Source organism: Anastrepha obliqua, chromosome 1, assembly GCF_027943255.1.
Source record: "Anastrepha obliqua isolate idAnaObli1 chromosome 1, idAnaObli1_1.0, whole genome shotgun sequence".
Classification (NCBI taxonomy): domain Eukaryota; kingdom Metazoa; phylum Arthropoda; class Insecta; order Diptera; family Tephritidae; genus Anastrepha; species Anastrepha obliqua.
The window spans coordinates 156,359,933-156,432,021 of NC_072892.1; the positions used below are offsets into that span (position 1 = coordinate 156,359,933).

The 72,089-nt window shown below is 37.6% G+C and overlaps 1 protein-coding gene across 1 annotated transcript; it reads left to right on the forward strand.

The window, feature by feature from the left end:
- The first annotated feature begins 5,802 nt into the window (after positions 1-5,802).
- Positions 5,803-37,752, forward strand: LOC129253271 (uncharacterized). The gene is made up of 3 exons (XM_054891574.1): positions 5,803-6,404; positions 36,916-37,236; positions 37,349-37,752. Exons 2-3 carry the CDS (start codon positions 37,110-37,112, stop codon positions 37,750-37,752), a joined length of 531 nt encoding a protein of 176 aa, XP_054747549.1. The 5' UTR covers positions 5,803-6,404; positions 36,916-37,109.
- The last annotated feature ends 34,337 nt before the right edge of the window (positions 37,753-72,089 follow it).

Below are 72,089 nucleotides of genomic sequence, written 5' to 3' on the forward strand. Positions count from 1 at the left end.
GGTAATGAACCATTTCTCTGTTGAGAATAGGACGATGATAGAGAAAGTAGGAAATCAAAGGGAGTGTTTCGAGTGTAATGTGTCTTGAAAAAGTCAAATCGATGATGTTGCCTCTTAGTGTTGTTGACTTATTAACGTCTCATGCACAATCGAAATTGAATATATCTTTCATCAATTTGATAAAAGTTTCGTCATTTTTTACTTTTGTGTAAATGTAACTTGACCTATTCCACCATTCCATTCCTCCTCTATATCCATACAAAATATCTATCAAACAAATAAAATTAAAATATTCTTTTGAAAAATGCAACTATCGTCAGTAAACCGACTTTACAGACAACCTAATTTTTTTAATTAATTTTTATTTTTGTAATTTTGCGATGGTTCAAGTACTAGAAAAACTAAGTCATACAGAACCACATTAAAAATTAATTATATCTATTGCATATCTCTCCGAAGCGAAGCAAGCATATTTTCTGTATTTTTAAAATAATAAATTGAATATTCTATTCAAGCCCATTTTAAAAATCTTATTTGAACATTCGAAAAATATCTTGTGAAACCTTTCAGCGAAATATTGGTTGCTCTACTGAAAATTTTGAAACTTCAGCCCCTGGGACCTCGTTTATTCTGATTCCCGAGAATAAAATTCCCTTAGCGTTACTAAAATATAAACTCGGTATGATAAATTTATTTGACAGATACATATGTGTGGAGCGAGATTAATCACCCTTTCGAAAGATTTATAAGTTTGTACGTTGCCAGCAATCATAGGATAATTAATACTTTCGAACTCGTCAGCTGCAATATGCAACGGAGCGCGTAAAGATCCAAATAAAGAACTCCATCACTAAAAGTCATTACTTTTTATTTAGTAAAAAAGTGTTTTCTGAATATAATTTATTCGATGATTAATTTTGCGCCACCCTGTATGTATAACTAGTTCATAGATGTAGTGTAAAAATTTAAGATTTTAAATTTTTCAAAGCTGTATTCAAAAAAATGCTTATCACTTAGCCTGTCGGAAATCAAATAGATTAACGAAACCAACGCAAGACTGAGTCTTGTCGAGGCGCTATGATCACGAGAGGACTGAACAAGGAAAAAAAATATCTTGTAGAGTTAATTGATTTACAAAGATTATTATTCATTTTAGCCCTACTTATTCTTAGATCCTTGAATAAATATGCAAATATCGCTTCAATATTTATTTAAAATTCATGTCAATAGACTTTCAAAATATAGTTTTACGAAAAGCATTACATAAAAGGTAAGTCACGAGACTGTCAGGTGTAATTAGCAGAAATTCCGAAGACCCTATCTTCTAAATTTTTATTCTAATTGACCCCTGAGGTTATATACAGTTAGAAGGCCGAAACAAAACGAATTTTCCAGAATTTTTTTTGAGAAAACTTTTACATATTATTTTATCTTTTAACTGTATTTTAAGACTTAGCATTAGTAAAAGCATTTATTTGGAAAGGAGCTACAGCTGATCTCCTGGAGCCCCTCTCAAAAAAGACGTTTTGCGGTGGTGACTATATCTTTGAACTGTATCCTCTGAAATTAAAAAGCCAAACAGATTTCGTTAAAGTAATGTTAAGTCTAGTAATTAATCGAAGGAATATGGCGGTTTCTCAAAAACAAAAAAAAAAATCGATTTTTGACCAAAATTTCGGCCTTAAATTGTTTATAAAAAAAGTAATATTTATCGGTAAGAGTCCAGAGTCCAGAGTCCAGAGTCCAAAAGTCAAAAGTTTTTTATTCTCAAGATTGGCTAAACACGAAAGTATGAACATAAGCAAAGACTCAAAAGTAAAAGCAGTAAGAGGCTCCATATTTAACATTAGCGAAATGTCCTTCCACGTTTTTACCCAATGAGCGCCGAGCCTCTTCAGCTAGGAGATTATTATAATTAATGTCGAGATGTAATGCTCTGCGACTTCTAATGTGAACTATAGTACCCGTAATGTGAGTCCCCAGATGAATTCAAAGACACGCGACTTTAATTGACTTCTGGTGAATTCGAATACCTCATCTGTTTGCCAGATTTCCAAGTTGCAATGTATTTACAGGTTACCTGTCTACCAGTACGCCTGATCTTAATTAGTTACTTAGATATCCCTATAGATCTTTAACGTATATTTTACCTATAAAACGTGTTTTCGCGAAAAAGATCCTTATCGTCTTGTGGGTAACGAGATCTAAATAAATGAGGAATCCCAGTGAGAAATGTTAACCAGCACACAAAGATATGTTGCTTCCTTAGAAAAACTGTTCCTTGTATTCCCTTTAGTCCGTTCTATCATATATATTGCATGAGATTTCATATTGTTTCCTTTTGCTTCTCTGAGATATGTACCCACAAATCCTCCGTAAAGCCTTGTGGGTCAAACCCAGGGTCACTTGATGATGTTCAAGGTTTACAAAAGGGAAAGCACCCTGAGGGCATCCTCTGGTGGCCATTATTGACTTATGTGCTCCTCCTAGTTCCATGCAGATTTCTGTTGTCTTGAGTATGCCCAACACGACAACGAGTAAGCATTGGATTGATGTCCTTGCTCAGCATGACCTATTGCACCGTTTTACTTGAAGTACTATCAATACACCAAGAGAGCTAGAAAAGCTTGCCTGTTGATAGGCAAATTGTTTCATGCGCAGAGGTTGACTCTTAAAATTCTGCTCTTTAAGGAGGCTAATTGATCGGTAGAATGAAGGCATTTGCTGACTTTTGAGATATAGACATTTCATGTCAAGACTGCGAGAAAATGCCATGGCAGTCATATGGTGTCTGACCCATTGATTGATTCCACAAGAACTCTTTCGAAAACTTCAGTAGAATTCTCGTTCTAATATCTCTGCCTAATATCCTCATAAACACATTTCATTTATTAATTATTTTTTTACTTCTTTTCTTCAAATATCATATCATTTTAATCGATTTCATATAATTTTATTTATGTTAATATATAATTGACACTTAGAACCTTCATTATGTTGTGGGGTCTACTCCGTCTCGCTGATCACTGTAGTGTATCTCAAGCGGAATCACTGCTATTAAGGAAAGACTAACAGCGATAAGTACAAGAGTATTATCCACCAAGAATGCGGTGCTAGAGTCCAAAACACACTCGCCAAAAAGAGTCACTCCAAAATTACTTATACCAGTATTTCAATGTAAACCTCCTTTGGATGCCATAGAAATATAGCAGGAAACTGTGTAGCAAATGAACTTGCCAAAAGGGGTACAACCCAAACTATTCAATCGGATAAAGCGTTAATACCCATGCCCATAGCCACAGGAAATTACTTATAGATACGGAAACAATTAGCGTAGTAAATCCGAAATGACAAAACCAACAACATGCGAGCTAAGCAAATTGACATGGCCAAAACTCAACAGTGGTGCTTCAAAATGCCTGTTAAAACTCAACAGAGAGGATACAAGAACTTTGATAAGTGTCAATTGTCTAGTAGGTAAGAAATTCCAAAAGGCTAGTAATTTCATCCAACGATTATTGTAGAAGCTGCTATAATATTGAATAGCTTCCTCCATTACTAGACACCTTCTTTGTGAGTGTGAAGGACTAGCTAGAAGAATACTTTACCTGGTTAAAAGTGCATTTTTAATAGATGTAGCGGATATAGCGCATCTAAAACTAACGAAGTTAAGCTCGTTTATAAAAGCCGCAGAATGGCTCAAAGGGGATCCCATAGTGTAACGGAAAAAGTTCCACTGGTACAACAATGGACCTAGAACAAGTCCTATTGACAGCCATCAGACCTACCAACTTGCCGACAAGCTTTATCTGGTATTTGCCTGAGCTCCTCCTCCTTTTTGTGGTGTGCACCTTAATGTTTTTCCACAAATGGAGGGACTTGTAGTTTTTGCCGCTTCTGAGCGACAGTTGGTTTTATTTATGAGGAGATTTTTCATGACAAAAATATACTTGGAGGTTTGGAATTGCCTGCCGAAGGGCGACTGCTATCAGAAAACACTTTTTCGCTGATTTCTTGTGTCATGCCCAGAGTATCCAACCATGATGGAAGTCAAGCATGAACTTATTCGGCTACAACAATCATTTACAGGGTTGCCCATATTCGACGGACCCATGTTTTTCGTGTGTTTTTCGGCCCATTCTAATCGTCGAGGCTTGTCCGCAGGCAACAATCTTTGCGTCAATTGAATCTTATACGGGAATAAATGCAAATCAATGCGGGTAACTCATTGTAAAGTGGTCCGAGCAATGCCCAACTGCTGAGAACGGCGATTTTGAGATGTCCTTAGCGACGTCTCAACACCGGCCCGTACAAAAGCAATATTCTCATCCGATCGCCTTGGTTGGTTTCGATTTGGCTTCTTTGGATTGGAAAGAGCATCACCAGTCGAAAACCTTTCGTACAAACGTTTAATGGTGTTCTTAGAATGTGCACTTTTCACATTATCTATTTTTTTATACGCACGTTGAGTTTTTACAATTGACTTCTTTTGTTGAATGTAAATTTCAACAATTTGGGAGCGCTCGCGTGGCGTGTACTGTTCCATGGTAAAAATCTGCTTGGACTGATGCTTCCAACGCGGTATGTCATTAAGCGATCTGACGTCTCTGTCAAAAGATATAGGGTTGCCAGATGGATCCGTCGAATATTAACAACCCTTTATTTACATCTTATCGTTCCCACGATAGTCGATTCCACGTAACCGGAACGTCACGGATTATATTCGGTCAAGGACTGTCACTTCAGCACCATTAACTTTATATAAATATATGTTTATACAACAACTGGCTGTTACAACCATTGCAATCAGTTAATTTATTTGTTTACATTTTTTAACTTTATTTTTTTTAAACTTAATTAATTAATTTTAAATTTAAGTAGTTGTTTTTGCTATATTTGTTGAATGATTTTTTATCCAAATTTGTTTTATCTTATGTAATATATAATAATTTACTTTTTTTTATATTTTGTTTTGTTTTATATCTAACTTTATTTTATTGAAATGGTGTCGTATTTTATTCCATTTTGAATATTCACTTCGACGGTCACTGGTTTTATTTTGTCTCACAATTATTTTTTTAAATTATCATTCACTGTAAAAAAAGTTCCTAACCATTGGATATCCATTCCGACACAATAATTGTGAGATGAATTATTGTTATTGTTATTGCTATGTACATAATGTGGGACAACAAGGCCATTTTGACTTATATTGGGAAAATATCCTTTGCTTAAAGGATTCAGAATTTTCCAGAATTTGCAAACATTTTTTAGACAAAATAGCAAAAATCAAAGGCTAAATGATTATTTATTTCATTTACTTTTCTTTGTTCCATTTTTATTTTCCTCTTTTCTATTTTATTTTATTTGTTTTCGTTTCATTTTCCTTGGACTGTCTAAAAAAACATTCATTCTTGAACTTGTAATAAAACTCAGCTGCTCTTTTGGCTTCACTTGAACTTTTCTCTACACAAATCCTGTGCCACTGCAAGAGAGTGAATTTTATGCTCTTTGCCATGAATCTTATCGCAAACTCACCACAAATAGGAGAACTTTAGCATTCCCTGTGCTTGTGTGAATGAAAGTTCACCCTCAACACAGGCAGCTAACAGCCATTAAAGTCTCTTAGTCAGTGAGTTCGTTATTTATTTTATTTTTTATGAGAGCCTGCAGTGATGCCATGGATGAGCTCCATTTAACGCACATAAAATACCCGGACTGTTGCTGGCAGTGCTCAGTAGTCGATAAGAAATGAGCTGGACAAGTACGAAGCAATAGAAAGTCGCATACGACCGCAAAAAACGGAAAACGCGCGCGCCTTCGACTCTTCGCTTTATTCTCTGTATACTCCTCAAATTACCAACGAGCATTAAAGTTCAAAGTGGTTGTTGTTACTTAAAGGATAAAGCATCGTCACACATATACGTTTGCAACACACCCAGTGGGTACACACAGCTAAACAGATTCATACATATATGGACAGATTCACGTATATAAAAAAACATATTCACTTATCACATAACCATATCTACTACTCCTCGACTCGGGTAACGCGCGCGATGCGGGTAGGATGTGTGGCAAGCCGCAACGGTATTATCCATTGAATGCGCTGTGCAAGCGAGTAAGGAGCGAATGGCAAAGCCCACTCTACACAACACCGTCATCAATTTCAACTCATACACTCGCATAAATAGCACAGCCGTTCAGAAATACAGCGAACAACTGGAAAACTGAATAAACATTCGGAGGCGAAATGTGGAGAAAATAAAAAGTGAAAAACAAAGAAACGAAAACAAACCAAAGGATAGTGAAAAACCAAGTATCAAGGATCGGTGAAGTTTTTTGGCCTATACGTTAATAGTAACGGTAACAGCAGCAGCGGCAGCCGTAGCGTCATTAAAGGAGTAAGTGAAAGTTTCCGTGTTGAAGCTTGGGCAACGTCAGTGACAATTATTTTTTGTGTGTATTTGTGTGTGCATAGGTGTAGTGCAATGCTTGCGTGTATGTGTGTGTGCTGGTGGGCATGAGTTCATTGACTGAAAAGAGGTGAAAGCCTGCAAAAAAATGCTTCACTGCCTTCTTCGTTTCGCTTGTGCCCAACTTCCTGTTGGCTTTGCCCACATTCGTGCTTGACTGCCTGCTTGACTGAGTGACTCAGTGTGAATGTAAACAAATTTTCGTACAGAATGCATTGTGTGTGTATGTATGTATGGGGGTGTGTATAATTGTATGTTTGCTTGCGTTATGAATAAATAACTGTGATTTAAAGTTGTGATGCGCTGGCGTGCAATTTATGAACTTTGCAAGTATTCAAAAGTCGCAATAGCCAATTTCGTTGATTGGAAAATTTATTTTTACTGCATGAAAAGGAAGGATTGCTTAAGCTATAAATGAAGCAGTACTGTTTATTTAGAAAAAGCAATTTTTTGAAACTGCATAAATAGTATTTGAGATGTCAGTTTTACTCGGGAAAGCAGTTTACAGCATATGGAGCTTAATTTATTTCGGCTATAAATAAAACAAGTAAGGAGAACTAAATTCAGTCCGAAACGTACTTTATATATTCGCGCATGGCATAGTGAACTTTAATTTGTGCTGGCTGTTTTGTTTTTGGAATCAAAAAAAACTCTTAGATAATGCGAATTATAGCTTGTGACACCAGGCGGATGCACGGAACTTTAGTCTTAACATACAAAAGAAGGCAGGTATACAACAAGGATATGTTTTCTAGCCACTTCTCTCCACATCGTTTTGGATGTTGTCATGAAAAACGCCACGACATCTGGAGGCGGTATTATCTGGGGACTGCAAGAACACCTAGAGAATTTTGACTATGCAGATGACATCTGTCTTCTGTCCCACAACTATCTTGACATAGCAGCGAAGATTCAATCAGCACGAGAAATAGCTGAAAAAGCCGACCTGAAGATAAATATCCAGGATACCTAACACTGAATGCGTATAAATACAGGAAATACGCAAAATTTCTTATTTGATGGGACCTATCTCGAAGATTTACAATCTTTCTGCTACTTAGGCAGCGTTATATCGGTCACTGGACGTTCGAGCGATGATATCATAAGTCGAATGAAGAAAGCTGTGGCAGCATTTGCCTCTCTGCAAGTAATCTGGAACGCACACATTTCACGGGGCACAAAACTGTGAATTTTTAACTCACAGTAGACTTAACTTTATGGTTGTGAAACGTGGAATGCGACGTCAGCTAACACAAGCTCATTACAAGTTTTTGTAAACAGATGCCTTTGAAAAATATTCAAAATTTGCTGATCAAATATTATCTCGAATGCTGACTTATGGGCCAGAATCCGGCAGAGGCCAAAGAGAAAATGGGACCAGGATTGCCCAGATTTTACGCAGAGGAAAGGCTAACCTAATAAGGGCCATCATTGACTGGAACCCCCAAGGAAGCCGCAGACTTGGCAAACTAGTCAATACCTAGAGATGACTGCTGGAGTCTAAAATGCACGACATGCAGCTTAGCTGGAATGAAGTCAAGAGATCGGCGTAAAACAGTCCCGAATGGAAGAAATTCGTTGCGGCCCTATATTCCACTCGCATCTCCAGGAATTTTTCAAGATATAAAAAGTGGCGGCCGCTGTAGCCGAAAGGGTTGGTGCGTTGCGACCATTCGAAAGCGCACGTGTTTGAAACCCTGGTCACGAAAAACGAATTTATAGCACACGTTGTTTCCTAATGCCGCTCGCTCCTCGGCAGACAATGGGAAACCTTCAAGTGTTTTGCTGCCATGAAAAAGCTCCTCATAAAAAACCATCTGCCGTTCGAAGGCGACTTTAACTCTAGGTACCTACATTTGTCCGAAAACATCAAGACGCACACCACAAATCGGATGATTAGCTCGGCCAAACACTCAGCAGAGGGTGTAAGTACCGCGAGCGTGGTTGTTAGGCAATCTCAATAATATTTATGTCAGATCTAAATGAGATGATGATCAATACGTGTACCAAGTGTCCGTGAGTCTTCTTGAGTGGTTATCGATATAGACGTACTTACCCAAAAGTGGGGGTTACAACGCCGGTTTTCACAGCCTTAGTTCCGTCGTAAGTTATTCATAAAGAGAGAAGGATTATTAATTTTGTGCCGCCTTGTATATGTTTATACTACTCTTGATTTGTAATGTGAACTATTCTTGGGTGCAAGTTGAGCGGGTATAAAAATATGCATCTTAGGCTTAGGAATCCTGCATGTCCAGAAAAATGACTGATGACTCACACATATCCAGAGTGACGCACGTCACAGAGAGTGTGAGGATCTTGATACCCCAACCGTTGACGACGGGACTGTCCTTACGCTACTCGACCATGACGAGATGAGAATAGCGATAGCTCGGCTAAAGAACAAAAAAGGCGCGGGTGACAACGGACTACCGGCTGAGCTATTCAAAGACAGTGGCGAGAAGCTAATAAGGCGCATGGGTCAGCTTCTATAAGATTCTAGCGAGCGTATTGTGTGAAAGGCTGAAGTCCACTGTGAACCAACTGATTGAACCCTATCAGTGTGGCTTTAGATCAGATATTCACAATACGCCAGGTCTTGGAAAAAACCCATGAACAGAAAACCTACAATCTCTCCAAGCCGTTTGATACCAAACGAGGTTTCAAACAGGGTGACTCGCTGTCGTGTAACTTTAACCTGATGTTGGAGAGGGTAAAGGGGCAAAGCGAATGGGTCTGGTGGTGAACGATCACAAAACGAAGCGCCTCATATCATCAAACAGACAGTAGGCGTAATCGCGTAGCGGCACCCACATCACTGCCGAATATTTTTGTGACCTTTGCACGTTCGTGATGGCGAGTATCGCAGGCGATGGAACAATTAGCTGTATGAGCTGGTTGTGCACAAAACTTTTTAGTTAACTTTACATACGAAACGAAATTCTGGACTAAGCTACCTATATGTGAGCTGGTATGCTCTTAGATTGGTGAGCAATAAGTGAAAATGCTGGGTTACAAAGGCATTCCAATCACAGATAGATTGAAACCTGCTGAGAAAGTGAGAAGGTCTCCCTTCATAACTATATACACTATATAACATAAATATGAGGACTTTTCAGGTTTGGATTTCTCGATTTTCTTGATAAACGGATAACAAGACACTGACTAAATGTGTTTCGTCCTTTCCTTTCCAAATATAGCTGAAGGCAGACGCGTCTGACACCACGAAAATCTAACTATTACAGAAATTCTGCTTCTAGTAGTTCAGCTATTTGATCTATTTCTGCTCTTCATGGAATGTAAGCGGCTCTTTCCCATATCACTTGTGAGATAATGAAAACTCTTTTCTGTATTTTGGTTGTATAAGTATATGTATACTTATATATTTCTATAAATAGGAATAGATCTAATGTTAAGGGTGCAAACAAAAAGAATTCGACGACTATAAATGTTTATGGAGCAAACCTGCTTTTTTGACCATCATAAATAAGTTCGTTGACTGGTCTAGCATTGATGCATCGGCTTACTAAAGGGTGTTTTTTTAGAGGTTAGGTTTTCAAGATGAAATAAAATGTATATAATTTAATGTTATGGCCAAGAATTTAGCTTTATTATAAAGATAAGGGCTTGCCATTATGTTTTAAAAATGATTTCGGGCAAGTGGCCGCCGCGGCTGTTTCGAATAAATTCCAGCCGAGAGGCCCAATTTTCGATCACTTTTTGCAGCAATTGGGGCCGTATGTCAGCAATAACGCGCCGAATATTCTCTTCCAAGACGTCAATCGTCTCGGGCTTATCTGCGTAGACAAGCGACTTCACATAGCCCCACAAGAAATAATCCAGCGGTGTTATATCGCACAATCTTGGAGGCCACGCCACAGGTCCACGGCGCGAGATAATGCGCTCACCAAAAGTTTCCTTCAATAAATCGATTGTTGCGTTGGCTGTATGGCATGTAGCGAAGTCTTGTTGGAACCAAAGGTCGTCCACATCAACATCGTCCAATTCAGGCACGAAAAAGTCATTAATCATGGCTCTATAGCGCTCTCTATTGACTGTAACATTATGGCCGGCTTCATTTTTAAAGAAATATGGACCAATGATTCCCTCTGCCCATAGAGCCCACCAAACAGTGACTTTTTGAGGATGTAACGGCGTCTCAGCAATGGTTTGTGGATTATGTTCACTCCAAATGCGACAATTTTGCTTATTGACATACCCATTCAACCAAAAGTGAGCTTCATCGCTGAACAAAATTTTCTTGTGATGCGTCGCGCGAACCGAACCATTATTTTCGTAATAAATTTGCCCGATTTGCAAACGTTGTTCAGGTGTAAGTCTATTCATTATGAAATGGCAAACCAAACTGAGCATAAATCAAGTGACAGCTGTCAAAAAGACTATCTACGAAAAAAGTAGTGCCAACTTGAAAACCTAACCTCTAAAAAAACACCCTATAGTTCGTTAATGCTGATGTATGTTAGGAAAAAAAAATTAGTAAGTGGACTACTTCAGCTGCAAAGCACACTGGTAGGAAGTTAGTTGAGAAGTAATAGGGTTCACTGTACTTATGGGATAATGCTCAATCAAATTCTTACGGTGCTTGTCATTTTACCCTGCAAAATTCCGTTTAACTGTGTAAGGGAAAAATGCTTTATTATCGCAATCGTGCTTGACGAAAAATCAAATATTTGATAGGACTGGTTACGTCCTCCAAAAAAATTCTATTACGTCAATGCAGTGGTAAAACTCGTTAACCTAGAGCGGGTACATACATATATATAATAGTTTTCGGCATACGTACATTAGGGTGGGCCAACTTTTTTTGTAGTTTTTTAGTGTCTAAAATATTCTACTGGCACATAATCTCGAACGAGATGTCCATGGAAGCATAGTTAAAAAATTATACTGCAAGCTTTCTTGCGCTTAATTTTGAAACCAATTTTACTTTTTTACATTTTTTTTAATTTAAATCGAAAGTATTGAAAAAAATAATAATAATATTTTAATTTAATTCTAATTTTTTATTAGAGAAAAACCAAAATTTCGCTTTGACTTCTACAAAACACAAAACCGCACTTTGACCGAACATTTCTTCAACCTTTTTTTGTATTTGGTTTTTTTTTTGTATTTTGGTTTTTTGTATTATTTGAATGTTTTGTTTTTTCGTATTCAAAATGTATAAACGTTTTGTTTTTGTAATACTTTTTGAATACTGTTAACAAAGCGCACATTTTTTCGGGGGAAGTGGCTAGTGAGCCATTATTCAGTGTAGGTCAGCTAAAAATCCCGAAATATCTTTTGCCTTTGCAACAAAATTTGCATTGAAAATAAATTACTTGTACTCAAAAATTTCTGCATACAATTTCTTGCAAACAAAAAAGTTTCATAAAATATTTCAAAACTTTGTTTGGCTGGAACCCTCTGCCGCGCTTATGAGGTTTAATACCAAACATTGCGACTTTTTTGTTCAGAATTACCAGTATATTAGATTAGATCAGATTTGTAGGGGTTGGACTACTCCAAGCACTCAGTAAGGAAACCATTGTGCTACACCCGGATAGAATTCAGTAGAAAAAATAAAGATAGAAAAGCTAAAATGTGGGTGGTAAAACGGAAAAATTAGTTTGAGGTCACTCTTCCTCAAATCTCTTGGATTCATTGATAAATCTTAAGAGATCCGGAAGAGGTTGAGTATGAACCTTATCTGTACTCAGTATATCGCAACATAGTATCCTAAGTCTGATTCTGGAAAACGCCGTACAGCTAAAGAGAAAATGCTCTGCAGTGTCGTCATACTCAAGACAGGATAGGCAAATCGGGCTGTCGTCGACCCCATAGCAGCCATATGCTGACCAAAAGGCGTTGTGCCCTGAGATTGCACCAACCAGTACTCTCAGGTCCTCTCTGCTGAGTTTTAGGAGAAAGGTCGCTACTTTCCTGTGTGATTCTCTCACAAAGCACTTGGCTACTCAGTACGAGTTCAACCCAGACCAACAACATCTGTGGGTAGACCTCATAAAGTCGTCAATCCATAGTTGAATCGATGCGGAATTGACACCTAGAAAAGGTTCAGGGCCTAGTGGCATACTTGCAGAATCTTCACTAGCCTAATTCGTTCCCTGTAATACCACAATGTCCAGGTCCCCAAATAAGACTAACTTTGTTGTGTTTTGCAACACTTTTCAGTTTTGTCTTACATTCACCAGAATTACCTGTACAATAGTTCGAACGCCAAAACAAAGTTGTTTATTTATTTTTTTTGTTGTATAAATTGACCCGCCCTAACTGACATGCAAATTTCCTATTGTATACAAATAAATAAACCAATATTAGCAACCTATTTGTGGCCTTAATACGCCCATAACTGCAGTCTGAATTGATAGTGAAAATACTCGAATTGCCTTGAATGGTCTTGAGTTCAAGTGATTTTGTTTTCTATTTCAGTTCGAGTGTATGCATGTATGTTTGTACATATGTATGTGCAGTTGTATGATTTATTTTCTCATGAATTTTTTCACAATTTTGTGTCGAAGCAAATGATGCAGACACGCGCTGGTATCAAAGAAATTTAGCTGAATGCATATTTGTGTGCGCACATACGTAAATATGTATATTTATATATTTGTTTTTGTATATCAAATATCTTTCAAAAGTATTGCCTATATATCAGTAGCCAATAATTGCTAGACGGTACCTTTTTTATGTATTCTTTGACATTTATCAAGTCGACAGATGCCGAGTTTTATACTATAGAACAGAGCGTTAAATTATTGAAACTTCTTACGAAAATGTTTGATCTTTAAGAAAAAAGTAACAAACAAATCTCATGATTTTTTTAATCGAAATAATCGTCCGAATGTTGCTGAACAAATTTCAAGAAACTGATTCTGTTGAGAATAGAAAATGGCCCAGCAGATCAAAAACTGCGCCTTCTGTTGAGAGTATTGCTGCTGTGGTTGTTGCTGCTGTAGCAGCATAAATTTTCCCCATACATATTAATGGAATGCTGTTGTAGTCAGTCCTTGGCCGAAAATAAAAGCGGTTCGTTCCGATTACGTAGACCGACTTTCGTGGGAACGAATTGCTGCTGTGGCGCAAAGTGTTGCTGAAAAGCATTCAACTTCAATATCTCGATGTTCTTAACAATTAGATATTCACGCATCGACGGTTTAGCGGATTTTACCTGTAGAAGTGCTTATGGTGGGCATTCCAAATGTTGTCGATTGTCACACATAATTGTTAAGAGCCGTAATTTTAATAGAAATAGTGAAACCTGAAAGAATCTAAATTTTTGCTTGCTTTATTTTATAATAAAATTTAGGCGCACAATTTGAAAGACCCCTTATATATAGTAATATAATTATATAACACTACGTGTCCCAAGTTCCTAAAATTCGGTTTATTTCAAATTTATAAAATATTGCATAACTACATTTGTCCTCATGTTACTTATTTATCCTCTTTGTTACTTCTCATGGCGATGATTCCAACCTCAAAGGAAGGATGACTTGGCCCAGCTAAGGCTAGTAACGCTCTGGAAAATTCCCTGAAAACTTCCGTTGAAATTCAAAGGATAATTAAAACTGATTAATTAGGAATTCTAAAGCTTTAACTGAATTGCAAAAGAACTAAATGAAATCTTACCTTATTTTGGAAATTTTCATATTTTTAAAATACTTGCAGAATGCCAACAAACGTTACTATTTTATTTATTTATTTAGCCTGAGAATTTACAATCGAACAGCACAAAGTAGCCTAGAACTAATTATATATATATATATATATCAGATATATATGTATATAAGTATAGTGTACTCTCTGTTAGGCGGGCACCTAAGGGACTGAAAAAGGTGACCGCTAATGGGAGGTGTCCGCTTAAGAGAGGTCTCCGTTAGGATAGAGCACACTTTATAAGTAAAGGATGGTTAAGTTTCAAAGGCCGGCGTTGATTTTGAATAAAATACAATTTTTTTCCAAATTATTGTCATTTCTCCTTATTATGATAATTCTGGTATGGCTCAATTACGCATGGAACAAAATATCGGCCATCGGTCGGTTGATGTCATAATGGTATCAAAACGGTACTTTGGAGCTACTTGGAGAATGCCAGAATGATACCTCAACCATTTCACTTACCAACCTAGAGGGTTATGACTGTACAGTTTCACTAAAGTTAAAAAAGCGTAGAACGAATTTAAGAACCATTTTTGGAGCACTCATTCAATCCTACTGATGGAGAGCTGATTGGCCGGTTTCCATATAAAAACAATTTAACGCAGTTGTGGCCTAAGAAATGATGTAAAGAAAAGCTTAAAGGCACACGAAATAGAGAATTTAGAGGCATTCGGCCTTACAAGACCTAGTATGGAGTTGGACTGCGATGTTATATGGGTGATATGCCTCGTAAAAGTGTACCTAAGATAGTGTTTAAAATTATTCCAAGATTTTTAATTGCACTAGCGTTCTTAAGAACAGAAAATGGCGATTGACCGAAATTTGAAGGCAAAATGTTTTTCATTAACTCTGTATGGCGTGTTATGATGATTGTTTTTCGGAACCCACAACAAAAAGAAGGGAAAATTAAGTTGGCGGCTCATAGAAAGACTCGCATACGTCAATATGACGTTGCCGGAAATACCCGGATTAATGTTATCCATTACATCAACCAAGATGGTCTCATAAAGCCAAAATATGCCCGCGGAGTTACCACAAGGAAGAATTAAACAAAGAAAGAAAAGAAGATTTCTCTACCCTTGACGCTCTGGTGTAGCATTTTGTTCTTCATCAGTGAACGACTCGAAGCACTTTTGTCAGATCATCCTAAGCTATAGCCTATCGAGTTCTGTACACACACATAATATGCGTTCCCTGGTTTTCTCCTTTGCCATTCATTCCTTTTGACACTTACATGGTCCAATTTGATGCAATGCTACTACAGCCCGCCAAAAAAAAAAAGTTCTCAACATTTTGACTATTTACTTATTTTTTTTTTTTGAATTCTAATTACTTTTCTTTATAAAAATAAGTTCATTCTATGACAAAGAACAGATTAATCCAAGTTTCACGCTACAAAATTTTTAAGAGATCGTAAAACTTTCATCAAAATTTAAAGTTTTTTAATCGGATTTGATAATTTGGGTGCACAGTTTTGTAGCCCATTATATTTTACTACAACAAAGTGCAGGCGTGAAGCGGCTCAAGGCTCTTGTAAGTTTTTAATAATTTTTTCCCTGATGGTGATGTGTATTTTCTCCAAATCTTTTATACTATAAAGGTGAATGTTTGTACGTTGTCCGCGCATCACTACGAAACCACAACACCGAATGACGTCAAAATTTGTATGCATTCATATTTTCACCCAATGAAGGTTATAGGCATGTTTTTATGATTTAACTCTCTTCCCTCAGCCGCCAGGCCGCGCCACTACTCTCATTCGTCACTAAAAATCGAATATTTGCCAAATGCAAAGTTCAAAAACGGTTTGAGATAGAAAATTAATAAAAATAATTGTGCTTGATATTTTTCTGATTGATTGTTAGATTTTATTCAACGAGGCATAGCAACGGATGCTGGGTATTGTAATATTATGGTTATTAATAAAAAAATATTTTCTGTGAAATTATTGTTTGTCATTCTTTTATATACATATCCTAAATCCCTCAAAACTACTCCTACGCGAGCGGGGCCGCGGGTTAAAGCTAGTAAAAAATAAATTTCAATCCAACAACCATTCAAGTGCATGCAAAACAGCTTATGATGATTCGTTGTGTTGGTCTGCAAAACATGAACTTATTTTTTCTAAAATCCGGCTACCGAGCGTTGGCAGTAGAATAAATGATGCAAGACTTCGTTTTCTCGTAAAACAATTCGAAGCCACAAATAACACCCTCGAAAACATACACAAAAAAGTTATCACTCGCAAAACACAAATGAGAATAAAATCAGCATCAAACAAATCGTTTGAGTACAAAAAAGAAAACTTCAATGCTCTTTACTGAGAGAAAAGAGTTATTGAAACTTTTCCGCACTGGCTTATTAGCCCTACGTTATTCGAAAATGCCTTATTCGAATGCCTTCTATACCATTGCATCCATCAGAAACTCACTTATTGCGGCTCGAAATAAAGTCAAATTAACGTGGGTTGCGGGTTATGCGGGAATATTAGGGAACGAAATAGCCGAGGCTGCTACGAAAAGTGCCATCAAATTACCTACACTAAGTTTTAATTATCTTTGCAGAAGAGATTTGAACAACGACGTCAAGAATAGTAGACTCAACATCGATCTCTTAGAATGAGTATATGAGGCAATTTTTTTATATAATATTTATTTCATCCTCTCCATTGTGAAACATTAAATCCAAGGAGACTGCATCCAACCTACCCTGTAATCTTGCCCTCTGACATTCTGAGGCCTTATATCCGTCTTAGACTTCGCCCAACAATATTCTCTCACTGTCACCCCCTTACTCGAGGGAGCCCATCTTCTTGCTCATTGTGCGGCGGAACAAACACAGTTGACTAATTGCAGTCTTTATGTACGAACACAACGGCATCAGAGTGCGCTGACAGCATTAATTTATTCACGGCCTTACCCATACCTAATAATTAGTTTATAATTACCAAAATGACAAGAAAGCTCTTAATGCAATTTAGAGTACATAAAACACATTCTGAACAATTTACTAATTTATGTCTCAATTTTTATGAGAGCTAACAATTTAAGATAATAAGTAATTTATCACAAGAAGGACCAAAATCCTAATAGCCAGTTCGATTTTTTTCAATTTATCATGTATTTAATTGGTGTATAAATTTTTATAAATTAATAAATAAATAAAATTTCCTAAACTAATAACAAAGTCCTTAGTACAAATTTGAGATTTTCGTACAGATTAGCTGAGACAAAAATGATCTAGTGTTCTTCAAAAGAGGACAGTAGGTGTTCTTGCATTTTTTTCTGTTTTTTAGTAGTTATGGCGGCCGCGTCCATTCGGCTACGTGCAATGGTGCGTGACTACCATTCAGGAGTGCCCAGGTTCGAATCCCTGTGCACCAAACAGCAAACTGTCATGAAAAATCATTTGCCAATCAAACTCGGCTTAAAACTCTAGGTCCATCCATTTGTGGAACAACATCAAGACGCACACCATAAATATTAGAAGGAAGAATTCGGTCAAACACCTAACAGAACTGTACGCGCCAATTACAGGATCCGTCACTCGAAGTGTAACCAATTAAAAGGCCATACATTTTGTTTGGAAAATTACTTTTATTCAACTCAAAGTAAGAAAAGTGTGAAAATAAGGAAAAATTAAGAATCAATTTACTTTTCCTCCATATGACTACCTTTTGCCTTGACTATGGCCTTGAGACGGTCCAGAAACGAATCGCGAGCTGCCTGAATGTGACTTGCAGGTAGTTTGGCCCACTCGCGGTCAATGGCTTTTTTCAGCGCCTTAAGACTGGAGAATCATTTAGTTCGGATCTGATTCTCCAAAATGTCTCAAAAAGAATAATCCATTGGATTCGCGTCTGGCGAATTTGAGAGCCATTGTGTGGACGTTATGAAGTTCGGAACGTTGTTTTTTATCCATTTTTTTGGTTCACTCGAGCTTTGTGAGAATGTGTAGAGTGCTGTTGAAACGTCCGTGGTCTGCCACCGAAATATAATATTTGTATGTCCACGGCCTCAAAGCACCCTCCAGAATACTTTTCCTATAATATTTCGCATTTTCATTGACGCCAGGCTGGATGAAAACGATTGGAGAGCGCCCATCTGCGGTTACTGCGGCCCAAATCATTACCTGTGGCGGGTGCTGCCTCCTGCTGGGCAATCGATGACTCAAATTCACGTACGAGCGGTCTGTCAAATAAACCCTATCGTTTTTGGAGTTTACGAATTGCTCAATGTGAGAAATTTTCTTGTCAGAAAACACAATGTTCGGAAATCGACCGCTTTTGGCCAAGCGAAGCAACTCCTTCACTCTCTGAAGTTTGACTTGTTGCTGCTTTGGTGTGAGTTCTTGCGGCTTTTGGATCTCGTAAGACTTGACTTTGAGATCATTTTTCAGTATGCGGCACATGCTACTGCCAAATATTTTCAGTTCTTCTGCCATTTGATTGGCACTTCGTCGTGGATTTCACTCAAGTCGCTTCTTCACTTTCTGAACCATTTCACTTGACGTTGCAGTCTTTTAATGACCACCTCCACCACGCTTTACGATGCTACCAATATCATTGTAACCAGTAACTTTACTTACTTTAAGGTGATTGAGCTCTTTAACAATCGCTGGTTGTGATTTTCCAGCCACATATTATATAATGCTCGGCGGTCTGAAGTTGGTTATACTTCGCATGCCAAACGCTGTATTTATTTATTTTATGAGGCAGTTCTTCCACAAGAACTCTTAATTTTTCACCTTGAAAAGGGTTCATTAAACCATCATCCAAATACTCGCTTTCCTTTATTTGATTTATTCGCAGACTTCGTAATTAAATAGAAGACTAAACAAGCACTCCTAGAGAAATAACTAATTACACTTTGTAATCTGTTTGCCAAAGTAATTAAGAAATTATTTGTTTATCTTTGCTACTTAAAGAGCTAATAAGTTTATACTCGTAGCTACTTAATAGCTCAAAGCTACTAGAAAAGTCGAAAGCGATATTCGTAATTTGGCTGGCATCGAACAAACTTTTAAATGGGATAAGTGAATTCAAATTGATGTTCAGCTTTAAGAACTTTGCAGAAGGGAGAGGGGAAAAATGTGTAGCTCACTTAATATGCGAAAATTTGCCGCAGATGCTTTTTCACACCACAATTTATTCTCGTATATTCATGGCAGCTACCAAGAATAAATTCCCATAATCCCTTTCCCTCTCTTTCGCTCTTTCTGTACATATCTATACATATACATACATATCTATATATAAGTATACACTCAAGTGTAGGTCCTGCACACCTGCTGATTCAAGGTCAACAGAAGTGAACGCCGAATGCTGGGTATTTGACGTGGTTTTAAAGCGGATTATTCGGGTGGTTGTGCTGCCCATTCCAATGAAAAGCCAATGCCTGTCAAATTCAACGAAAAGTGATGAAAAGCCAACATGCTCGTTATTATTGAAGTATGTGTGTAAATGTGTATGTTAAACATTCTGTACAGCTATGTTGAATTTCGGTATTTTCTGAATAATTTCATTTCTATGGCAGAGTTGAAAAAGAATGCGAATAAATGCGGTTGGCAGGTGGCAGGTGGCATAAAAAGAAGAAAAAATACAAGTTTTGTTCTTTACTTACAAACAAAGGGTCTTTCAAAAGTGATGCCTAGATGTTAATAGTGAATAATTCTAAGACGGTACCTTTTTTATGTCATCTTTGGTATTTTTCAAGTAGACAGATGTACTATTTTACGCGTTAGTACAACGCTTTAAAATTACAGAAATTTATTATGGTCGATCTTTAAGAATAACATAACGCAGAATTTGTGATTTTTTTCTGGGAAACAAGCGTCCGAATGAGTTGCTAATTCAAAGGTTGGTGAAAAAATTTCAAGAAACTGGTTCTGTCGAGGACTGGCCGACCAAAAACTGGACGTACTGTAGAGAATATTTTTGTTGTAGCTCAAAGTGTTGTTGAACAACCATCAACAACGATATCTCGACGTAGTCAACAGTTAGACATTCATTAATCGACTGTTTGGCGGATTTTACCTGTATACCTTCTGATGGTGGAGGTCATGTTTCATTCGAAAACCTGAAAGAATCATAAATTTATACAATTAGAAAAGAAAAAAATTTATAAAAAGAAATTTGGGCAAAAAACAAAAAAAAAAACATGAATTTAAAATGTATCTTCCGAAACGCCAAATATATATGCATATATACGGCAGGAACGACTAAGCTGGCACTCTACAAAACGCTCATCGTTCCCGTCCTAATAAAAGGTTTTCCAATAAAAGGTGTTAAAGGTGAATGGATTGCGCCATCAAGAGATGGTTAACGATTTTTTATGGTCGGAATTGGATGGTATTGATCTGGGCAACATTTATTTTCAACAAGACGACGCTACGTGCCACACAAGCAACGAAACCATTGATCTTTTACGGGAAAAGTTTCCGGACCGTGTTATCTCTCGAAGAGGTGATCACAATTACCCACCGAGATCTTGTGATTTAACACCTTGTGACTTTTTTCTTTGGGGCCACGTGAAAGAGAATGTCTACACCAACAGCTCAGGGTCGATTCAAGACTTCAAAGATGGAATTCGTGAGTCTATCGAGGACATAGAGCAGCCACTTTGCAATTCGGTTATGGAAAATTTCATAAAAAGGATATTATCCTGCAAGCGTGGTCGTGGTGGTTATTTGCCTGATTTATTTTCCACTATTAATTTCTTTCTAATGAAATAAACATCCGATAATTTATATTGAAAAATAGCATTTTTCATTTAATATCAAAGCAACACCTCTTATTGGAAAACCATTTATATGGCGCAGAAGCATGGCTGATGTCAACAGTGAATGAAAAAGTTTTGGGAGTCTTCGAGAGAAAAATTTTACGTAAGATCTTTAGCGAAGTTGGAGGAACAGCGAGTTGTATGAGCTTTATAGGGACATGAGCATAGTTAAGCCTGTAAAAATATAGCGGCTACGCTGGCTTGGCCATGTCAAAGAAGACGCTCCAGCGTGGCGAGTTTACGACAAGGTACACCAAAAAGGAAGGCGTGGAAGAGGAAGACCACATCTCCGTTGGAAAGACCTAGTGTTGCAGGACCTGTCTTTGCTCAATTGGCACCAACGAGCGCAGGACAGAAACAGCTGGCGCGCCATTTTGGACTCGGCCAAAACCCATACACAGTTGTAGCACCACATAGGTTAGGTAAGGTTAGGTTGAAGCGGTTGTCCACTGTGGGACCCACTCCAGCTCATGGGACATGTGATGCCGCGTGGGGAACTAGCGCTTATCCCTCCTAAAACCAATGCGTACTTTTCAGCAATTTTGTACGATCCTTAATTCTGAATTTGCCGAGATCTTCCAATTCATTAAAGAATTATCTTCTTAAAATGGCGAGTCTACCGCTGGATACAGCAGGACAGTGACACAAAAGGTGCGGGACCGTTTGTTCCTCGCCCTCGTCTAGACCTTTTCTGCAAAAGTCATGTGTTTGCATACCCATTCTCTGGGCGTGCCTACCGATTGGGCAGTGCCCCGTAATAACTGAACTCAGTGTGCAAAGACTGTGCTTATCTCTTCTCAGCTTAAGTTCCGTGCGCGTAGCATTGAGAGTTGTCCACAGCAGTCGGGCGGTTTTGCAAGTGGCTTCATTAAAGATGGCGTAATTCATTCGCTACTCTAACAATTTCTTGCCGGATACGTAGCTTACATGTTTGCAAGGGTATACCTATGTATAGCATCGTCTATGTACTCATCGGGCAATTAGGTGCCGAGATTCGCTAGTTCATCGGCTCTGCAATTCCCCTCAATTTCATAATGGCCAGGAATCCATGTTACCTTTAGATGAAATGACTCAGCTATCTCATTAAGAGATGCGCGGCATTTCACGGCTACCTTATAGGTTGTCGACTGTTTTGGGAGAGATTTTATCGCCGCCTGGCTATCCGTAAAAAAGTAGATATCATCTCCAAGTATCGCATCACACTGAACCAGTGTCACGGTTTTCATTATTGCCATCAGTTAAGCCTGAAAACGGCCGCCGTAGCCAAATGGGTTGGTGCGTAACTACCATTCGGATTTCAGAGAGAGAACGTAGGTTCGAATGTCGGTGAAATACCAAAATGAAGAAAAAAGTTTTTTCTAAAAGCGGTCGCCCCTCGTCAGGCAATGGCAAACCTCTGAGTGTATTTCTGCTATGAGAAAGCTCCTCCGCAGTTCGGAGTCGGCTTAAACGACAAATCTTCCTTCAGAAGATAAATGTTAAACTAATTTTTTCCCTCCAATTTTATTTTTTAAATAGTTATTTCTCCTTAACACGACAGTTGCCTAAAAAAATCCAGAGCTAACAAATGCGAAAATTTATTTACAAAACGTAAACAATCACTGGGTCGTACACAGTTTGGGTTCAAACAAGCTATGGTAACGCGCGAATCTTTATTCAGCCTTCAAACAAAAGAGTGAAGCCGTTCAGAGAGATATTTTTATATTGTTCATTGACTATGAAAAGGTTTTTGATAAGGTACCGCTCACAAAACTAAATATTTGACATTTTAAGGCAAGTGGACATAGATGAAAAAAAATTGAGGTGATTTTCCAACTCGCATTGGAACCAAACTGCGAGCGTGAGACTACAAAATGATGTGACGAGTGATATTTCAATCAAAAGAGGAGTTCCCGAAGGATGTGTTTTTTCACAAATGCTCTTCAATTTATGCTCGAAATACCTATTTTAAGAAGCTTTGGCATCAGTCAACTTAGAAATAAAATTCAACGGCAAAATAATAAGTAATATACGATTTGCCGACAACATAACAATATACGCTGGCAAAATTAATGACCTGGAAGGACTCGATAAAGAAGTCAGCGAAAAAAGTCTGCAATACGGCTTCAGTATTAAGACCCAAATAACTAAATTCCTGGTTGTTCATCTCTGTGACAATCCGATCCAAAGAGTAACGCGATTAAAGTGCCTACAGTCTGTGTCAGAAAAAAGTTTTTCTATGTGTTTTTCTGAGAGCAGTGACTTTGATGATGTGGGACGGTAGGATATGTTCGCCTCCTTCAGTCGACGTTCGATGGTGTTGATACTCACATCTATTCCACTTTTTCTCTTTTAAAAAGTTGGACGATCACTTTATCCTGCTTTTTTGTAGTCACTCGCTTCAAGCCGCGCTTGGTAGGTGGACTAAATGCTTCTGATATCACTGCACGTAGAATACTATGAGAAGCCGGATTAGCAGCTCACTGCTTACGCAAAAAATACTCGTGACTCCAAAACATAAGGAAACACGTTTGGAATTTGCAAGAAAACATGCTAGCTGGGCAAATGGCAGGCGGCGTTTTATTTTATGGACTACCGAGTCTAACATAGTTTTGTGTGCCGCCATACCATTAATCATTAAACATGGGGGCTCAAAAATAATGGTATGGAGATGTTTCTCATATAATGGTGCGGCACCACTCACAAAATTGATGGTATAGTGGGCACCAATATTTATGTGGAAATAATGCAGAATGTTATACTGCCGAATTTCAGAGAGAAAATGCCAATAAAATGGGTCTACCAGCAGGGTAATGATGCTAAACACACAAGTCGGAAAGCCAAGAATAGGTTTCGCGCAAATAAAATTGTAGAAAATCCGTGCAGGTCTTAAAAATAGCTTTTTCTTTTTCCTTGTTCACTCCTCCCGGGAGCATAGAGCCTCGACAAGACTCTTCCATTGTGCATGGTTCTGGACTGTTGGTTTTGCACCGTCCCATGAGATGTCGGCATCTGTTAGTTCGCGCAACATCGACCTTCTCTAAGTGTTTTTGGCCGACCGTGACCTTTGCTCCCTTTCGGGTTCCAGTCCAGCGGCAATCTGGTGACGCTATCTGGTGGTTTTTTTAATGTGTGACCTTCTCATCGCTACTCTCTGCGTTTGATTTGCCTAAGAATGAGTTCCTCATTCGTTAATCTCCACAGTGCGTGGTTACTGATGGTGTTTGGCCAGAATATTCTGCAGATGATGCGGAGGCATTTGTTGACGAAAGGTTGTAGCCTCTGTGTGATGCTGCTGGAGATCAGCCATGTTTCACTTCCATACAACAATACTGACTTCACGCGTGAGTCGAATATTCGTAGTTCAGTGCGCCTGGAGATTTTCGAACTCCCCCAAACTGTATTCATTCGCCGAACGCCGCCCTTGCTTTGTTAGTTTGCAGTTGATATCTTCATCTTCACCACCATCTGGCGTGATGATGCAGGCGAGGTAGCAAAAGCTTTCAACGAATTCAACGGGGCGTCCGTCAACGAATAAATGCCAACAATATATTAAGAAAAAAGATAAATTCAGTGGTTAAGTTAGAAATTATTTCATGTTGAACATTACTTAAAAATTCGTCCTCCAAAAGTTATGTATTTAAAAAAAAACAATATTCCATTCATTCATTAAACACACTTTTTGCATTCTATTGTATGTTAAGCTTAAACTTATCAATCTAGTAAAAAGAGATCATATGAATCGTGCAATAAAAAGTTACAAATTTTGTTGGCAGGTCTCACTAAGTGGCTTAGAGCATTGGAGGCAAAATGGCTTTAAGCAATTGCAGCAACAAAATCTATGATAGTTACTCTTTTTATTTTTGGCGGACCAACAGTGCAAAGTTTTCTTCCAATCTATGAGTTAGATCGAATGGTTGGTGGGGGAGGGGGAAGATCTTTACCGAGTACCCTGTTTATCGTCATTTTTAGTTCTCTTGGTAATCTTTCATTATACACCCGAAATTCCATGTGATCTAACGCCAATTCTCCTGAAAGATTGAGTAAAAAAGTTTTTCTTCTCATTTTATCAGCACTGTCTGAACACATTTGATTCAAAACAAAGCTATTAAATAATACCAAACATATCTATTAGTCTTCGGAAAACTGCCATAGGCTAACGACGAGTTTTACGGCTGCTTGAAAATATCGAATATTTTGTGTCAACTTCGTCGACTCCTGTTGTTGTTGTTATAGCAGTATCTTCGCCCTGTCAGTGTAGTGTAATTACCGGTCGTCTTCGTCTAGCTCATCTAACGGTAGGCCCAGGAAACTAGCTGTTTCGTTGGGTCCAGAGGGAGAGAGGTGTTAGATGAGTGGGTTTGATGGGGCATGTGAAAATGTGGTTAGTGTCGTGCGGGGTGCCTTCACATGCTGGACATATGTTTAGTATGTCGGGGTCGATTCTGGATAGGTTGGAGTTTAACCTGCTACAGTATCCAGAACGTAATTGTGCCAAGGTTACGCGGGACTCTCGGGGAAAGCTGAAGCTCTTCGTCTGCAATAGGTGGTGGTTGGACTCCGATAACGGCATTCGGAGGTCGAGAGCTTAAGAAGGTGGTAAGGGTCTCCCGATGAATGTCGTTAATGGCCGTCTGTACACTGTCTGATCCTGGACATGGCTCAGGCTCGAGCAGGTGTCTGCATGGATGAGGCCTACGGTGACACCCTAGCAGAAACTGCTTGCCGAGCATTTTGTTGTGCTCCTTAACAGGGAGCATATGAGCCTCGTCAAGCAGGTGTTGAATTAGGGACATCAGGAGACATCCTGTCGCGGTCCTAATGGAAGTATTTTGGCAGGTCTGGAGCTTTGTCCACTGCATATCACTGGTTCCAGGCGACCAGACAGGCGCGGCATAGTTGAGAACCGGTCGGCCTATTGATTTGAAAGTCGACAGCAACATTTCTTTGTCTTTGCCCCAAGTGCTGCCGGCGAGCGACTTGAGAACCTTGTTGCGATTCTGTACTCTCGTTGCAATAGCAGTTCTGTGCGCTGAGAAGGAGAGCAACTGTCAAAGGTGACTCCCAAAATCTTGGGGTTATTTACCGTCGGTATTGGAGTATCATCGACGTGCACCTGAAGTGGCAGCTTGACCTCCTTTGTCCGTGGATTTAGTGGGAGAAAGTTGTAAGTTTCTCGCAGTGAAGAAGCGAGAAAGGCGGGTGAGGTAGTCGTTTACTTTGGAGCATAGGCCATCAATGTCATTGCCCGACGCCATTATCGTGCAGTCGTCGGCGTATGAGACCAGTGAGACTCCCTCTGGTGGCTGGGAGAGTTTCGAAATAAAGAAATTAAAAAGCAAGGGTAAAAGGACACCACCCTGCGGTACTCCTTGCTTTATTTTTCTCTGTTTAGAAGTTTGGTCTCGAAATATCACCGACGAGTGACGACTACTTAGGTAGTTCGCGGTCCACCTCTTCAGCCCTGGCGGGAGTGTCGACTGTAAAATGTCATCTATGTAGTAGCGTGGCGTGGCTGACTGTATCGAAAGCCTTTTGTAGGTCCAACGCTACTAGGACAGTCTTCTCGCAGAGGCGGTTTTGGTTTAGACCACGGTTTACCTGGGTGTTTATGACGGTGAGTGCCGTGGTGGTGCTGTGCACTCTACGGAAACCATGCTGGTGTGGCGCTGGAGTCAGGTGTTCTGTGAGGAGTGGGAGTAGAAGGGCTTCAAGCGTCTTCACTACTGGGGAAAGGAGAGTTATCAGACGATAATACTCCCCTTGGTTGGCGGGTTTCCCAGGCTTCAGTATTGGGACCACTCTCCCTAATTTCCACTTATCAGGAATGATGAGAGTGACCATAGACAGGTTGAAGACCTTAGTGAGGAATTCTACTCCCAATGGACCCAGCTTTACATTCCCATGGCAGCCGGTTCTACGTTACCGGAATGTCTCGGGTTTTTCCCGACCAAGGGCTGCCGGCCGAGTATACTAGCCCTGTCTAGTGTACCGTATCCTCCTTCGTCTACTCCTCCTTTGGTATGGTTGTAATCTGCTATCATAACTGGTTTTTTTGTGTCACCATCCATTTCTTGATTGTAAGTACGTTGTTGTTCAGCGATGGACCTGACTTTACTTGAAACAGTAAGTTCTTCATCTGCTTCATCATTTGAAACTTCATCGTTTTCTAAAAGTTCAGTTTCTGGCTGAAAATTGGGGTCAGTGCTTTCGTCATCAAAATCGCTGAACTCATGCTCGGTTTCTTCCTCCAACCACTGTTGTATCTGCTCATCACGGCTTTTAAAAGTTCCAGATGATGTTCTCTTGGAAGAGTGTATCCTCTGATTTGTATTTAACGCTCCATCAAATCAAAACAATTTCACTGATACGTTATTCAAGAGACACTACGAAAATATAACAAAAATACTGAGGTGATTGTTTCTCAGACACCTACGTCAATACTGATGTGGTGGACTTGTAGACACTTTTTCACTCACACCGACGCGTATGCTCACTTCAACTGCCTTTTATACGCTAACGTACTCATGAGAACGTAATAAGAAGCTACGAACAATTCGAGAGTATCTGCTTATATAAGAACGGAGCAAAATAGTGTTTTGTAATATTTGGTGTCTGTTATATACCATGTCAGTTGCAGAGGGTTAAACAAAAAATAGCTTAAATCTTACACGAAAGCACGCTTATCAAACCACAAAATGTTACACTCACCGATTAAATCAGATTATTTGGCCCGCGCTCACTAAAGCATGTTCCGGCACCTGTTTTGTGCTGTCCTAAATTCAATTATTGATCGAAAATCTTGGCAGGTGAAATCCTATTTATTTGCCAATAGCAGTTGGCAACAAAACCTCGCGCCAATTCAAAAAAAAACAAACCTATAGGGACTGGCAATAAGGATGGCTCAATGGCCAAATTTGGTTTTTATTATTCAGCTGACAAATCGCCAAATAACTATGACAAATCACGCAATCGAGCAGCATTTTTTTTCCTTATGTTACTTCTCTCCTGTCCTTCTTGGCAATCTACCCTTTTACTTTCCAGGGCCTTGAGCACAAAGGTCTTTTTAGCCAGATTTTTAGGAGTTACCAATCTATCAGTGTTTCTTGGCGCGCATTTTTCAAATTTAAATTTTTTTCATATGAGTAGCAGTGATGAAACTTTATTATGAAAAATTTGAGTTTATGGTCATATCTCATGAAGGTAACCTGAATTGGCCACTAATATCGTTCGATTTTACTCCGCGATACTTTTTACTGTTGACACGTACGAAATTACAGATCCATAACAATAAACCGAAATCGATAAATGACCTCGAAAAACATTTCATAGCATCTCACAAGCAGCCTGCTTTATTCCATTTCGACTAGCCCTTATAAGGATGCCCTATATAAATACACCCCCTGCTCTAATCCTACTCGTGTGTGTTTAGTTGGGTATTGGCAGCTCACTTGACAGTGACCCATGAAAAGTGTGACGCCATTCAAGTGACAATCGTAGCACATAAAGTATGCTTTTGAAAGTTCTCTAATTTAATACTCGCTCTGCCTTAAGTGGGCAAATAAGTAACTATGGGTGTAAGTAAAACTTTTTATAACTCACTTAACTAAACGCACTTTCGTTCTTTTTCTACTTCCACAATGCTACTAAGTATTTTATTCAATCAACTTCCCGGCAAAACGTGTACTGCTTGTGAGTGGAAATTGTAAAACTATTAAAGGAAACAAAAGCATTCGCAAGGCGGGCATTCAAATGCAGGCAAGTGAGGTTGAATGATGGGTGAAGTCGAACAGCAGCCAGTTGCTGCTCCCACACTGCTCACTCAATCATTCTTACAATGTCTGAATGACTCTGCATAGCTTAGAATGGATGTACAACTAAAGTGAACGTTAGGGTGACCCATAAAAAGTTGAAGTACTGAAAATTTGCAAGTGCATACTCAGTCAACGTCAGAAAGACTTGTAAATCTCATTTTGATAAGTTTTGACTATTTATTTATTTGTTCTGTAATTTTAATAGTTTTTTATAAAAACATAATTCCTAATACATCAAAACCCATGGAAAGCAAAGTTTACAACTTTGTATAAAATTTATAAAAATTCAGCAAATGTTCAAACTTTTTAATCAGAGTTTCTTACATCAATGCATTTTTGTCTAGTACAGAGACAGTTTGAAGTAGGTAGAACATCACTTTGATTTTTGAGAGTTTTTTTGGTCGCGGTCTTGGGCATTTTCTTCATTTAACGCCTACTGCAATTTTTTATATATGGAACGAAATATAAAAAAATGTGGAGTAGGACCGTCAGCAGAAAAAATTGTCAATGCGATTTTTAACCACTGTATAAAATTACATACCCAAAGTTTTTCTAAAAATTCTGAGTAATGATTGCCGGATGATGAAAGTTTGCCGCATTTATACAAATTTTATATATTACAAAGAGCGAATCTTTGCTTTGTATGGTTCTTTGTAGTATAAACTATGGTATATTTTTATAAAGGAAATATAATTCAAGTTAGAAAATAAATAGTCAAAACTTATCCTTATGCGGCGCATACTTCTTTTTGACGTTCACAGTTTAGACTTATTCTGTATATAGAAAGAGAAACAAGATTTGGTTTTTGTTTTGTGAAATTGATTGAAATCACCAGTGTTCACGAAAAATTATTCCCAATGAAAAGTAGATGAATGTTTTTTTTTTAAAAAAAAAAAAGGTTTTTTCAAATTGTTTTGAAAAATGAAAATCCATTTCATGGACTTTTTTGACTTCATATCAAGAAAAAATTCCTAAATGTAGATAAAGTACGCAGTGTACTAAACAATTTTCAATTGAATAAAATCTATCGCATTTTTACTGTATTAGTCAATATAAAAGTTTATTTATTTATCTATTCAGAATGGGTTTGTGCGTGACTACCATTCGGAATTCGGAGAGAATGTAGGTTCGAATCTCGTTGAAAAACCTAAATGAAGAAAAAGATTTTTCCAATGCGGTCACCCCTCGGCAGGCAATGGCAAACCTCCGAGTGTATTTCTGCCATGCAAAAAAATATCTGCCGTTCGGAATCGGCTTGAAACTGTAGGTCCCTGTGAAACAACATCAAGACCCACACCAAAAATAGGAGGAGGAGCTCGTCCAAACATCCAAAAAGGTGTACGCATAAAAATTTTCCGGAGAATTCCCATGGGAATTGATTGGAATACGAAGCTCGATAACCCAAGGAAACACGCTAATTATTTTCGCTAAGGGCAATAAATTTCTAATAACAAGAAGATTATGTCGATAAGCAATCCAAAAATACCCTAAAAATTCTGTTTTTCGCAAGTCCATTTGATTCATTAAAAATTTTGCAAACTAGTGAGTTTTATGGTGCCACAAAACCCGTTAACACTGGGGCGTATTTTGTATGGAAAACAGTATTTTCAGTGTATTTTTGCCAAGTTGATATAAAGTAACTCTAAATTCCTTTTACTCAATAGGCGAACGAAGTGGTCAAACTATGAATTTTTAGTAAAAAAAAGTTTTTTTTATTAATATTATATTTATTGCTACTAAAAGCTATTTTAAAAGATTATATAAAAATTCCTTTTGCATGTCCCACAAAGTCATTAAAAAATGCCCATATTCAATCAGTGTCGTATTAAAATTCAGTACTTAGACTTTTTGTGAACCACCCTAGTATTTATACCCATACGTACATACCATATTTCCACACTTCTCTATTCAACAGCAGAAGTGGTTAAAGCTCTGGAGCTGAATAAGGCTGTTAAATGCTTAGGGTCCGACTGCCGCGTCTTTATAATTTCTCCAGTCGTTGGCAAGGTTACTGTTTTGAAGATTATGCAACAATTTTATGCCTCTCAGCTCATTTTTATAGTTTTGTGCGCGCCCTTCGCTGATGGAAAGTACAATGAAAAATATTCTGCAGAAAGTAGTAAAAAGAAAAAAAGAAAGTCGAAAGGAAATGTGGAATGCAAATTATGTTCTACTGCTTTGTATGTTTTCACGCTGCAAGTTGGAATTCCTTTCGTATTCCCAAAGCTCGTTCGCTTAATTTTAGCTGAATTTGTAATAAAAGTGCAGACAGGCGTCGAATGCTATTAGGTATCTCATACTGCTCTGCGAGTTTAGTAAAGTTCTACTTCATTTCATTGCACTATTTTTAGTTTTCAGATTTTATATGCTTTACAATTTTTTTTTCTTTTGTTCTCATTTGGATTGATATTCCTGTGGTGGGCCACGCAATCATCATCTTCAGTATATAAATATGCTACACTAAAATATTTAAACCCCGTTTGTGTACCGAGTGTACCATTGACTATGTCGGTCAGGTCTTTTCTCATTCTCACCGTGTAGCTGGCCAATGTAGATCTCCTGCTTCGGCAGTTTTTCGACCTCGATGAAAAGCAAAGAAGAGCAGATTCCGAAAATGCTGATTTTTGCCTCCTGGGTATTCCATTTCTAAGCCTAAAATTAATAAAAAATTAAATAAATCAAAAATACAATTAACATAGTTTTGGAGAGCAGAAAGAGTTCTATCGAATGGAATTTACCATTTGCTTAAAAGCCAACAAATTCTTGTTAAATAAAATAAAATATAGAAAGACTATGAATTTATTCCCCACCCCAATAATTTGTTGACTTAGAAAGGCATTTGACAGAATCAGGCGACAAAGTGTTTTGAATACCTTACCACCACAATCTGTACTTGCTTACACAATTACGTGCTTATATATAAATATAATTTGCGCGTACACCCTTTTTGGGTATTTGGCAGAACTCCTCCTCCTCTTTGTGGTGTGCGTCATGATGTTGTTCCACAAATTCACTACAGTTTCAAGCCGACTTCGGACGGCAGATATTTTTTATGAGGAGCTTTTTCATGGCAGAAATACACTCGGAGGTTTGCCATTGCCTGCCGAGTAGCGACCGATATTAGAAATAGCGTTTTCTTAATTTTGGTGTTTCACAGAGATTTCAAGATTCGAACCTACGTTCTCCCTGTCATTAAGAATTCCAACGAAAAATAAGAATAAATGGAAAATACCTTGAAGAAGTTACATGCGTAAGTGGAATATGTATGGCAAGGCGATTAGCTCAGTTTAATGCTTTTGAATACAGTAATAGACCAAATACAATAATAAAGGCTGTCAAATCTTTTGACGGATACAAACTCAATAATGTGAGCGTACCAATTATATGTAATGCCAACCTTCGAAGACTATTACACAAATTTGTTGTAACAATAAAACTGTTCAATACTGAAGTCTCTAGAGAAAAACAAAATATTTGGTAGCTTCCAAGGATCCAATTAGATGAAAACTTGAAATAGAGAGACCGATCATAGAGCAAGTAACGAAATTTAAACGTCTAAGGGTGCGGCCAGAGTGAACGCTGATGCCGAGCCGAGCCGAGCCGAGCTTATTGACGCTTATTTTCATGCGAGAAGAAAATTTGTATATAACACAGTAAATGCGAGAATCAGCGCTGAAATTTTGTTTATTCCATGTGTTTTGCTCTTATGTCATTTAATTTTGTTGTTCATTTGTGTTTATAAAATTGCTGTACACGGTAATGGATTCATCTGATGAAGAGTATTTTGCTTCTCCTAGTGTGATTAATGAAATTATTAACACAAAAGAGTTTGGAAAACATCCAATTACACTAAAAAGGAATGAATTTGGTGAATTTCATCATTTATATAATGATTTATATTATATTTATTTCGTGGAGGGAGCCTGAGAAACGGCTACCCCACTCCATTGGCCAGTTTTTTTTTCGATTTTCGTGGTGTGGTGCACTATGGATTCCTTCCACCTGGCCAAACTGTTAATAAGGAATATTGTTTAAGCGTTATACGTCGTTTACGTGAAGCAATTCATCTAAAAAGGCCAGAATTATGAGCCAACAACTCTTGGTTTTTGCATCTTGATAATGCACCGTCTCACACTGCACTCGTTCTTCGGGACCATTTCGCCAAAAATTCCACGCATATCGTTCCGCAACCACCGTATTCGCCTGATTTGGCTCCGTGTGAGTTCCAGTTATTCCCAAAACTCAAGAGGCCACTCCGGGGATCGCGTTTCGAGTCAATTGAGGAGATAGAAGCTGAATCGAAGAAGGTGCTGATGGCCATTACCGGAAATGGACTATTTGGCATGTTTCGGGGATTGGAAAAATCGTTGGCATAGGTATATTTTATCGAGAGGGGATTATTTTGAAGGGGATGAAATTGATTTACAAGAATAAATAAAGATTTTTCATTTTACAACCAAATTCACCTTACTTTTTGCCCACAGGTAAAAAAAGAAAATATTAATCCTGGCAATCCTAATAAGGATAATGGAAAACTTTTATCAAATTATTGCATTGTCATCGGTCCTTGATAGGTGTGCAAAATTTCAAGTCGATCAGATTTTTAGAAGCCAGTGAAAATTAAGCTCAAAGATTTCGTTACATGCATACATACATACATACATACATACATACTTACAACCCGACCTAATAAAAGTGTGTTAAAAACACAACTGCACTCTAAAAAGTAAACATCAACAATCCAAAAAAGCGAGCAAAACGCTTTGAAACTGTTTTCTCGCACTCATCGGCTTTGCTCTCTGCTCTTGTCGGCGCTCACTGTGTTATACACAAGCTTATTTGTATTGACTTGTATGTAACCAGTTTTATCGCACTGACAATCTTTATCGCACTGACAATCTCGGCTCGGCTTTCAGCGTTCACTCTGGCCGCACCCTAAGAGTATAGATATCGAGTGATCACGAGATTATTAAAGAGTTTCCAGAAAGATTTATGCTGGCTGCACATGTTACGGGATGCTTAAGAGAAGTATTATAGTCGAATAAGTATATGAAATGAAAGCAAATCGCGTATATATAAAAATAAAGAGTTTTCCATTAAGAGGTGTTATTTTGATAAAAGATCAATGGTTTCGTTGATTGTGTGGCACGTAGCGCTGTCTTGTTGAAAATAAACGTTGTCCAGATCAATACCATCCAATTATGGCCATAAAAAATCGTTAATCATCCCTCGATACCGCAATCGGTCCAATGACTACGCTGGACCATAAACAGCACCAAACAGTCACACGTTGAGGATAGAGATGTTTAACTCTTGGATTTTCTGAGCCCTGATCCGACAATTTTGCTTGTTGACGAAGCCATCGAGGTGGAAATGGGCCTCATCACTCAAAATGAGTACTTGTGTTTACTGGACTTTATACGGTGTAATGACGTTTGTGGAATGCCGCATACCAAAGAACGACGAGGATGGGCAAACCTGAGCGACTTGCGCGGGTTTTATTCTTCACATCACCAACTTGTCCCAACAGCTCGAATTTTTTCAACAATTTCTGTATTGCAGTCCGACAATTTTAATAAATTCAATGCGTTGTTTAAGCGTGAATCGTTCCATTTTTATTAATGGCGTAGTTTCTACTTTGTCAAATATCACAAAATTACAGCTTCAAAAGTGACATCTACCGAAATAGCGGGTACAACTCTACCAACTGCTGGGTACAACTAAAATGCAAGTACTCTGAACAGTCGTTGGAAAAATACGCTTAGACTGCATTGTAAACGATGTGATTCGGACCGAAATTAGAATAAACGATATCATAAAGTACTTCAATTTGCAATAAACATGCTCAAGAATAGAAAAGTTCCTGGTCCTGACGGTATTGCAAATGAAATACTTAAATATGGTGGAGAATATCTTCATCAAGAGATTGCACATCTCTTCAACATTTCATTGAATAATGAAAAAATACCTCAACGAAAGAAAAACGGTATAACCTTTACCGCGGTATAACCCTGGTATAACCGCGGTATAACCCTGGAAAGTTCAGTTCAAAAGCTTTTCACTAAGATTTTGTTGTCGCAACTCCATCCTTATCCTCTTGGATCAGCAAGGCTTTCGTCAAAACAGGTCCACAACGGATTGTGTATTTATTTTACAAAAAAAAATATGGAAAAGTCAGCCGAGTTCGATAATCCTGCCAGAAGACGAGCATGGAACGAACATGTGGCACAAGACCCGGTTGATTAAAATAGCTCGAGATGGGATACCAGAAAGAAGAAGACGACCAGGAATACCACCAAAACGATGGGCAGAAAGTTGGATATATATCTCAGCAGAAAATCAATCACAAGAATGATGCGAGATTTATGCATTATATTGTACAGGAATATACAACAATAATGTGTAATATCCCTAATTTAATGAATTTGTGTATCAATGTATATATGTATATATGTAAACTTTAATTTATGAATATGTATGTATGCTAACTGTTTGGTAAAGAAAAACTTGCAAAGCCTATAATAAAAAATAAGGAAAAAGAATAAGTAAAGTACATCAGAACAAGACGTTGAGTTTGGATTCGCGACAAGGGCTAGAAGCGATAGGAATATTAGATCAGCGAGAGATTTGATACCATGTGGAAGACGCAGGCCAGGTCGTCCACCAAAAAAATTGCGCAAAAGCTGGGTTTCAACTTCAACGGAAGGGCAAACATATAATAAAGTACTAAGAAGAAGAAGATGTAAAGTATCTATTAAAATGTTTCAAAAATTTGGCAAATAGTGATCTATGCTGAATCTATTACGTCGGAATCCGCATTGATAGTCACGTTTTATCTCTTCCGCGAACTTGTTTACAAATGTTTATCAAAATAAAGCTGCTTATTAGAGTTATTTTATACTTATATATTGGTGTGCAACTATGTTCTCATTGGTTTTTTGATGAAAATACAACTTTATTCTGAAAAAATGGTTACAAGTGAATCATTGAAAGTATTGCCCATCGCTGGCTACTACTTTTTAACATCTTTCTAGTAGATCTCGCACACCCTCGGGGTAAAACTGTTCATCTTTTGAGGCTAACCACGGATCAAGCCATTTTTTGATGCCTTCATACGAGTGGAACTGATGGTCAGCTACACCATGTGCCAACGGTCGGAACAGGTGATAATCGGACGGCGCAATATCTGGAGATTTGGAGAATATGGCGGGTGGGGTAGGATTTCCCATTTCAGTGTTTCCAGGAAGATTTTAATGGGTTTGGCAACGTGAGGCCGAGCGTTGTTATGCCGTAGAATCACTTTTTAATGCCTCTCCGCGTACTGCGGCCGCTTCTCGCGCAGTGCTCGGCTCAATCGCATCAATTGAAGTCGACACCGATCCTCAGTAATGTTTTCGCTTGGTTTTAACAATTCATAATAAATAACACCAACTTGGCCGTACCAAATATATAACATAACCCTCGCAGCGTGAATATTCGACCGAGGCGACGGCAGTCCCCATGACTTTCTTTTCTTTGGATTGCTGTAATGCATAAATTTTTCATCACCCGTTACAATGCGATGAAGAAAACCCTTCTTCTTGCGTGTGACACGGATCCTCATTGAACAATGCCTGCAATTCAGCGTCTTCGAAGGTTTTTGGCCTTCCTACACGGGGACGGTAGTCAAGCGATTGAATCGACGGAACTAATCTCGGCATGTTTTTCCATTAAAGCAGCATCTCCATAAACTTTTCGTAGCTCTCGATGCGTTTCAGCCGCCGTTTTTTTCGAACGAAAGAGGAAAATCAGCACTTCCCACAAATGACGATTATTTCGCACAAAATCAGACATTTTCACAAAACCAAAATTATTTGATACCAAAAGCAAAATCACTAATGTGTCGAAGCAGTTTGCTTACCATAAGTCTAAGCTTGGTTTATGACGTTAAGGTTATGTTAGAATCGACTAGCACACACTGCTGGCGGCATCTATTGACAAACAGCGCACCTAATATAAGAGGTGCAATTGTACAACGCTGCAAAAAATAAGAATTTTTTGTATGTATAATGTATAAGAATTTTTAGTAAAAAAAAAAAACAAAAAAACGATTGTACTATCCCTTAGCATTTACTTATATAAGTAGATATATAAATTTAATATTCAGTAGTTTCTTTTTTAATTTAATACAAAAAAAAAATTATTTATTTTCAGTTCACTGACGCAACACTAAAAACTTCCAACGAAACTGTTCCACAAAGAGCATGCGACAAAATGGATTCCATAATTAAATTCGATGCAAATTTAATATAAAACAACCATAAACATCCAACTGAAAAACGAAGTAGCAACACAGAGATTACAGCAACAACAACATTAATATTATATCACACCACCAGCCACGAACGATGCATCAAGTGCTCAGCTATGAGACCGCAGTGCGTGCCAACAGCTCCCGCGAATTCCGCGAATACGTCACCAAGCGCACTTGCGTCAGTCTCGTGCTCACAATCGCCTTCCTGACGCTCATATTGGGTTAGTATGAATATGCGTGTGTGTGTGTGTGTGTCTGCGTTTCTTTATTGATCACCTCTTCCGGCATCTTATTATAAATTTATACATAATTTTGCCTTCCCTTCTTTTGCAGGCTATCTGCTAGGAAACTTCGTGTCGGAACGCAAATACCAAATGCGTCTGAATAAAGCCGGCGCCAAGGGAGCTGGACCGCCGCATACTATTGAAATTTCTAGTGTTGATTATACAAATCTGAAAGAAATCAATGCTTATCAAAAGAACAAAGATAAATTGTTGAGCTCCGCGCAGTCGCTGAGTAAGATGTTGCAACGCGATCAAAGCTATCCGGCAAGTTCCATTAACACCGACATTTTCAACAAATACATATCGTGCACGCAGGACATACCGCCCAGCACCAGCATGGAGTCCAGCCAATTTATTGAACAGCTGGTGGATAATACAGGGGCACGGCAGCGTGATTGTCTGCGTGTAATACAACTGATTATCGATAATCATATGACCAGTGACACGAACTGAGAACGGAAGGGGAAGTGAGCGAACACTGGGGAGGGGAGGGGAGGGAACAAGACAAAAATGAAGAACTAAAATGAGCAGTGCGGAAACAGAGTAAAGGCTATTAATACGATATAGAAAATGGGCTTAAGTGGTGTGAGAAAGCTTAATGGGGAAATATGAACTTAACAGTGCAGACACAGGGGAAGGTGGCTGAATATGATTTTATACTTATATGTACATACATACTATATATACTTATAGTATGCTGACATCTTTCATAGTGGGCCAAATAACATTTTTAAAATATCTATGTATATTATTTTTGTAAAGATTTTTTCTAAGCATATACTAAGAGTACATACTTAACTGCATACATACATAAATACATACATACATATATGCGTATGTATTAGAGGAAGAGAGTTGCAGCAAGAAAAGCATACATTCAGTTTGGCAGCATGCACGTACATCCACAGTGAAGGACTTAACATAAGTCTACGTACCGCAGCAATTTTTCTTATTTCCCCGATGGTATACAATAATCGAAAAAAAACTGTTGATGTAGCTTTTTCGAAATTAATATTTATGCCCAAATTTCCAAAAAAAATAAATTGTTTAACTTGCTTTATAACAAAAAAATTAAGAAAACCACAAAAAAGCGGTACGACAAAATTCTTCTTTTGTTTGCTGGGATCACGCCCGTGAAGAGAAAACTCTCAAAGGTACTGCTATACCGGCATAGCAGTATGCTCGACTTGTTGCTTCACATCTACACCTACGTACTAAACACCTCTCCAATATCTATCACGCTGCCCGCGGTACTGCCAAAAAGGTATTACCTCTCGAGCTAATTGATGACGCCTTCAAAACTCTGCGCGACTTATATACTGCGATCCTTCAATATGAAGAAGTGGTTGTCTACCACCCCTCTTCGCCAACGAACACGGTTTTGAGTTCGGATTTTAGTTTGTTCCACTATAAACCAAGCGACTTCATTTGAGCTTCTGTTGAGTCGCCAGGTGGTACGTCTCCCAATTATTCTACCAGCTTTTTGGAATAGATTCCAGCGTAGCGCTTGTTTAGCGACACAGTCGACATTTTCCGTAGCGTGTGGCCAATCTATTGACATTTCCTTTTTTTTTTTATTTCTGATGCAACGGCGACCTTGTTAGTTTGCGCCAACAACTCGGCGTCCGTGGCCAGAAAACTCGCAAACTCCAACGAAGGCAGCGATTTATGAACGTTTGCAGGAGCTCCGTGATATTCGCGTTCGAGTTAAAGATGCGCAGCTTGGTGTGAAGGCTCATGCTATCGTTTTGCCACAATGGAGCGAGGAGGCCGAAAGATGATTTAGCTTTGCTAATTCTATAGTCGACATCCACCTCAGAACCGCCGGCCGCGGTCACCATGCAGCCAAAGTAGCCGAATTTGTCAACGGTTTCGAACTATTGTGCACAAGTGGTTCTGGTATGGTGTCATTGAGATGTAGCGCTTTCGTTTTTCCGACGTTGACTTTGAGACCGGTTGGTTTCAATTTCGACTGCGTGGCTTGTGTCAGCAATTTGAGGTCACAAGGCTTGTATGCGAGCAAGGATATGTCATCAGCGAAGGCCAAGTATCTGAGAAATGAGTTGCTTATCTGCCATTGGATGCCCATCTGTTAGTTTTTGTTGGTAAAGACAGCGCTCAAGACGTCTTCGGTGACAAGAAGAAAGAGAATTGGTGGCAGGAGGCAGCCTTATCGTACACTACTTAGCACGTGAAAAGGGTCAGTTTCCTTTTATAAAGGTAATAGCTCATGTGCCCATCTACCCTTGGGTGACCTATATGACAAAAGTCCACATACTTCCATCTACTTTGGTTCACTCAAGCAAATCAAACATTGAAAAAGTAGCTGTAAAGTATCGTTATTCAAAAATTTCAGTTGATAAATCGTCGTTGACATTACATACATATATTCATATGATAACTTCTAGGAATTCGTATGAGAATAAAAACCGAATCGGCCGCCCAAAGAAGCTGCCCGGAAGAGATGTCAGACCCATTTTAAAGGAAATCGACCAAAATCCAACAACTAATGCTCGGATATTGGTCTGACATTTCGTCGAAACATCTTAATAATAGAGAATATTTCAGCAGGATACCATATAAAAAGCTTCTGATTTCAGAAAAATCCGCCTTCGGCTTTAGTTTGCACGGGCACATATTGGCAAGGGAAACGATTTCTGGACTAAAGTTTTGTTTACTGACGAATCGAAGTTCAATATATTTGGAAGTAACGGCCAGGCTAAAATATAGAGGAGAAGAAATGCGGATATAGAAATGCAAAATTTGATACCTACCGTCAAGCACGGCGGGGGTGGCGTAATGATTTGGGGAGCTATTGCTACATTTGGCGATGGCAAAATTACCTTTATTGAATGTACTATGGATCGGTATAAATATAAAAATATATTGGAACAACATTTGCAGTTTTCCAACAAGATAATTATCTCAAGCATATGTCAAAGAATGGCTCTTATACAAGTACCTATTACGCACCCAGTCAATTAACACACACCGTCGAAGAATCCGAATTTAAATGCGATTTAGCAAGTTTGGGAGGTTTTATAGAGGAAGGTTCGACGAAGTATAGTAACTGACGCAAAATCGGTAAAGAAAGAGTAAATGGTGGTATTGAATCAAACAACGTAGGAAGAGCTAGTTAGATCGATGACACGACGCCTTCAAGCTGTGATTTATAAGGGTGGTTAATTTGCAAGTGGATTGGATTCGTTGGAATCGTCACGGCGTGAGCAGAGGAAGTTCTGCTGGTGTCATCCGTGGTTAATAGAAGCTGCCTCCAAGGTGATGTGCTTGGTATTCGACTAAATGATGCTGGAGTCTACACACAAGCATATATGGACGACGTTGCCTATTTGTTCGGCCATGAATATGTGCAGAAAAGAGCAGAAAACTTGAAAGCTTGACACTTGGTGTTGTGCGAATGGACTTTCGGCAAACCCTACTAATACTGGTATTGTCCTCTTTACCAGAAAGAGGAGGAAGCCTGATGTGCTCTTTTAGCCTAAGCTAAAAGGAGCCCCAAACCAGCTATCCGAAGAAATAAAATATCTTGTAGTAATCCTCGATAGTAAACCAAAGTAAATCCAAAGCACTGACAGCTGTCTGGCAGTATAAGGGTGTATTTGGGAAAATATGGGCTTTTTCTCCTAGCAAGATCCTATGGATCTACACAGTTATGAGAAGATCTATTATCATCTATACATCAGTGATCTGGATGAGTCAGGACACCTAGGGTCGAGCCTGCAACGCACGGCGGCCATTTGTTGTACCGGAGCTTTTCCGACTACTTCAGGCCTGGCATTAGATGCTCTAGTTGGTCTACCACCACTTGATGTTTTCATCCAAGGAGAGGCTTTGAAAATCATCTGCAGGCCAAAACACAATGAAAACTGGTACGGTTCCTCTCCGGCATTGGACAACAGAGAAAGCATGGACTTTGATTCAACAATCTTCTTCATGCCCCTTGACTTCATGTCATCAGAAATCTTAACTGAAAAGAGATGCAGTGTGGTGTTGCCAGAGGCTCAGTTGTGGCCAAACTTTGAAAATGAACCCGGCAAACACTATTTTCGCAATTTCGCGGATGGTTTCAGGACCGAGCACAGTTTCGGATCTGGTGTCTACGTCGAATCCAGCGGAACAAAACTACACTTTGCTCTTGGAATGTACGCATCTGTGTTTCAAGCGGAGGTGTATGCTATTCAAGAAGCGATGAACTTTGTTGTGGAAAACAGGTGAAGAGGCAGATCTATATGTGTCTGCAAATATTTGTTCGGAAACGTGGGTTTCGCGGGTAACGAGGCCTCTAACTCTTTAGCTATGATGGGTTCTGATGCCAACTTCTTTGGCCCGGAGCCCGTTCTGCCACTCCCTTCTGCAGCCATCAAAGCCACCGTTAGAAAATTGGTTACTTTAACCCACAAGCGAACTTGTCAGACTGAGAAAGGCTGCAGATGGACAAAACTGATGCTACCTGTAATGTCCAACACTTTCTATGTGGAGAGGAGGATGAGACGGCAGACCACTTTCTGTGCGTCTGCCCAGCCTTCGGTCGAATCAAGCTTGAGGTTTTTGGTACTGATATGTTAAGACCACCTTGGCTCCTTGGCACCACAAGATATACGCAGATTTCTTGGGAGGTCGGGTAATTTAAAATTAAAAAGGAAACTCGAATGTAGTACAATGGACTTAATGTTGTCTGAGTGCAGTCCTGACAAAAAAAAAACAATAAGTACACCTTCGCCATACTGATTATTTGTTGTTTTGTTAACTTTCTTGTGATAAAGTATGAATGAATTCCGGAAAGAACTACATACATGAAAAGTTTTCTTCAACTATCGGATGCCTTCTGGGAAATAGGAAAAAATGCTGCGGTACGTAGACTCAAGTCCTTCACTGAATGCACGTTGCTTTTTGTAACTATGATATACAGCACATTTTGACGAGCGCCGACGAACGCTAGAGCATTTTTGCAAAGTACCAGTGGGAATAAAAGAGGCTTTTTATGGCAGTAAAATGTTGTTCTAAATATACGTACATATAAAATGTGTATAAATTAACTTGAAGAATTTAAACTCATACAACCAAATACATACACCCATACATGCATACATTTATCATTACTATCATCGAATCTAAAATCTACGCCAAGCACATTTAGCGCAAGGAGAAAGAGAAGGAAAATAAGAACCAAAAAAAGAAAACACATTTTTAAATTCAAATATTATTCTTGAATGTGCTCAATGTTTACTTAAGGGAATACATAAATACATATACACTTATACTTATATGTATGCACTGACATTATCCTGTAACAACAGCTCGAAATTATACTTACATGGCAGAGTATAAAATCATGCGTTAATAGAATAGAAATTATATTTGTAACTGTACATACATACGTACGCCTGTATGTGTGCAGACATATCTGTGCATGCAACAGTCAACAATGCAACCAAAATGGCTTACATTTACACATACATACATACTTAAGCACATGTCAACGCGTGCGTACACAAACATGCAAATGTATTTTGATTTTATTCAACTTACGACATCCTTGAAATCCCCTTGGCGCTGACACTGACAACACTCTTAATTTCTTTACTTCTCTAAGATGTACTGAATTTTATACGTGTACACAAAAAAAAAACATAAATAATTGTACTTAATATGAACACTTAAAAAAACAAAAACAGCAGAATGCCTAGAAGTTAGTAAAATGAATAAATCATGAAATATAGATGTGAAAAAATTCCGCAATATAAATGAAAAATGTTGGTCTTTTATTTCTTTCACACGTAGCGAGTGGGTGATCTGGTGAGTGATTAGTGGAATATTCCTTATACCAGCACAATTTTACTCGACATGGGAGCGATTCTACAACAAGTGAACTAAGTACTATACTGGACTTTGTCGTAAATTTTTTCTAAAAACTGGTTTATACCCCATGATCTCAAAGTACCGGGAATGTTTAAATAAAACAAAACAGAGTTAAATTTCAGGCAAAGCAACACACATGTGCCAACGTTTAACCCAGTACTCCATGCACCCCTGGTAGGCCGGCGAAGGGATGGCTTTCAACTCCTTCGTCGCGTTCTCTTTGATCTCCTCTATCGACTGAAATCTTCTTCCACGAAGTGGCAATTTCAACTTGGAAAGCAAAAAGAAGTCGCACGGGCCATTCAGGTGAGTACGGTGCTTGCGCAATGGGATTTACTTGGTGTTTGGTCAAATAATCCAGCACAATTTGGGCTCGGTGCGATGGCGCCTAATCATCATGCAAAATCCATGAATTGTTTGCCCACACTTCCGGCCGTTTGCGACGTACAGCATCTCTCAAACGCTTCAAAATGAATAAATAAAATTCTTTATAGACTGTATATCAGGCCAGACTGTCTATCGGATCGGAAGATAGTCATGATGCACTACACCTTGGCAATCGAAGAAAACAATCAACATCACCTTCCCGATATTTCTTGATCATAGGGTTTGTAAATGAAAAGAAGTAAAGAAGGAAAATGCTTAAAAAATGTAATAATTTTGAGTATTATTCAATGCTGAAAATTTTGGTTTTAGGTACTAATAGGTTTTTTTTTATTTTTTAGGAGAAAATATACATTTTAAAACATTTTTTTGAAAATTTTTTTTATCTTTTTTTAAGTTTCCTTTATGTTTTGCCAAAATTAAAAAAAAAAGTATGTTTTCATTTTTGAAAAACATTTCGCCTCAGATGTAGGCTTGGGTGAAGGCAAATCTATTAAAGGTGGTATCGGTAAGTCAGCTGGTTCGTTATTTTTTTCTTTCGCCGTGCCCATGTGGCTGTCAGCCTAGGGTGAGACAAGGCGAATTCATTCTTCGATTTCTACTTTGCCAATAATTTGCTTTGACAATAAAACGTACAAAACATTGTTGTCGGCCTAGTGACACCACCTTTAATGAATGCGCCTTGGCTTGGGTGTTACTAGAGTGAACAAATTTTGGAAAGTTTTAATAATTTTGAGATTTAGCTAATTGCTAACAAAATTTGGGTTTTGGTATATATGTATGTATATGTATATATATACATAATTGGCGTGTGCACCATTTTTAGGTGTTTGGCCGAGCTTCTCCTCCTATTTGTGGTGTGCGTCTTGATGTTGTTCCACAAATAGAGGGACCTACAGTTTCAAGCTGACTCCGAACGGCAAATATTTTTTGATTTTTATGAGGAACTTTTTCATGGCAGAAATGCACTCGGAGGTTTGTCGAACCTACGTTCTCTTTGAATTTTGAATGTTAGTCCATTTGGCTACCGCGGCCGCTTGGTATAGATTTTGGTATAGTTCTTTGAAATAAAATATCTTCATTTATTTTCAACATTTTTTTAACCTTTTTTTATTTTTTGGGAAAACGTAACTTTACAAAACAATCTTTGTTGAATTTTCTTTTACATTTTCTTGAAATTTTTTTTATTTTTGCTTTAAAATGCTTCATTAAAAATTTTCAAAATTGTTTGTGAACAAATTTCTTTGTCATTTTTTATAACATCCTAGTTAGATCTTTTTCCTATACGTAAGCTTCAAAAAAAAGGAGTTAAATGGAGATTTTTCAAACTAATTCCATAATTTTGAGATTTATCTAGTGTTGAAGAATTTTGGATTCAATTATCTATTCATTCATTTAATAAAAACAAATGCCGTATTTCTTACAGACTATGAAAACCAGATTAATGCTAAATAATTCAATCAAAAATAAATTAAACTTTAAATTTATTTGTTTCATTCTAATGAATGAAAAAGGTAACATTTCTTATGATTTCCAGAGAGCGAATATTAGATAATACTTAGAATTTAGTTCAAAATTTCAGTAAGTAACATTTTGAAGTGATGCTTTTCGTTGAAAAAAAGTCTAGGCCAATATGATTTGAAAGCGAATTAAGGGGACAGATACCTGTAAACGGCCATATTTTCCCTGATTTTCATTAAAATTATTTAAAATGAAGAAGTCAATATATTTTTTAAAACATTGGCATACAGTTTAATTGCAAGTTTCTTAGTCTCTCAAGAGAAAATATATCGAAGGTCGTGGCTTATTTAACCAGTCACTGGCTATTTGGCAGGCATTCCTCGAGACTTGGAGTTTTCTCCCATGAATATTGCAGAAGTTGTAGAGATGAGGAAGAGGAAGAAACAGTTGAGCACTTCCTTTGAAATTGTCCAGCCCTAGCTAAAATCAGAGCAGGTTGTCTAGGTAAATACTTTTTTAATTCTCTTACAGAGCTGTCTGGCGTGGGGTTGGGATCAATTCTACGTGTCATAAGAGCCACAAAATGGTTCCACGAAGGAAGCTAAATGGGGTTCCCGTGCAGTACAGTGGTATCACAACGGACTAAGGTCTAAGTGTTGTTTTTTTTTTACCCACAGATCGGATATATCGCAGTTGTCTCGCTCTGGTCATAGAAAATATGTTAACTTTGCTGTATAATAAAGATAATTGGTGGTCTCCCTTCTTATTTTGAAAGAAAGTAAGTTTGATGATCCTATTCGTACCAAACACACCTGCTGAAAAATAACAATTGGAAAAACTACCAAATCTATCAAACATAGAGGGGCATTTTGCATTACGAGCAGAAATAAATTTCTACTGACAACTTATTTCAGGAAAGATTTGCGAAAAGCGCAAATGTTTCGTAGGCCAATTAAGAGATGTTCATTTTTTTACAAAGGTTATGTTGAGCACATCGGCCCAGATCGGAGCGGTATACAGGAGAACCGAGCTGCTTATTATATTATTATTCACGATAAGTAATCCTAATAGGTGACCCACTACTACTTATCTTCTTCCTTCGATATCGCCCTGCAATATGAGTTGTGTAGTTCATATTTCAGATTTCTCAGAACATGTGTCTGGGTATTAACATTACTAAGAGAGTCCACAGGGGCAGTATTATCTCACTTCTCTGGTTATGTGTTATTAGTAAAATCTTAAAAAAACTTAATGGAGGTTAGGTAAAAGTGGTCGCGTACGCTGATGATTTGGTGTTAATGGCATCAGGACTGTGTCCCAATACGATCAGTGGGATCATTCAAAGGGCGCTAGGCGAGTTTAACTCTTGGGCTACAGGCTGTGGCCTAAGCTTAAACGCGCGAAAAAAACAGAACTCATGCTATTTATGACCAGATATAAGGTACCAATTTTTACTCTACCAAATATTAACGGACAAAACCTCTCACTTTCAACCAGGGCAAAGTATTTAGGGGTAATTCTGGACTCAAAACTTAGCTGGATATTAGACATTGAAGAAAGCAGAAATCGCTTTATATGCCTGTAAACGTATGCTAAGAAGAAGATGGGGTCTTCAACCCAAGTATGCATTATGGTTGTATAAGGCTGTTATGCGACCAATTTTAACGTATGGCTCGGTGGTTTGGTGGAAAGCTCTAGAGAGAGAATACAACATCAAATTACTTGGCAGAATACAAAGATTAGCCTGTGAAATAACAGCCGGTGCAATCAGACCATGTCCTAGGCAGGTCCTGAACGCACTGACACACGTTATTCCGGTAGATCTGTATATCAAGAAGATGGCAACAATGAGTGCATTTAGGTTAAATGAAGTGGGTCGCTGGAAGATGGTAGTTTCAGTGCAAATTCAAATAGAAAGTAATATCATAAAAAAGATGTGTGCAAAAATTTAGGAAGATCGGTGAATAACTTTTCGATTTATTGTGTACGCCAATTCGAAAACTATAGTTTTGAGAAAAACGCGTCCAAAGTCGGCAGTTACGTTTATATGAAGTGTTACCAACTTCACACTGCTTGTATCTGTAAAACAGCTCATGATATCAACTTCAAAATTGTTCTAAGGACAGTTCAATATATTGTTTATAAGCCATCAAAAGCATTTGTGTCTCAGTTTTGTTGAATTTTTTTTTTTTCTGTGATGGAATTCAAACGTAATAGTGTGATTGCGTTAAATTTGGCTGGAAAATCACAACCAGCCATGGTTCGTGAGCTCAGTCACCTCAAAGTGAATAAAATGTTTGTGTATCGCACTATAACACATTACAATGATACTGGTGGCATTGCAAAACGATATGGAGGTGGACCAAACCAAACCGCAACAACGCCAGAAATGGTTCGGAAAGTGAAGGCTCGACTCGATCGAAATCCGTCGAAAAAGTGGAAGAAAAATAGCCAAAAAACTGCAAATATCCCAAGACATCATTCGACACATATTGAAAAATGAGCTCAAGGTCAAGGTTTACAAGTTCCAAAAAGTACACGATCTTTCACCCCAGCAAAAACAAGTTCGGTGCGAAACAGCAAAGGAGTTGTTGCGCTTGCACGAACGTGGCGAATTTCCTAACATTCTGATGAAAAGAATTTCCCAATTGAGCAGTTCATTAACACTCAAAACGATCGTGGTTACTTGACCGAATTCTCATACGAGAATTTGAGCCTTCGTATGGCCACTCGAAGCAATTTCCCATCGCAAGTAATGGTGTGGGCTGCAGTGACCGCTCATGGACGCTCTCCAATCGTTTTTATCGAGCCTGGCGTCAAAGTGAATGCGACTGATTATCGGGAAAATGTTTAAGAAGCTGCTTTAGAGCCACACACGCAAACATTTCGGCCGTAGACCATGGACGTTCCAACAGGACTCGGCACCGTCTCATAAAGCTCGTGTGAACCAAGAATGGTTAAAAAATCATGTTCCACACTTCATTTCGTCCACACAATGGCTTTCGAAAACGCCAGACGCAAATCCGATGGACTATTCCATCTGGTCCATTTTGGGGAGGAAGGTGAAGACTTAAAACTATGCCAGTATGGATGCGCTGAAAAAAGCGATTATACGAGAATGGGCCAAAATACCTCAGGATCACATTCATGCAGCATGCAACTCATTTTTTGACTGTTTGAATTCTATAGTCAAGGCAAAAGGTGGTCATATCGAGCTAAAGTGAATATATGTTAAAATTGTAATCATTTTTGTACAATTTTGTCTTTGAAATCAATAAAAACTAATTTCACACAAGCAAATTATGGTGTTTTGAATAGATTTTCATATCGTTCACCCTGTATTTAAGAATCAACAATGCTCCTGTAGAAAGAGTAAATATATAGTATTTCTCGAGTACTATCAACTTTGGTTGGCTCAACGAAATAAGATGTCGCAATGAAATAGCAAGGCTCGCATTTCTTAAATATGGCAAAATCCTAAAACGCCCCGTCGCCAATCTGCAACTAAAAATGCGCCTCCGGTAATGCTTTGTATGGTAAGTTCTGTTATTTGCCATGGAAATATGGATCACTAGCAGCTAAAATTCGATCATTTTGAGCACATCGCACAAGTATTGAGGTACAGCTTTGCGTTGGAAAATTTACAGCAACCGTATTATACATTGTGTCAAAAAAGGTAAGAAAAAAATAAAAAAACTAAATAAAAAATGACGGTACACTTTTGATAACTGCTTTTTTCCTGCGCCGGTAAAATTTCAACCTGCAGTCGTAAATGGTGAGACAAATGGATTATGTAAATATTGACGCGATTGTATGGACGCAGTTTTGATTGAACAAAAACGCTCTAAACGCACACATCTCACATGAACAGATCTGACAGAGATGATTTACGAGCAAAAAGAAAGAAATGAAAAATACAAATGCATGTATATACATACATAAATACATACAAACATTCATTGAGAAGAAAAATTGTGTTAAGCGTCAAAATATCAAACTCTTAAGGTGAAGTAGTCGAAAATATATTTGTGTGAATAATATTTTGTCAGTGGGAATCGAAGTAGCTTATGATTAATGACGTATGCGGCTCACATTGATAGTATTGTACGTATATATGTACAAGTGTATATATGTACTTATCTTTGTTAACTTAAAGCGGAAAATTGGGAAACTTCCGCTAAGTAATTGATTACTAGTTGTACTAGGATTATTTTATACTTTACATGCTTATTTAGCATTCACATTTAGCGCATCCAAATTTATGAACTATGTGGATGCAATTTCGTGCACTCGCTGGTGTGCCTCTAGTCAATTTAGGACCGTTACTAGTTCATATTGATTTTATTTTGTTTGCCATATTTTGCCCATAAGCAACTGACTTGGCAGGTGCCATTGGAGATGAGATATTTCTTAAAGTTGCATTTACTTATACAGTTCGCTTTGGCTCATGCTAAAAAATACATATTTACCTGAATTACAAAACTGTGTTGATATAAAATTCAATTGATAGGTAGAGCTGCAATCGACATATTTCTAAAAATTGTGTTTACGATGCGAGTATGAATCAAACTCTAAATTTATGCATCCCAATGACATCTCTTAGGAGGCTGCCGTAGCCGAATGGGTTGGTGCGTGACTACCATTCAGAATCTACTGAGAGAACGTAGATTCTAAGGGTTGGGTACAATATGATTTTGGTTCAAAATTCTGTATTTAAAATTCTGTATTCAATATTCTGTATTCAAAAATCTGTAATGCAAAATTCTGTAATGTTAAAATTCTGTATTGCGGAACACTGTAATTTTAAATTTTGTAAATCAAAATTATGTATTGTCAAAATTCTGCATTGCAAAATTCTGTATTGAAAAATCGGAAGAGCATATGGATAAATAAAAAAAAGTGCGCACTTTTTTTATTTTTCCATATGCTCTTCCGATTTTTCAATATAGAGTTTTGCAAAACAAAATACTGCCAATACATGACTTGTCTTGACCCATATGGTTTCCTATATTATCAAAACAGATTTACATAAAGCAAATGTACATATGTTTGTATGTATTTATAGCTTCAGAAACAATGTGAATAAAATTTGAGCAACCGTATTCTGCATTATGAGCAGAAAATCACTTACCAGCTATGAGACGTTTTTCATTGAGCTCATTCAATTTGCTCGAGGATATGGCATACAATTAAATCCAAAACGAATCCTTAGTGACTTTGAGATAGGTATTATATCGGCTACCAAAAAATATTTTCCCGATACGAGATTGCAAGGATGTTCTTTCATTTTAGTCAAATAATTTGGCGTAAAATACAAAAAGGAAGGTATATTGTGTAATATATTGAAATACTGAACAATTTCATCCCAACTACCATAAAGTACTAAATATTTAATTTTTTTTGTTTTCAGATTGGTTCAGAAATATGGAAATGATTCATATTTTTCCTTACATATTAGAATGTTAAAAGCTCTGGCTTTTTTGCCTCACGACGAAGTCTCTGAGTACTATAATCAATTTTATAGTACTCTTGAAGACGAAGATACAAAATAGTTTTGCTCGTGGTTTGAAAGAAATTACATAGCTCGAGACAACTCCCAGCCAAAATACCCACCAAAATTTTGGTCAGTGCACGATGAGTCGAATATCGCTTTCCCCAGAACGCAAAACAGTATTGAGGCTTGGCATCGTCGGCTAAAAGTTATTGTTGGGAAACGAAACTCAGGGTTGTACAAACGAATTAATGATCTAAAAGGCGAGCTGGTTTGTGCGAAAGCACAACTAACTAAAATTCAAAATGGTCACAAAATTAGTCAAACGAAGAAGGTTGTAAAATCAAACAACAGAATTGAAAGAATAACAAAAAAAAAGGCTTATATTAAGGCATGTTTCTTTTCTAAAGCGAATTGCTAAAAATTTAATAACATAATAATTGTTTCGCCATTATGATGTAATAACTTTTGTTTTGAATGAATTTTTGAAATTTTCTTTAATTGACGTATGTATATATACTATGGTTTCTATAAAATCAGAATTCCATTATTCATAAAATAAATGTGCTATTCAGGTAAGCGTGCTTATCAGGTTATCTGCTTATTTGGTTATATTTTTACAGCATTTTGATCAAAAATAATTTTGATTCCAGAATTTTAATATACAGAATTTCAGTTCTCCATCATTTTGATCATACAGAATTTTAAATACAGAATATTGAACCAAAAGAATTTAGGCTGGACAGAATTTTTTTTTTGATTTTTACAGAATTTTCATCCAAAAGAATTTTGAAAAGCAGAATTTAGTACCTCTCCCAGATTCTAATCTCCGCGAAAGACCAAATATTATATAAAAAACAAGTTTTTTTTAATAGCGGTCGCCCCTCGGTAGGCAAGGGCAAACCTTCGAGTGTATTTCTCCAATGAAAAAGCTCCTCCTAAAAAATATCTGACGTTCGGAGTCGGCTTGAAACTGTAGGTCCCTCCATTTGTGGAACAACATCAAGACGCACGCCACAAATAGGAGGAGGGGCTCGGCCAAACACCCAAAAAGGGTGTACCGCCAATTATATATATATACATCCCTTGGAGGGCTTGAGAGAGAAATTTTGTGGAAGATTTTCGAACTTTTGCACGTCGGCAATGACGTGTATCCCAGACTGTGGAATGATGAGCTGTATGAGCTTTACGATGACATAGACATAGCGTAGCGAATAAAGATCCAGCGGCTACGTTGGCTGGGTTATGTCGTCTGAAAGTATTCGACGCGGCACCAGCTGGTGGGATCAGAGAAAGAGGAAGGCCTCCTCTGCGTTGAAAAGATCAGGTGAAGAAGGATTTATTTTCACTTGCCATGTACAATTGGCGCCGGTTGGCACGAGAAAGAAACGACTAGCGCGCTTTGTTAAACTTGACCAAAATCGCGTAAGCGGCTATCGCGCCAATCAAGAGGAAAAAAATTACATGAAGATAGAGATGTTGGCTTAAAATTGAGCATTTAGCCATGAAGGTGGCTCTAGAGTTATCGAATTTTTGAGAATCTTCTTCACATTCAGAAATATTTTAACCCAATGACAGTTGAATTGGGTGTGCTGCTTTCAAGATCATCATTATCTTAACAGTCTTCGGCAGACTCTAGTTTTTGTAACTACATCCTTCCTACGCTTAACTCGATCATTCGTCAGCTCCCTCCAATTGACAACGCTCATTGTCCCTAGTTCATTAAAGAAAGAAACCAAACAAACATTTTGCTTTGAATATCAAAATAACACCTCTTATTGGAAAACCCTTTATATCCAGATAGATCTGAAGATAGACTGTTCTTCATGCAGTAGCCAGAAGGAGCATTAGAGCCAATATATGCCATCTTAGCGGAAGCTGATTTACCTACCCTTGAGGAAAGGGTGTCAAATAGCACGCTGATGTGAGAGAGAGAGTTTTATATTGCAGAAACAAGATTTTGTTTGAAGGCATTTCTTCATATCAACATAAAACAAGCAAAAATGCGCAAAAATCAACAATTTCAGAAAATTTGTATAAAGGCAAGGAACTGAACATGCTTAGGTATATCTCCTATTCTCGTAGAAAAACCATCAGAATTAAAACAATTACATCTAGAAACTGTTACTCGTTTCAAATTAGACTGGGATACATTAAAATGAAAAACAAAAATTTTTTTTGTATGTAAAAGAAGTTAAATAAAAAGCTTAAAATATTTACATATCGTTTTTAATTTTTTTATTGTAAAAAAACTCCTGAAAATACCCTAAACTTTCGACCCGAGACCACTCCTTAAATTGACACCTAAAATATTTTTTCCTTCGCAAGGGTCTGCCATAATTACTGTGGTATTTTTCCTTGATTTGTGTAAAAGTTAATAATGACAGATATTTAATTTTCATGTGTTCCCCCTGCTTTGACTGGTGATTAGAATGTATAAAAATGTTTTATACTGCTTGTTGTTGTCGTTGTTGTGTTTGTTGAATATTTCCACTAAAGTAATCCTAATTAGTGACCAGCACCGTTTTACTCTCACTGTCTCGCGTGATGATGTCGTTTTTTATACTGCTTAGTAATGTAAAACTAATCCACCATTCCTTCTTCTGCAATTCAGTTTGGCATATTTTTTAGCCACTTCACGTTTGAACCCGAAATTTTTGTCATACCTACAAGATTTCCCTTTAGGGTTCAGCTCTGAAGGTGTGTATTTAAAATGTGTGTAATACAAGCAGTAGCCGTTGATTAATTTACAGGCATTTACTTACCCCTTAAGTGAATTTACGTACCGTTCCGTGTAATTGAAATGTGAAGGCAAACAGACAAAGTGCCATGTAATGCACATGAAAAAAAAAACACAAAAGAGCAGAGCAAAACAAATAGATTTCAAATTTTTAACTGTTTGTATTATTAAAATGTAAGCGCTTTCTCTTGGACAAGTGAAGTAAGCAGAAGTGAAAAAACTACGTACGTACCAAAAGCGTAAAAAATACTAAAAAATAATAAAGTGAAAAAGCCGCAAAGTAGTTTATGCAATTAGGCGCGCCCACTGTCAATCACGTTGATCTATTTTTAAATTTCCTGCTTTGATGAATTAAAGTTTTTGAAATTTCAACACCTTTGAAATATTCTCGCAAGGTTTAGTAGTGAACAAATCGCGAAAGAAATGTGCGTACAATAAAATTAAAAAGCAAAAAAACAATAACAAAAATTCAACAGTAACTTTTATTCATACCGCCGAGGTACGCCTCACAATGTCCAGCAGTTTGTGTATGAATGAAATCGTAAATAAAATTAGTTTTTAAATTTTTGTATAGCCGCAGGTTTTTTATGTCTTACCGCCTGGCTACATTTCGATATTTCTGGTGTAAAAACCATACGCCTGCTATAATTTAAACACAATAGTGAAACAGTTGCCGAGTTACTCAAAGCGAATTGGTGACCATTGTGACTACCTACGGGATTAATTTAATTTTGATAGTGTGACGCATATAACTGGCATATTGACAAATGAAATTTTTTTCTTATTTGCGAATTGTAATTACTTGAATATTTCTATTTCAGAAAAAAATTGAAAGAATATCCTCATCAAAGGATGTGAGTGAATGCTTGTTTGCTTATGTTTTTAAAATTGCTTTTGAATCAAAACAAATTTTGGAATTTCATCCGTCCTAAACGTGAATGCTCTAATATTCGGTCTTGCATAAAATACAACGGTAAATGTACTCGATTATTATACCACTTTGATCAAAAAGTTCTCGGATATTTTTCAGAAAATGCAAAATACCCATTTATTTCTCAAAAGTGATAGTATCGCCTTCAAAGGACTTCTCATTAACTGTAAGGTATCGTGAGCATCGCTTTCTTTTTTGACGGCAAATGACGTGATTTTTTTTTGTCATGGTTCGTTTCAAGCTGTGTACTCCCTCGTATAATATCTGGATTGTCCACATCTCGTCTGCAGTACTTATTCGTTTGATGAATGTTGAGTCGCCTGATTAATATTCATCTTTGGAAATCATGCCTTTGGCGATATTCGATATCAAGGCGGTCCTTTTTTTGCATGAAATTCAGGTCTTTTGGGATTCAAATCATTAACAACGTACAGAATGGACCCATAAGCAATGTTCAAATCCTTTGCCAGCTCTCTGATGATTCATTTGCGGTTATTGATCAACATTTTTTTGAGGATGATAAAAAAGTTTATTGAGACTTTCATCTGTTTACGATTTCCACTACGTTCGTTATCCACGATCTCTTCTAAAGCGTTCATGCCACTGGTAAACGGCTGTTTTCTTTAGAGTACAGGGTTTCATTGAAAAGTAATGAGCCTCCCCGCGCGGAGCGCCTGCCAAGCGATCAACCGAATCGGCTGGTGGGGGAAAATGATCGTTGGACCTTCCCCTTCCACTAGAAACCGGTCCCAGTTCGCTGGCAACAGCGGTGCAGTCAACATCGCTCCGCGCGTAAAAGCTGTTTTAAAAGTGTGTTAGGATTTTGCAGTGGCGAAAATTCAGCGATCGTTGGAGCAACGTCGCCATGACCCAAGAAGGCGCGCATGTCGAAATCCATGGTCAAAACCATGCTGATCAACTTTTTCGACTCTCGAGGCATCGTCCACAAGGAGTTTGTACCTCCAGGAAGCACTGTAAACGCGGCATTTTACAAACAAGTGCTCCTTCGGCTGAAAAACCGCGTCGCCCGGGTTCGGCCCGACCTCGTCAACAATTGGACCCTTCATCACGACAATGCGCTGGCGCACACCGCCTTCCTCTGCACCTCTGCATTGGCCAAGATGGGGGTTCCGGTGCTTCCCCACCCTCCTTACAGCCCAGACCTATCCCCTCCGGACTTCTTCTTGTTCCCGCGCCTGAAAAGAAAGCTGAAGGGGAGGCGTTTCGACTCCATCGAGGCGATCCAAAAAACTGTGACAGCCGAATTGAACACGATTCCGGCGGATGAGTTTAGAAAATGTTTCCTGCAGTGGAAGGACCGCTACCAGCGGTGTATTGACGCTCAAGGGCCCTATTTTGATTTGATTAAATAAAACTGCTTAAAAAAAATAAAGCTCATTACTTTTCAATCAAACCCTGTATCAAAAGCGATAATATTTTGGTAGAAATATTAATGATAGATGCGGCATCCTAACAAAAAAGGAACTCAAATCAGTTGACTTAGAGAGTCACCTTGCGGTTGTTCCGGGAACTTTTTGATCAAGGTCTACGAATTTTGCTGGGTTTTTCAAATTGAAATTTCAGCGTAATACTGTCTATCCTAATGCTTAGATTTTGATTCTCTTAATATTCTTATAAATCTGAATCAGATTGCTATGCTATGCCCATCCTTGAATCATCCCTAAAATTTGATATTGATGGTATCTGCTCCTAGAGGCTATGTAAACTAGTAGTCTATCTGTGTTCGTGTGTTCTCCTATGTTCCACCTTAAATACCATCTACTGGTCCGTTCATTACCATTCAATACCTCTACGTCTCCTGTCTGGACCCAACTTTTCAGAATAGGGCAAATGGAAAATCATCTTTTATTCCTAAAAGTAGGGGTGAAAGCACTTACATATGTTCGTTGCTGAACGTTCCGCTGTTACTAATTTGGCATATATCTTAAGTCCCGCTATCATATTTTATCCGCCGAAGCCGAATGAGTTGGCGCGTAGCTACTATTCGGTTTTTACTAATAGCGGTCGCCCCTCGGCAGACTTCGCCATTGTCTCTGATTGTATTTCTGTCATGAAAGCTCCTCATAAAAGTTCATCTGTCATTCGTAAGTGATGTTCCTCCATTTGGTTTTGAGATTTGGCTAATGTCATATAGTAAAAGCAGTTTTTTATAATACTCATATTTTAATGGAGATATTCAATGGTAATTTATTACTGTCAAACCAACTAACAATCACTCATCAGCGAACAATAAAACAACTAGGTAGAATATTCGAAGCGATTATCTATTTTATTTATAAATTTATTAAATTTTGTAAAAAAGACAAACAATAAAGGTCCCAGAATGCTCTACTGGGTCTGGTGCAGGAATAGAATTAGACTTACAATTTTCGATTACAATAAAGAAATACCTATTAGAAATATATGATTTCGACCAAGCTGAGAAAATTTAATGGAAATAAATCCAGGACTTCGAGAAATTAGCATATATGATATCAACTTGGAAACCATCTTCAATGGGTGATATAATAATAAAAATGGATGCTTACACCTTTTGTAAGGTATTTGACCGAATTCTTTCTTTAGTTCCACTTTAATCCGGCTAAGGAGAACTTCTACTGGTTCCGCTTTGGTCGAACATAAGGATATTCATAGCTTAGCAGGCTCATTCGCCTTCTTCTTATCCTCGATTTTCCAGTATAGAACCATTGACGAAGTGAATTGATTTCCTCTTTATAATGCATTACAAGTTTCGAAGTTATGTTGATTGTGTTTACTGCATTCATAGCAGCCTGATTATCCGTGAAGGTAATTTATTGGCTCCAGCTTCCATGATTTGAGAGATGGCCTTAAAGGCTTACCTGACTACTAGCGATTCTGCCTGGAATGTTCCAAAATTGGCTGGAAGACGTATTGACTTGTGTAGTTCTACAGATTCCGAGTAGATTCCAGGTTGTGGCAGGTTGGTGTCCTAAGTCTTTTGTTCGAATTTTATAAATTTGTAAACTTTGTAAAGAGTTGCAATAAAGCATAGTTTGCGAGTCGTTGACTGATTTCCGACTGAAAATTTGGGACAGTGTTGCCACACATACATTTTTTTTATATAAAAATAGAAATTCTCTAAAAATGTAAGTTAAAAGTTACTTTAATTTTCGACCTAAATTCTTTATTTACGATCGCTTAACATTAGAGAAGAAGAAGCGTGAATGATATCGCCAAATTCGCTGTTTATAGATAAGTTAAAAAACAATAAAAATAAGAAATGTGGCTATCAGGTAAACTCAATTTGATTGCTCAAAGCGAATTATATGATTGATTTTTCTACATTTTACTTCAATAGAAGGCTGTATAAATCACCCCTTGACGCTAAGTTTTAAGATGTACTGCCACTTACTAAAACACCTTCGCATAGATTCAAGTACATCTAAGTAAGAAAGAATGCTCACTTCGCACCAGCCGCAATTACTTATTTACTGTCATTGTTTTTGATTTATTGTTATTTTTGCCATAATTACAATTTGATATGGCTTATCTAAAGCCCTGCTAAAAATTTGAAGGTCATGCGAAAAACTCTTCTCTTTGGTTTTTAGCTATCATATTATAATTATCTGAATTTAAGCTTATTAACGCCGATATTTAATAAACAAAACACTAGCAAAACCAACTTAAGCTGATCTTGAATTTGGCATTAAAAAATTGAAGATTTTCCTTTGTAGTAGTTGTCTCCTACAAGACGGTGTTTGTTAGTATTGCTTACATATTTTACAAACCATTGTTGCCATTTTTGTGATGAACAATTTCTTCTTTATTTTTGTTCACATTCAACATATGCAAATCTATTTATTTTGTATTTTATGATAGCCTAACAAATCAACAAACAAAGAAGCGCTTTTTTACCTCTCTTGGAAAAAAGTATATTCGTACAATGGTAAGTTTTTGCATATTTGTAGGTCATAAATCCTATTTCAAGTAATTTGCCTACGCATGAGCTTAAACTCAAATAAAAAAGTAAATCAGTCCAAAGTATAACAAAAGTTTGCAAAAATGGTGCAACGGTGTTTGGGTTTTTTGTTTGGTTTGGATTATAAAATGGAAATATACGAAAATCGAAGAAACAAGAAAATTTACTAAAAATAGAAAATTAAAGCAACTTTTATGATTAAAAAGTATTTTATTCAATACAAAAAACTCAAACATAGGTCTACATTTTTTTATATGAATCTGGTTTCCGATGTAGTTTTGTATGTTAAATACGATTCAGGGCAAAAATGGATTCATCATGTCATGGTTTTGAGAAAATCGAGGGTAAAAACTTATAAAAATGTATTTCTTGGTATATTTCTCCTTCGTTTCTAAAAACTCTGACGTGCCACAGACTTCGACTTATACTCAATTTAAGGCTAGAATCTTACACAATAATAATCATAAATTCAGAAACAAAAAAAAAAAAAAATTCAGTAAAAAGTGGTTAACCCATAAGAACCCCTTCGATCGAATTCCTAATTATATTGTATAAATGATTGGCGCGTATACCCTTTTTGGGCGAGCTCCTCCTCCTATAAGTGGTGTGCGTCCTGTTGTTATTTCACAAATGGAGGGACCTACCGTTTCAAGCCGACTCTCCGAACGGCGGATACCTTTTATGAGGAGCTTTTTCATTGCAGAAAACACTCAGAGGTTTGCCATTGCCTGCCGAGGGGCGACCGCTATTAGAAAAAAAATTTCTTCATTTTGGTCTTTCACCGAGCGTCGGAATTAGTAAACTAAATAAAATTGAGCTGAGCTCATAAATACGAATACTCGGAGGATTTTAGCGTTGTTGACTAGAAATCCGATGTAAATTTTTTATAATTCTGAATGCAAAAATGCAAAATCCACAAAGCTCTGAGGTTCAGTTTGATGACCTTAGCTCAACTGTTTGTTGTCGCGTCGCCATACTGGAAATTTTTGTGTAAAATTTTGCCCTCTAACTTCTAATAGGATGGCTAATCATTGTATGGCATTTTGTTGTTGTTGTTGTAATAGCATAAACATTATCTTTACATGTTCGTGGAAATACTGCTGGAGTGGCAGTCCTTAGTCGGATATAAGTCCGTGCCGTTACGGCAACGTAGATTCGATTGCCTTTTAACCCTTTCAATACGGATTTTTTTAAGGGGAAAAAATATTTAACCGTGAAGAGTTATTACTAGTGATCGAAATAGTATGTCCTATTCTATAAATAAAGAAATTATTTCTAGGAATTGAGAAAATGTCCTGGGAAAACATTGTCCCAAACTGTAATTTTGCCTTTTAATTCTCTTGTAATTTTATACAAAATTTCCAATTTCTTTCCCAATTCATTCAATCCAAATTTCTTTTTCCATTTTATTACATCTGTCAACTTTCGACACTTAGTAATTTTTGTACCAATTATGGAAGTATAAGCGTAACATTCAATTATCATTTAAAGTACATTTCATTTTACAGCATAAGAGGCATAATGCATATAAGAATTATGTGACATAGAGCGGATAAATAGACATAAGAATTACATGACATAAAACGTAGAACAGGTTGATATTTATTTTAGCGATGAAGTATCTCCTAGGGCTGTCGGAGTTATTCGTTTTTGCAGTTCTGAATGTGGAATGTTCAGCATTTCTTCGTTTGTGTGTGCTAGTAGTCTGTGAATATGATTTGTGCTGCATCCTCAAATGACGTCTTCCTTAAATTTAATTTTGAGGTCCCTGTGTATATCGTCATTGGTTATGTACCAGCCTGCGTTTGTGATACTCCCTAGGATTTTGGATTTCAAGCGATGCATTATTTCAAGCTTTGATCTGCTTACTGTTCCCCAGAGTTCGATGCCATATTTCCAGATCGGAGTTATAAAAGTTTTGTAGATTAACAATTTATTACCAAGTAAAAGTCGCGAGTCGTTTCGTAGTAGCCAGTAGAGTTGTCTGAATCTGTTTTTAACTTCATTTCTCTTTTGAAGTATATTCTCTTTCCAGGTCAGTTTTGCATCAATTATTATGTAGTTAGGCATTTGTATGTATTTGGCTTTTGTATCATATTTAATCACTTTAATATTTATAGTCAATGGTTATGGATCATACTTTCTGCTTGCGTATATTACTTGAATAGTTTCATCTGTGGTAATTTCGATTCCCCATGTATTGAACCAGGCCAGCGTTGTGTTAAGTAGCTGTTGTATTTTATTTGTGGTAATATTTATGTTTTTGTTAGAGGTCATTAAAACGGTGTCATCAACAAAGGTTGCAATCATGCTATCTTTAATTGGGCAGAGTATATCCTTCTTCTTCTTAATTGGCGCGATAACCGCTTACGCGATTTTGGCCGAGATTAACAAAGCGCGCCAGTCGTTTCTTTCTCGTGCTAACCGGCGCCAATTGGACACACCAAGTGAAGCCAAGTCCTTCTCCACCTGATCTTTCCAACGCAGAGGAGGCCTTCCTCTTCCTCTGCTACCACCAGCTGGTACCGCATCAAATACTTTCAAAGCCGGAGCGTTTGTATCCATTCGGACGACATGACCCAGCCAACGAAGCCGCTGGATCTTTATTCGCTGCGCTATGTCTATGTCGTCGTAAAGCTCATACAGCTCATCGTTCCATCGTCTGCGATATTCGCCGTTGCCAACGTGCAAAGGTCCAAAAATCTTACGCAGAATCTTTCTCTCGAACACTCCAAGCGTCGCTTCATCGGATGTTGTCATCGTCCAAGCTTCTGCGCCATACGTTAGGACGGGCATGATGAGAGTCTTGTAGAGTGTTAGTTTTGTTCGTCGAGAGAGGACTTTACTGCTCAATTGCCTACTTAGTCCAAAGTAGCACTTGTTGGCAAGAGAGATTCTACGTTGGATTTCAAGGCTGACATTGTTATCGGTGTTAATGCTGGTTCCTAAATACACGAAGTCTTTTACAACCTCAAAATTATAACTGCCCACAGTGACGTGGGTGCCGATACGCGAGTGCGCCGACTGTTTGTTTGAAGACAGGAGGTACTTCGTTTTGTCCTCGTTCACCACCAAACCCATTCGCTTTGCCTCTTTATCCAGTTTGGAGAAGGCAGAACTAACAGCGCGGTTGTTAAGGCCGATGATGTCAATATCATCGCATACGCCAGCAATTGTACGCTCTTATAAAAAATTGTGCCTGAGCGATTAAGTTCTGCGGCTCGTACGATGCTCTCCAACATCAGGTTAAAGAAGTCACACGACAGCGAGTCACCCTGTCTGAAACCTCGTTTGGTATCAAACGGCTCGGAGAGGTCCTTCCCAATTCTGACGGCGCTACTGGTGTTGAGCAACGTCATCTTACATAGCCGTATTAGTTTTGCGGGGATACCAAATTCAGACATAGCGGCATACAGGTAACTCCTTTCCGTACTGTCGAATGCAGCTTTGAAGTCGACGAAAAGGTGGTGTGTGTCGATTCTCCTTTCATGGGTCTTTTCCAAGATTTGGTGTACTGAGAATATTTGGTCGATGGTAGACTTTCCAGGTCTGAAGCCACACTGATAAGGTCCAATCAGTTGGTTGACGGTGGGCTTCAGCCTTTCACACAATACGCTCGCTAGAACCTTATAGGCGATATTTAGAAGACTAATCCCGCGGTAATTGGCACAAATTGCAGGATCGCCCTTCTTATGGATTGGGCAGAGCACACTTAAACTCCAATCGGCAGGCATACTTTCATCCGACCATATTCTGCATAGGAGCTGATGCATGCACCTTACCAGCTCCTCGCCGCCATGTTTGAATAGCTCAGCCGGCAGTCCGTCGGCGCCTGCGGCTTTGTTGTTCTTTAGCCGTGATATTGCTATTCTCACCTCGTCCTTTCTTTCGGCGGCATCATGACATTCCTCGTCGTACCAATTGTTTTTTCGGGCTCGCCGGAATCCGATTTCTTCTTCGGCGGCGGTACGTAGGGAACGAGAAATGTTGCTCCATTGCTCGCGCATGCCGGTGTGTTGGGCAGTGCTCTCCGAGAGCAGGAGTGAGAGTCGAGTGGCGAATCTTCTGGCTGTCTGTTGTGATTGCAGCTTTTCGATGTCGAACATTCTTTGCGTAGGTAGATGTACGTTTTTTGCTGCACAGAGGCGTGTGCGCAGTTTGGCTGCAACAAGGTAATGATCCGAGTCGATGTTGGGTCCTCGGATCGTACGTACATCTAATACACTAGAAGCGTGCCTTATTTCGTTTGCAGGGGTCGTCATCAGTAAAGGCAGTTCTCATCCGAGGCTTTGTTGCTGTTTTCATTGGGGGGGGCTTTTTAAGTGGCGGGTCCCAAACCCAGCGCACAACCAGCTATGCTGGGATGCTTCGCCTTCTCACTTTAGCTCACTCCCGAACGGGTGTTCGGAAGCTAACCAGAGGATACGTGGGCTAATCCCGGACGTTGTGAGCTGCTTGAACCATATGTAGAAGAATCGTCCTGGCCACTCCCAAGTGAATGGCGATCAGTAACTTTCCCCACTTGCGTGGACTTCTACACATGGAACCATCCTTACACATGGATAATGTATAAGAGTGGCAACAACACGCTTTCTTGTGGAACACCTGCTTCCTGATATTTATATTAGCATAAACATATCTGTCATTAGGGTAACTCCGCAAAAGTAAATAATAGTCAGTTGGAAGTATTTTTTTTAATGTGTGCCATTGTTCGGGATGCCAAACACTGTCAAAAGCCTTAGCCACGTCAAGATGGACGCAATAATTTTTGTTGAGAATTTCCTTTTGTATTTTGTTTATTACTCTGTGAACCTGTTGTATCGTTGAAATATTTCACCGAAAGCCAAATTGATGAGAGGGAATGATGTCGTTAGTTTGTATTAGAGGATCCACGGCGGTCATTAATCAGTTGTTCACATAGCTTCGACAAAATAGGCAAGAGACTTATCGGCCTGTATGATAAAGGCCTGTTGGCATCTTTATTTGGTTTTGGCAGACCAATTATTTCAGAAACTTTCCAAGGCAAAGGGAAATATTTGAGTCTTATTGACGAGTTAAATATATTCTATAGATACTTAATTCCATTGTCGGGTAGATTCTTTATAATTTGTCTTTTAATTCTGTCGTAGCTTGGCGATTTTTATTTACACAAAATTTTTATTAGGTGGGCGACTAAGTTATAGTTGTTTTTTTTTTTTATGAAAATACAACTTTATTCTGAAAAAATGGTTCCCAGTGAATCATTGAAAGTATTGCCTATCGCTGGCTACCCATCTTTCTGGTAGATTTCGTATACCGTCACGGTAAACTGTTCATCTTTTGAGGCTATCCACGGATAAAGCCATTGTTTGATGCCTTCATATGAGTGGAACTGCTGGTCAGCTAGATGATGTGCCATCGATCGGAACAGGTGATAGTCGGACGGCGCAATATCTGGAGAAGACAACGCGTGGGGTAGAATTTCCCATTTCAGTGTTTCCAGGTAGGTTTTAACGGGTTTGGCAACGTGAGACCGAGCGTTGTCATGCTCTAGAATCACTTTTTCATGCTTCTTCGCAAATTGCGGCCGCTTCTCGCGCAGTGCTCGGCTCAATCGCATCAATTGAAATCGATACCGATCCCCAGCGATGGTTTCGCTTGGTTTTAACAATTCATAATAAATAACACCAACTTGGTTGCACCAAATACATAGCATAACCTTCGCAGCGTGAATATTTGGCCAAGGCGACGACGTAGAAGCATGACCGGGCAGTCTCCATGACTTTCTTTTCTTTGGATTTCTGTAATGAATCCAATTTTCATCACCCATCATGATGCCATGAAAAAACCCTTCCTCTTTTGCCGCTGGAGTAGTTGTTCAGAGGCGAAAAAACGACGTTCAACATCCCTTGGTTTTAACTCATAAGGAACCCAAGCCTCCTGTTTCTGAATCATTCCCAAAGCATGCAATCACTTGGAAATGGATTGGCGGGTAACTCCTAATACTGAAGCAAGCTCTTCTTTCTTTTGACACGGATCCTCATTGAGCAATACCTCCATTTCAGCTTCTTCGAAGGTTTTTGGCCTTCCTTCACGTGGACGATCGTCAACATTTAAATCACCGTCTGTGAAGTGACGGAACTAATCTCGGCACATTGTTTCTGTTTCACTTAAAGCAGCATCTCCATAAACTTTTTGTAGCTCTCGATGCGCTTCAGCCGCCGTTTTTTTTTAATGAAAGAGGAAAATCAACACTTCCCGCAAATGACGATTATTCGGCACAAAATCAGACATTTTCACAAAACCAAAAGTTTATGATACCAAAACAAAACCACTAATGTGTCGAAGCAGTTTGTTTACCCTATGTCCAAGCTTGGTTTATGACGTTTAGTTTATGTTAGCATCGACTATCACACACTGCTGGCGGCATCTATTGACAAACAACGGGAACTTAGATGCGCACCTAATCAAAAATTCGACCATCAAAATTTGAAACTTTTTTGTACACATAATTAAAAAAATTTACGATTGTAGTTTTATATCCTATTAATTTCTGGTACAATAACATAAAATGCAAAATTTAAGTGGCTCAAAATTTTCGTTGGTTTTTGATCATTCATTCCCTGACGATGCACAGTGGTCCCGCCGCGTAGGAAGAGCGGTCATAAGAACTTTTGGCGTTATAAATGACTTTTTAGTACGGTTTTAAGTTGAGAAATGTTTTTATTCGTTAAAAAAACATTAAGACACATAAAAAGTAATGTATATGTATATAATAAGAATATATATAAGATATAACAATAATAATATATAATAAAGTAATATACATACAATTAATATAAAAAGGCAAAGGAAAATTAGGTACACACATTTTTTATAAACAATTTTTTTGTTTACTTTAAAGTTTTGCATAAATCTTAAATTATAAACAATAATAGAAAAAAAACATTAAATTCCGAAAGGATGAGCATAAAATATACTTTGATGCCAGTTAACTTATTCTTATTTATGAAAACAATAAAATATTCACTTCCAAAAACGTTAATGTACTTAGAAATACAAAACTTTTAACTCAATAAATCTAACACTTCTTTTGCCATCATAGATTTCGTTTTTACTATACATGGTAATTTTCGTAGACTAGATATAAATGGATCGGAATTAAGAAGAAGCCTGTGCAAAAGATCCGTGTTAGTTACAGTTCTTGAGTGCTTTCTGGTATTGTCACGTCTGAATTGTTTCACTTATTTATTACATGATTCAGCTGCCTCCTCTGATAATTCTCCAATTGATAATAAACAATGATCGATCACCTCCGACCCATGAATGAGCACTTTATGAACTGATGCAGGTAAATTATACCATGAATATTTACTAACTAGAATTTTAGCAGTGTCTAGTGCGTATATTTTGAGTTTATTCGAATTAATTTTAAAACCAGATGAAAGACATTGTAGGAGATAACTACATCTGTCTATAACGTGTTTGTCTATTCCTGTGATTTCGGATGATATGGTTGAATGAAGGAAAAATTTTCGTGCTGTATTTCCATCATTAGAGGTGCCACTTCCTCCACTTCGCGGTTTGTCAACTATCAAGCCTAATTGGTCTCTAAACTCCCTCTGAACAAATTCCTTTCTCTTAGCTAAAAGTGCTTTTTCCTCAGATGAACGTGCTTGCCTCCTTTTAAATTCGATTCTATAAGAAACATGAATAAAGTATTCAAAAAATCTAATCCGAGAATGCAGGGGTGAGAAACCAAATTCAAATCTACTGGATTTTACTTGTTTGTTTCTACACTTTTCTAAGTCATTAATTTCTTTAGATGTCGCACCACAAATATAACATTTACTCGTAGATGAGTCACTAAGAGCACAGCACATTTTACCATCAACCATAGTTAATTGCAAAGAATGACTTACTTTATAACTATGGTTATCGATTTTAACAATAGTCGGATTCAAGTCACTAATAGCTTTTTTAAAATGCTCTTCTTCTTGAACACAAAGAGCTTTAGTTTCTTTAGCAAATTGAAAACGTATTGGCCGACAAAACCTTGTGGAGGATGGGCGAAGGTTCTTCCAAATTATCTTGTCTGGGTCAGAGGTAATCGATTTGCAAATTAATTTCAAGGGTACATAAGATGTAATAATTAAACTTCCATCTTCCGTTCTCGGATCAGAAAAACTTTGCTTGTATTCGCTCTATCCAGTACTCAGTGCAACTTGATTCAGATATATTTACCAATACTGGTTTTTGAGATTCGAGAATTCGAGAGCAAGTGTGGTCCAACAAACATTGTAAATTAATTTCGGCAGATGATTTTGTAACGCCAATTCCTGTTGGGTAACACCTTTTTTTTGCGTCAAGAACTTTTTTATAAGATGGTAAAGCGTTAGGCAATTTTGAGTGAATAAAGTCTCTTAATAACAAATACTGATGTTTGGTGAGTTTTGCCTCATCAAATAGAGACAAAACTTCCTCCGTATTGAATTCTAAAGAATTTGAATTTGATTGCTTTGAATTACTTAGTATTGCATGAATAGCGGAACTACCAACATTAGCTAGATCGGATAACCTGCGACGCTTTGTCCTCTTACTGCAATCTAAAAAATCTGCTCTGTGTCTCTGCCTGTGCTCGCTCGGAGAAGGATTCGTAGAGTTTGTCACCTCGCCCAACTCCCGCTTTTTCAACACACATAATGCGGTTTCAGTTAACCAATTACTGTACTTGGCAATCAGTCTTGTTTTTGATCTTTGCACTTTTTTCTAGTATCGAGAAATCCGTGAACAGATCCAAGAAACACGATTTTCAACGTCTTCTAAGGTTAAATTCTCAGAGTTTGGTAAAGCTTGAATTATGTTCTTCAGTACGTGGCGACATCTATCAACATCATTTTTAATGCTATTGTAACATAACCATGTGTCCAGAATATGCATGCGCGTAAATGAACACTTCAAATTTGAACATAAAACAAAAAAAAAATTTATTAGCAATCTTGGTAGAATCACATTTTTCAAAATCCTACACATAGGTACAGATTAGACCCTATATCAAGCGCAATCGCAGGTCATCGCAGCTGGAAATTATTTTTCCTTAAAGAGGACATACGTAGGAATATTTTAATGTATGTTTCATTTGTGCAGATTCGTGCGAACTTAGTTACAAATTTGCAAACTTCTTATAAAAAAAATAAACTGCAAATTTTAAAGTACGTATTTCGTACGGTCTGAAAACCTATTAAATAATATTTAAAAAAGGTAACAAAACGTTTAACATGTCGTACATACCTTTAACTTGAATTTCCATTGTACAACAGGTCATAAACACAGTAATGCTTAGAAAAATCACACTTCCCGGAACTGCGTAAGTACGGAGCGGAGACCACGCTAACTATCACTTTTCAAATTCTCTTACTTTGGAGGCACAATTATAAGTGAATTGTTTGTGCAGTTGAAATTTCTTTTGTACTCTAAGTTACTATGACTAATGAACTAACATTTAGCTAAATATTGTTGCATAATTTTAACAAGACTATTTTCATCCAATGTCCTATGGCGGAACCACTGTGCGATGTTGTGCAGTTTCTCTATATAACAAATGCAAGGTGTTTTGTTTGTCTTTTCTTTTTTTTTTTTGTTTTTAAAAAATATATGGACATTTTCTTTAATTTTTATATAAAATGTGGAAATAGAATTTATTTGGTTTATATTCAGAAAGGAGCTGTATTTTATACTTTTATACGGAAAAAAGTAACATGGCGAAAGGAAGAATGGTCAAAACTGAACGTTTTGCCGCGGAAATAAATACATGAAAAAATTGTAGATTTTTTTATTTTTTCATTTTAATAAAATTTTCTATAAAACTCTAAATTTATCAAACTCTCTTTTCCATTCTTATCAAAAACGTACCAAGTAAGGATGAGTCTTATTAAGTCTTTATCGAGATAGATGCATTGCCCAAAAGTGGGTATGGCATCGCTCATTTCTCAAAGCATGTTGTATTTATTTTATCTGGAGCTGAGATTTTGTCACCCGCAGAATATCCCTCGAACACCTCCGATCCAAACGTGGCCAGAAGGACTTCGCGACCTTACACGTTCGTGTACTTGCCCTACGCATGCTGAATTGGTGCAAAGCCCATCTTTCCAGGAGTAGAGCGCAGATTGTCAAGGGGATCCCGATCCCCTCCTTTCGCGGGCACACTACCTCACTGGTTTCTTGTCTGGCCAGCTAGTCAGCTTCGCAGTTTCCAGCAATGTTACTATGACCAGGTATTGGTAGTTAGGAAATGTTTCCATTTTGTCCTCAAATTTGCAGCTTTGAAACCGAGTATTGCTTCTTGTTCATCAAGCGACAAATTTTTTGCAATTATGGTTTTTAAACTGAAAATATCATTTCTTTAGTCCTTTGATAGATCTTCTATTTCTGAAGTATTCCAGTCGGCACACATCTTCTTTGCAATTTTTCAGTTGCCTAGCTTGTTGCATTTTGTAAACAGGGATTCGTATGAATCGCGGCAGGGAAGTAAATATTAGCAAAGTAGTAGTAGTATTTTGTAATTTGAGAAGTCTAAGCCAGCTCCAACACATTCAAGTCAATTGAAAGACAGCTTCGATAGAAAATTTTGTAATTCGAGAAGCTTAAAGCACGAAAGAGCTGTTAAAATGCATTGGACACCTGTAATAATCGCACACATATGACGAATCCCAATTGTGGTATGACTGAAATGCTGTGAGGGTAAGAGCCATTGTAAGCTCTTGTTATTATCAGCAAAGTCATTATGATCGTTCAAATCATCGTCATAGCTGTTCGTCATGTTCAGCAGGCGCGTCAGTGTCATAGCGGCCAAAAATAGAAAATACGTAGCTGTAATCTTTCCGCAAACATTTACGCTTTTTCCATTCATAACAACTCCACGCGAATACGCACACATATGTACGTGCATACATACCTATATTTGTATTAGGGTGGTTCATAATTTTTTTAAACTTAATTTTTATTTATTTTTTCATTTATTTCACTATTTTATTATTAATAATAGAGAAGCGCAGCATTTATTTTCAGCCTATGAAAAATACATTAATGCTAAGCAATTCAATCAAAAATAAGTTAATCTTATAATTTACTTATTTCATTTTGATGAATGAACTAAAATGTAACATTTCTTATAGTTTACAAAGAAAAAATATTCAATTGTACTGGGAATGTAGTTAAACACTTCATTTAGTAACACTTTGAAGTAGTTCTTTGTGGAAGAAATATTTGGGCCAATTAGTTTGGAAACAAATTAAATTCTCTTGAAGTTCTAGAAATTGGAGCATTCTAAGGATGATTTGCTCTAACCATCCCTAATCAGACAATATCATGATTTCGTAAGCTTTGCTGGGGAATATTGAAATTAATTTTCTCGAGTAACGATGGGGAGCCAATCACCTTTCGGAAACGAAAGAGGGGCAGATAATAGTCCTCCTAGTGCCCTATTATTCGGTGCTATTGCAAGTTTTTGCTTCTGTTACTAAAACTTTTTAAATAAATAAATACACTAATAAAAAATTTTGTTTGGTTTTAATAATAATACAATATAATATGACAATGCTTCGCACAACATTTGCAAAGGAGTTGATTAGGAGTTGCATTAGGTACTGCGGCTTTTTGCGTTTCAACCTTCCAAACCATTTGTGTTGGTTGGTGAGGGCAGAGGCCTCGCTGTTGACATGATGATATAGCTTACTCATATGAGATGGGGCATTTTTTCTAATTACGATGGCAGCTGAACGATCCCGGTCAAGGTCGCTGATGCTTACATTAACAGTAGCAGCGCATCACAAGACTTTATTCTGTAGCCTTTGGATTTGAAGTATGTTGCTGAAGCTGGAGCAACCTCCCTTTTTTGTTTTTTTGGTGGGTCAAATAGAGTTCAAAATGCCTCAGCAGTTACAGTGACACATTTTTTTATTTCATCTAAATATTTAAATTTATTTCAACTCACCTTAAGTATGCAAGATTTCAAGCTTTACTGGCCCTAGATGGTGGTTTTCAGTCAGCTCAAATATGTGATCGGTTTTTTGCTTACAAAATAAGCTACAATTTCATGCTAGATCGGCTCTGATACTAACGGAAAATAATGAAAACCTTTGAGAAAATGATTTGATTGAACCACCCTAATAAACCTCAATTTAAATATATCAAAAATGCATTAAAGAGCAAAATCAACTTTTATTTTAACCACACTAATATACATTTAAATATACTAACAAAATATAAAAAGAAATTTTTAAGCATATTAAAAAATATATAAAAAATAATACTAAAAATTTTGTTTTTAACCACCTTAGCATAGTACATACATTTAGATATATTATATTAAAAAATTTTTTTTTTGAAATATATTAAAAATGTATAAAAAATATATAAAAAAATAAAAAAAAAATAAAAAAAAACATGTATTTTAATAGCGGTCGCCTTTCAGCAGGCAATGACAAGCCTCCTAGTATATTTCTTTCTTCCATTTGTGTAACAACATTAAGACGCAAGCCACAAAGAGGAAGAGGAGCTCGGCCAAACACCGAATAAAAGGTGTGAGTGCTAACTATATATAAATTTTAATATAAAATGTTAAAATCATATTGAAAAAAATATTAAAAACATTTCAAAAAATTTATTTAAAAAATAGGAAGAGTATTTTTTTTAACCATCCGAACTTACATACATGTATGGTTAAATATATTAAAAACATATTGAAAAAAATATAAAATATAAAAAATTAATATCAAGAAATATTTTTTTAACCGCCCTAATATACAATACAATACATAAATTTAAATATATAAAAAATTATTAAAAATATAATAAACATATTTTACGAAATATAAAAAAAGTTTAAAAACATATCAAGAAATATAAATATTTAAAAAAATATTTTCATTTGAACCAACCTAATATAGAAACATTTAAATATACATATTATAAACACACACATGCATAATAAAAAATATATTAAAAATTATATTAAAAAAATTTTTATTTGAACTACCCTAATATAAATACATATACACACATATTTTCATAGCATAATCACTTAAGTGGCAACAACCGCTGGCTGAGCCGGCAATGTGCCGCTTTTTGCACGCTTCTGCAGCGGGTGCGATACCGAGTTCACGAAGACGCTCTTAACGTGCCACATGCCGCAAACTGTTACAGTCCCAGCCTCTGGTGCTGGAAGTGCCAGGTTGTAAAGTAAGTGCAGCTAGTTGTTGACTTCACTCAAAGCACAGATACATATGCACACTTATGAACAAGTACACATACATACATACATATAAATATAAATATAAATATGTATATAAATAGATATTGCAAAATTTTGCTGTTTGTACGGCAAGTTGAAAGCTCATTGACTGTGTTGTTGCCGCCGACGACCTTTTTGACATTTTCATTTTCATTTTCATTTGTGTTCCTTTTTTCTGCTTTGGTTTTTTTTTCTGCTTTGCAACGCGTACAATGACAGCATCGTCATCAGCTCCATTTGGTTGCTGGCATGTTGAAGTTTTTGCCAACATTTGCTCTTCCTATTCAATCCATTCCGATGCCGACTTTCGCCACGCTAATTCAATAGAAAATCGCGCTTCAATTGGGCTTGGCTTTGTCTTCGAAATCGGTCGTCTGTTGTTTATAATGATTATTGTTTATTTAAATGTATATACATATGTGCATGTGTGTGGAGGCATGTAGTAATCTCTGTGTATGTATATACATATTTACTTATGATATAAGTGCTGCCTCTCATATGGCCTTATGGCAAGCTTTAATTTGAGCACCCACACATGCGCAAAGCGATGTTACATATAAAACACATGTAATGCATGTATATTAGCTTGTATGTATGCACATCTGTATGCACATAAGTAACGGTTAATCATCACAAATAACTTTTTGCCCTTGTTAACATGCCACGAATTCG

Bases quoted from the DNA above. Each gene is read 5' to 3' on its own strand.
- LOC129253271 (XM_054891574.1), top strand. From the start codon at position 37,110: ATGCATCAAGTGCTCAGCTATGAGACCGCAGTGCGTGCCAACAGCTCC. The intron at 37,237-37,348 runs GTTAGTATGAAT...CTTCTTTTGCAG, and splicing joins CTTCCTGACGCTCATATTGG to GCTATCTGCTAGGAAACTTC.